The sequence below is a fragment of the Genypterus blacodes genome, unplaced genomic scaffold (genome assembly GCF_046128005.1).
Source record: "Genypterus blacodes isolate CSIRO-AG114 ecotype Tasmania unplaced genomic scaffold, CSIRO-AGI_Gbla_v1 ptg000022l_1, whole genome shotgun sequence".
Lineage (NCBI taxonomy): Eukaryota > Metazoa > Chordata > Actinopteri > Ophidiiformes > Ophidiidae > Genypterus > Genypterus blacodes.
This window is the reverse complement of record NW_027466835.1, coordinates 4,934,397-4,987,028: the sequence shown is the minus strand read 5'-3', so window position 1 is coordinate 4,987,028 and position 52,632 is coordinate 4,934,397. Positions and strand designations below refer to the sequence as shown.

Here is a 52,632-nt window from a genome sequence, read left to right as displayed (position 1 = left end):
TCAAAGACGACAGTGTTACCATGGACCAAATTGCTCATTTTGTAAAAAACCCATATCAATGGAAATGTAACCATGTACCAAATTGGTCATTGGCCAGGGAAGGAGCAAATTCAATTTCAGCTTGGCGGTAACTCACCTCCCTCCTTCAACCTATTAGGGAAAATAATGATAAGATTCCTGAAAAGAGTCAGGCTTAAATGGCAACAAAAGTGCTGCGCTGGACAGAAAAAGAGCTCCGTTACCATGTGCCGCCACAATTTGTGGGATTAGATGAGTGCACGGCTGATGACCCACGACTTTGTGGGTAATGCAAGGTCAGGCGTGGAATAGGGTGATCTGAGAGCCATGCATTAGAGAAGTCACTTTCTTTGCATCGGGTGGTGCTGCATCGAGAGTAAAGACAGACGGGAAAATGAGAAAATGAGGCGTGAGAGGGAGGGAAAGGTGATGAATGTGAGGGAAAGCGATACCAGAGTTTGGATGATGAGGATAAACTCCGATTCATTTAGAAATGAATCAAGAAACCCATCTCGTCCTCTCAAAGTGTCCGACAAAGTTAAACAATTACATTATGATTCAAGAACTATGAACACTGCACACATTTGAAGTGATGCACACAGTTTTATATTTTGATTAATCGTAAAAATAGATTGGATCTATCAGATACAGATGAGACGATATTCTGTCACAGCCAAAAGAAAGAAGAGTACAAAGGCCGTCGGGTTCCACTATGAAAACTGTAGTTGGCATAATTTCTTCATCTCTACAGAATTGCCGAATAAAAAAGAAAAAGGAATCTAAACTACACAACTATAAAGCCTCAATATTCACAGTTAAGTAGCAAATACAAAATGCTAACAATCAAATCTGTGAGAGACACTTCTCCAGTAAACGATGGCCTGTGCTCATTGCATGTACCTGCCGTTGCTGCCTGACACACAGAATCGGTCTAAAGCTGCTCTCGTCTCTGCGCCCTTGCACAGTGCCAACACACTCAGGATTAGAACCACTACTGGTGTCCATCTGCACACCGGATTTCAAAACGTGGCTTCGCTGTGACCCGTCTGTTGTCCGAGGCCTCTGGAGACGGAGGGAAGAGGAAACCGAGTGCCAGGAAAGGCTCACTCGCTTTCTCTCTCTCTCTCTCCCAACACAACACGTGCGGTTAGTGCTGCTTTGGTGTGAGGAAAGGAAATCGTCATCAAAGCGTCGCCATAGCTGCACATTCACACATTCACACACACACACACATACACACTGATCAATGCAGTTTTCATCTGTTATTGCTTAAGATTTAAACCCAACACACTGCTGCACTTTCCTTCCTTAAACATTATAAATCAGTGTGTGTAGTTTCAAATAAACTTGAATTGAACCCTCAAACGCATTTCTTTGTATTATTTCTGCCTCTATGTGCCAATAGATAACAGCAGTACACAAAGAGACATTTAGAAACATTTCCAATTCTGTCATTTCTAGGTCACTTTAGGAAAAGGATGACAGAATGTAATTATTTAGGCTTTTTTGTTTTACAGCTCCAAAGCATCAAAATGGGTCAAATGGGACCCAAACAGCGTGTAAGGTTGAGGCAGCTTACCAGGCGTCTGTTCTAGCCAAATCCATTCCTCTACACCCCGCGGATTAAAGCGCTAGTTTGGCAGAGGCACAAGTGTTGCGGCGAAGGCAGGAAAAGGTCAGACTGATGCAGATTTAGTGAGACATTTAGCAAACGTAAGAACAGCATATTTCTGATTCATTCATTCTATAAAGCTAAATGTTAAATGGTCAAACATGGGCTGAGTTAATGCTCCTCGGTTCATGTTGAGGTTCCCTGTGCTGCCTTTAGAGGGCGCTGGTACACTGGTGTTAAGACCAACTGCTGAGGACACACTTCTCAGCCGCAGCATGTGTGTGTGAAGTCTCAGGGCTGCGCTAACAATGTCCTCAATGAGACGTGTGTGTGTGTGTGTGTGTGTGTGTCACAGGGCAACAAAGCCTGGATTCCACGCTCAGGGTGTCAAACTCCATAAGTTGTGCATTCAAACGTACACTCGGGCAGAAGTCAAATTCACTGCCAGAGTTTAAATAATGATGGATTAACATTCTGTGTTTCCACGTCCTTCTCTACCATCCATCTACTGACTGACACCTGAGCGTAACATTTTCATATCGAGCGCTTGTAAGAGTTGAAAAGCCTCTAAACTCACTTTAATGGGAGCTTCCAAACCCCTTACCCCTCTTTACATGTAATGCTGCTTTTCTGATCTGTACTAAAGAGTGACAACATAATAAACTGGTTAAACGTCCTACTTGGCCTGAGTGGCGATGTCGAGTTGTTTACAGCGACTGGTCTCGACTTGGCACAGGTTCACGAGGTACACAGATGCTTAATGGCATGACAGGTCGCGCCGAGGCTCTTAGGCCCAAACCGAAAACGCTGCTGGCTGCTGGACGCCGCCGCCTGGCCGGTGCCAGACGGCCCGAGGAAGCCCGGAGAGACACAGAGTTTAAAGTGGCTTTTCATGCCAGCTGAGGCTGCAGCTTAAGATGCCGCTGGCTGCTGAAAAGAGGGTTTGTGGAGCTGAATGCCACCACACAGCTGCGGGATGCGCCCAGCTCAGCACCACAGGACGAGCCAGTCATAGAGATGTTAGATTAACATGACAGATCACCATACTTGGCCGTAAATTGGACTTGGGTAATATCGACATGTCGGGTTTGTTGTTTAACGAGAGTGTAACACAGATGGTCACATTTAAGTTGTCCAATAACAATCCTTTCATTTACTCGACCTGCACATGTCTGGTTATACTGAGTCTGTTATGGCAATCATCATCACATACATTTATTTTATGTCATCCGATTTAGCATTTTGTCCCAACTGCAGTCACTGGTTGGCCTCCACTGTCTGCTAAGGGGGAGGTGCAGGCAAACACCTCCTGCTTCTGTTAAAAAGCTAAAATAGGACTATTGTTATCATGTTTTCTTACTCACAAGTATCAAACTTTAGTATGAGCTTGAAGAATTCACATCAGCCAGGCTCTAAACACGGAGTTTGCAGGATCTGTATGGTTATTCGTTTCGCGATTTTGTGTTTTGTAAGGAGACTGTAAGAGAAAGGTGGTGAGGATCCAAGATTAAAAGCAGCCAGAGAGAGACAGCTAGGGTTGAGGGTGTAAGCCGAGACGCCATTGGTCAATACTCGGAGAAGACGGGGCTATATTCAGCCTCCCTCCTGGGATCTACGACAGCTAAGTTTGGCCTTTTACCTCCACTTTTTCTCTGCTTCAGTTGCAAGAACGTCTCTTAAAATAGCTCAGAACCAAAACCCAGTCAGGAGAAGAGTGACCGCGCCTCCCAGTGCCAGGAGTTTGAGCAGCGGTCAACGGCCGAGGCGGCGTTGGGTCGGCCGTCTGTCGGGACGTGATTTGGGGTCAGGTGTGCTCATGGGACATGTTGTCCGGTGGAGCGGTCAAGCCAGGCCACATAGGGAGAGCATATGCCCGCCTCACCTCCCGGCTCAGCCCACCTGCTGTACAGTTTGCTGTACGCAGAGGACCAAAGCCAACGCCAACGTGGAGTTAGATTCATACCACTGACTGATTGAACGTCAATGCAAAAACTATGATTTATATGCTTTAGAATGTCTATCTATCTAACATCTGAAAGCAAACATTGGACTGAAATTGGATTTTAAAGGTTGAACGACCTTCTAAGAAAAGATGACCTGAGAAGTTTTAAGGTTTTAAAAATGCTTGTTCTGTTGGGAGTGATGTGTAAGCAGCATAGAGGTGGAAGTGTCTGTGCTCCACTCTAGTTCATCCAGAGTTATACAAAGCGAAGATGAAAGTCTAAAGGTTTTGAGAACAGAATGTTTTTAAATTTGAATATATGCTTCCTTCATTTTGAATTTCCAACACTTGAACTTGAGTTTCAGCTTGTACAGCTGCATAGATAGAGAGCGCTACTTCATAATTGCATTTACCTAATTTATCTGTGTCAACTCAGACAAAAAACACTATAAAATGATTACCCGGTCAATTAGACAGCAGCGATTCCCGCCGGCTTTTTATAACAAGCAAAAACCCCAAACCCTCCGACCCCGGACGGATTCCAGACACGTAATTATCTCTTGCTTTACAGCCCCATCTGTTTGCTGTATCGATTACCTATTGATGAAGGAAAGCCAACTCTAGAAGCCGTTGATCACAAGCAGGGATTCGCAGACATTTATTATGGCAGGAGCGAACGATCGGGGTCCCGCCTCCGTCCACGCCATCGGCTGCGGGGGAACATACATCGCCCAGCTGACAGAATCGTAAAGTCCCGCTGATGTCCTCCTGCCTGAAGGGATTCATTTTTGGACAGATTCATTCCATTCACAGGAGGGAGGTGGGAAAAGGAAGATCAATGGGGTTTTCTTCACGGCTTTGAAATCATTTTAGGAACTGTGAATACGACTACAAACCACAGGTGAAGTCAGAGTGTACAGGATGGAGGCTTCAAAACGTCAAAGTAAAGAAAAGGGCCAGGGCACATGAAACAACACCAAGTCCATCACTCTCTGTGTGAAGCAGCAGGGGGTATTCAACTCCAAACTCAACTCTGGCAGGGATGGGGTGGGGTGGGGTGGGGAGATTGTTCTCTCTCCCATGGATGAATCTGGGGCTAAAATAGCTTCAGGCAGTGCGTTTGTAGTGAGTCAGACAAAAATATCGACAGACATGAGTCATATGCAGGCTGCCTGTACTGGTGTGTTTCTGTTTCATGTCCTCAATAGAACCGTGACCTTTTCCTAAAAGAATTTGGCTTTACAGCAAACTCAAAGCAACAGCATTGAGTTTCTGCATCGACGGAAAGGGAGGGACTATTAAAGTGAGGTGTGGGCCACCAAGGTCAAGGCTAAGGACAAGAGCAGGGGAGGGAATATGGAGGGTAACCTATGACCTCATCATATATTATATATATTATATATTTATACAATCAAAGGTTTATGGAATTTGACTCAAACGCTTCATTATCATATAGATGACCTGCTGGCTAGATGAGATTATGTTCGAAACTACCAACAAATGAATCTGTGTCACACTACACAATGGTCCTCTGAGTCAGACTGTATGATATCACCTTTGATGTGGTAATTGTATCGCTATGGCAACCAGGGACAAACCGGCATCAATATATAAATATGCACAGGAGTATCAGTGATAATATTTATAATATTTCAAGAAAAAGGTCAAAATGTTATGAGTTACATTACAAATTCTTACAAGAATAGTCAAGTCAAGTCTATTTACAGGTATATAGCCCAATATCACAACAAATGTCTCAAAGGGCTTTACAGACCCACAACATCAGGAAAATTCTCAATCCAGCACAAAGCTCTCAAGGAAGACGAGGAAAAACTCCCAAGAAACCCTAAATGGATAAAAGGTAAAAAGGAAGAAACCTCTGGAGAGGCAATTCCATGAGACATTCCCTCTCCATGAATGGCTTGGTGTGCAGTAGGACCTTCCAGTGGGATCATACAGAGGCACAGAGGATGGGATAGCACGCAAGACAGGGACGAGGCAGAGAGGGAGAGAGCGATGACGAGATGAGAGAATAAAGTTGTAATATAGAACATATTCTAATGTTCGAATGCTCAATACAACACTACAATTAACCAGAGAAATAGTTTTGATAAAGTAAAATAGCTGATCAGTTTAAACATACATTATCTACTACAATGTATGTAGTAGTTAATCTCTATATCTCAACTGTGAGACGTCCACCGTGATCCGCTGGACGTCCACTGGTGTACAGCCAAGAGGGGTATTGAGTCTTAGTGCAGCGTAATGACTCGTTTGCTTTATTAACAAGGCGAGAGGAGAAGAACGAGCTGCTTAAAGATAAAAGAGAGAACCCACTGCTGAGCAATCACGACATCACTCCTCTGGGTGCAGGCATGAATGACAAGATGAAGAAAGATAATCAGGGCAGGCAGAAAGTGGCAGAAATAAGTTATTTGTATACCAAAAATGTTTGTTGTTTTTTCTTTTGCATTTTCTTGTCATCAGGTCTTCATTCTTCTTCTACTTCGTTCTCGGGGTGTCCTCACCAGCCAAGAGTTTATTTGTAGAGTGAAATATCTCACAGCCATACACACACCACAAATGGTGAAGGACAGCCCAAAAGCCAAAAGGAAGAAAAGGAAAAACTCTAAAAACATGAACAAAAACAGGGGGAAAAGCAAACATTCCCTCTCCTGGAGCGGCCAGGTGTGTAATCAGAGCCGCAGGTGGGAAAGACAGAAATTACAAAGAGGTGAACAGATGTAAACCAGGAATTTCAGGTTTAAGTGAGAACACAACTGTCATGGCTGTTGTCCCGCAGCGAGGAAGACACAACGGAGTGTCAGGGGCACACATTAAAAAAGAAATGTTTGTAGAAGAAGTTGAAATGTTAGTATTTGAGAACATCCTGTTCTATAAACGCTCTTGTGGAGAGGGGAAGATAGTCCTGCTTTGTGCTGGTATACATGTGTGAAGGGGGCTGCTTACACACTACATATGATTACATTCAAACTTGCATACTGTAAGCAGAAGAAACACACACAGCTAGAGAGAGAGAGAGAGAGAGGAAACGGGAAAGAGAGGGATAGAGAGGGGGAGAGAGAGCGACCAGGACAAAGATAGGCAGCAAAAGGCGAGCACCGACTCCGTTTGTCCCAGAGAACATTTCAAGGGCATACCTGTTGATGTAACGGGGCTGAGCCGCGGTGAGACAGACAGACCGTCTGAACGGCGGCGGGAGAAAGAAGGAGAGGGAGAGGGAGAGGGAGAGACTTGAGAAATGAAAGAGTGCCCACCAAAAAGTCAAGAGAAACGCTGCATTACACACTACGGCGGGTGAAAGAGGAGCTTCAGTGTGTTGACAGAGTTGCAGAGCGGCCGGCGCTCCGGCAGTGCTGGTGGGGGGAGAGGCGAGAGGGAGGGGTGGAGGGGGAGGGCAAGAGAGAGCGAGAGAGAGAGAGAGAGAGAGAGAGAGAGAGAGCGAGAGAGAGAGAGAGAGAGAATCACACGATAAATCCTTACTACACAGCGATTAAGGCTCACAAGCCTTTCCTGTGACATGGAGAGTAGAAGAGAGTCGGGATTACAGCCGGCCAGTGATGCCTGAGTGAGAGCTGAGCCGAGGTGTGAAGGAGGGGCACCGGCAGACATTAGGACAACAAGTGCTGTCCTCTGAAAGATCAAGCAGAAGGGGACCACTGGAGGATCTAAGCAAGCTCCCTGCATCATACCAGACGTCTCCACTCGCTTTTCGCAACTCCAGCAGCCGAGCTTGTCCCTGTCCCGCCCGCCCGCTCACCCACGCACGCCTCGGCCATCTGTCGCCGACCCCTGACAGCCTTGTCCCGGGCATCAGGATCGCTTCTGTCGACCGTATTTTCTTTGATGGAGGGGCAGCAACAGTGCGGGAGGTGGGCGAGGGAGGTCGGACAGACGAAGACGAAGAGTGTCCCCCGGCAGACTTTGTGAGCGGCTGCCATTACATACAACTGACGGCGGTGGACAGGTGTCCCCCAACCTAAAGATGGAGTACGCGGGCGTCATTGTGGAGCAGGCGGAGAGCAAGGGGGGAAACGGACGACGGGCAGCAGCGAGGCGTGACGGCCGGGAAGAGTGACGAGTCCATGAGAACACTTGTTATTTGGTGTTGATCTCTAGAACATGGTGTAAGTTTCAAGAAGATTCAAGGGCACCGCTGAGGTCAACTTCTCCAGCTAGGAGAGGGATTATGTTTTTCCCCGAGGTGAGGAGCTTGTGAAGATCTTAACTCTCGTATTCTGACCCCTGCTACACACTCACACACAAACACACACGCAGACACGCAAGACTTAACCCTGGACAATATCAGGTTTGTCCCCGCCGGCTACCTGAACTCTCCACCGCGGTCGCAGTATTCAACTCAAACTCCCGCTTTGCTTTGTTGTGCCCTCCACCTCCTCTGACACCTGCTCGCTTTGATCTCCCTCCATCGGCGCTCCATCCCTACTCTACCCACCAACACCCCCCCCCCCCACCCCCCCCGCCCCCCCCGCCTCTCCACTCCTCCTCCCGCTCCTTCTTCTCCTTCTTCCCCTTCTTCCCTCCCCCTTCACCAGCGAGTGATAATGTGACCTTCTGCCAAAGTGCTGGAAACCATGCCACCGTCGCAGCGGGCTCCTCTGTCGCTGCAACTGAAATAGACTCAAACAAGTGCGGCGAGGAGGTGGAGGGAGTGAGAGAGAGAGCGAGAGAGGAAGAGAAGCGACAGGAGAGGGCCAAAAGGGGAGAGGGAAAAAAAGGAGGACGAGAAAAAGAAGAAAAAAAGCACCGGGACAGCAGAAGCCACAGACACGGGATGAGTGTTCACGAGTCAGGGCTGGATGTGGAGCGACACAGGTAACGGATTATCTTCATCTGCCACCTCACTAAGTGCTGTGCTGCCCTTTCATGTACCATCACTCCACTGATCTAAACAGCTGTGTGTGTGTGTGTGTGTGTGTGTGTGTGTGTGTGTGTGTGTGTGTGTGTGTGTGTGTGTGTGTGTGTGTGTGTGTGGGTGTGTGTGGGTGTGTGTGTGTGTGTGTGAGACACTAAAGTAGAATCACCATATTTATGCTCTCACGCTGTTTCATATCGTCACTTTGAAGACTGGAAATAGGACCCTGTGCCTCTTCATGTAGTGTTTTAGCGTCGCTCGTGTGTGTGTGTTGTAGTTGTTGAAGTACCCCCCCCCCCCCCACACTTCCCTCTCTGCTACCTGTAAACACTGAAAAATATCAAAGGCAGAGTGAGCAGTGAGGAACCATCCACCCCCCTCACACACACACACACACACCCTACCCGTCCAGATCAAAGCGGGACTTGACGGGAGCCTTGTCGAGGGATCAGGCAACACGCTGCGTTTGGCTTTTGCGCCGCCGCTTGCTCGCGGTGGCTGTAACTGTTGCTTTAACTCGCTGAGCCGCCGAGGATTAGGCAGAGCAGATCGATGCGTCATTGTAAACAGTCAGAACAGCTGAGAGGGGCTTTGATACCTGCCTGCTGGGGCTCCACAAACCCACACCGCTGCTGCTGCTGCTGCAGGGGTGAAATTGAAGTGCCACCAAGGAGCGACTTTTAGCGGGAAAGTAGAGGGAGGAACGGGAGGTTATCACGTTTATTGCCGCGTCCATTCTGCCGCTTTAGTTTCATGAATACAGAAGAATGTTGTGGCATGAGAATGAGACCTGATTGTAAAATTGGATGCTCGGTCCCACGTGCAGAGAGAGAGAGAGAAAGAGAGAGAGAGAGAGAGAGAGAGAAGGGGGGGGGGGAGAGAGAGAGAGAAAGATACAAAATATAAAAAGATGAAAATGGAAGATGAACTGAATTGCATCTGGATTTATGGTTTGGTAAAAGTGGAGGAGCTTTTAAATCAAGCTAGAAAGAGAGAGAGAGAGAGAAGCGAGATGAGGCAATAAATAAGGAGAAAGCAGATAACGAGAGCAGAAGAGCAGGACAAGGACAAAAGACAATGACAGGCGCGGTTAACATTAGCCAAGCCGACAGCCACATCACCTAAATCATCAGCTGCCATCAACAAATTTAATAACCTGTACGGGCGGCGTCTTATCAGCAACATGTTTCCTCTGTCACCTCTGTGCCACCGTGCCGGATAATTCCTCTCCGTCCATAACAAATTGTCTCATTCATAACTAAACGACGTCTCTGTATCTCTGAGGACCAATTAGATTATTCTGTCACAGAGCCTGGGAGCATGTCAAGCTGGAATGCGTTTTTTTGTGTTTTTTTTATTATACACGGTGCAGAACAGCAACTGTGTGTGTTAAAATGCCCCTTATATTAAACAATGACAGTCAAGGTCAAATGTCAGAGGAAAGATTGTGGACGCGGGATAACGATCTGTAGCTGAGGAAACGGCAATGCAGTGAGAGGAGGGATCCACCGGGATGTGCTGTAGACACACTGGTGATGCACTGGTGTGACTGGTTGAATCCTCCGCTTACTACAAAACGCCGTCACCACGGTCACATCTCGCAGTCACGTGATCTATGTAGCTGTGCGCGTTAGATGGATAACAACATACGGTATAAGAACATTTGTTTACACTTTGCATTAAAGCTACAGTGGGTAACTTTAAAAACTATGTTAAAACTCATGACATCCGAAAGAATTCCAGCATTCATTTTAGGGGGGGGCGCTCCCTCCCTAGAGACATTTCTGTGTCTTGTGATGGCGATCAACCAATCACATGCTTGTTTCCTGACCACCGCGGGGAAAAAAGGAGGAAATCGTTCCGACTTTGTCAATGATTCCACCCAAACTACAATATTAGAGCTTTAAAGCAGTTACCTGTTTTCTGTTTTATTTCTTGTTCTACGGAGCTCATTCCAGCAGCCAGTATCACATATAATACATGTTTTTTTCCGCAGTAATAAATCTGAGACCTTCGCAGTGACAATTGTTACATACGTCTTAATCTAACAGGCAGAAACTGAGCCTGACAATGTGCTTAAAGTGTTAAAGCAGTAACTATCGCCCCCTTCCATTTAGCCTGTGGGCAGTCAGGGTTTTTGGTCTCTATTTCTCTCTATTTTCTTTTGCTACCTGGAAGTCCCATTTAATCATCAGTTTTTTTTCTACGTTTTCCTGTCATTCATATTTTAGTCCCCCGAAAAAAAGGCATCAAAAACATGTACTGGCGTCTTGCCCTTAAACAGTTAAATAGCATAATGGCTTGCATAGAGACATCTCTCTGCCATAACTTTATTCATCATCAATAAAACGGGAAACACTCAGCGAGGATTTATAGGTTTTTACCTCCACGGTTTGATAGTTTGGTTGTAAAAATGAAGTCAGAAATCAGCATCCGGTGTCATCAAAAATCCCTTACTGATGGGACATTTGACACAATCATCCATCCTTTGGTTGGGAGTGTAATTCTGCGGACATAAAATATACCATCAGCCTTTCCTCCAGCGGCTCCACCTGGGAATAAACTGGAATATGGAATGAGACGATGTAAACAGCGTGGCACCAGTTAGGCAGGTGAAAAATGGCTCCTCATTATGTTACGCCAACCATATCCTAGTTTCAGTAATTGGATGTACTGTATAAGTATGCATGTACAGTATGTGTTTGTGTGTGTGTGTGTGTGTGTAGTGTGTGTGTGTGTGTGTGTGTGTGTGTGTGTGTGTGTGTGTGTGTGTGTGTGTGTGTGTGTGTGTGTGTGTGGAGTGGAATGGAGTGTGGAAGTGTGATGTGGGAGCAGATGCACTGATCCCAGGGTATGCTGGCTCTACCCTGTTAACCCTGGTCCATCACACTGCATGACGCATGGCTGTACACACACACACACATGGTACACACGCACACACTGTGCAGGCAGGGAGGAGCCTGGCTTACACACAGAATAGAAATGTTCAGCAATTAAGCAGACTTCTTTCTTCTTTTAAACAGATGTTCCGCTAATCCTACCACTGCCCCTCATCAGTGCCCCTCACACACACACACACACACACACACACACACACACACACACACACTTAGAGTGGACAGATACCTAGAGGGTTATGTAGTGTTTGCACTCACTTAGCTGTCCCTTTAGTTGTGCGCTTAAGTCAGTATGTCACAATCCTTCCTTTCTCTCTTCCCCCTCTCTCTGTCACTCTCTGTCTCTGTCTGTCTGTCTGTCTATCTCCATCTCTCTCTCTCTCTCTCTCCCTGTCTTGCTCCAATCTGTTTTCTAAATCTTACAATGTTTCAATGTGCAAAAAATACACTGTTCCTCCTTTCTACGCTCCTTTGCTGCAGCTCTGCTGTGCACAGTGAGTGAAAACTGACCACAGTGTTTGGTCAGGTGTGTCAGGCCTGAGCTGGCCAAACATTTGCTTGCTTGACTCATACGTGCTGAAAGCGTGTATGCGCGGGTGATGGTGTGTAGGCGGGTAAATTTAAACAAAGCTTTGTGTTGCCGGGTGTATTTCTACAGGCGTGAAAATCACGTTCTACAACTTCGGCCACACATACTCCTACTATATTACACTCTGCTGTACACTACATTACAGCAAACTGTGGAAAATACATCCACAGTTCCTCCATCAGGATAGATAGTCCTTTTCAAGGTTCCAAATTGCAAACTGGCAGTAGCGTTCCAGGTCAGTTCAAGTTGGCATCCATACACATCAACCCCTGTTTGTACAAGAAGTTAAAGTACGTTCCCTTTGCATAAATACAAAAAAGCTAAACATGAAGATGACGTTTATGTAGTGAGCAAGCATTAGTATGGAACTGGGACATGGTTCCACATTCTGTTACTCTGAAAATATGCACAGGAAGTGATTAACATTGAGATTGTTGTTTTGGATACATGGAAGGGAAAGGAAGTTACAATTCCAGCATCCGTGACACAAAAAGCAGAGCCGCAACATTCAAACCCCTCAGTGATAATTTGCCTCTTCTAGGTTCATGTTTCAAAAGATTAAATTCTGTAAGCGACATCCTACAGACAGGGTTTATGTTGGAAGTAACGACCCGTCATGCAACCTGCTCTTACTGCATGTGAGGCTGCGGCATGTTTGCAGCCTGTGGGCGGACAGAAATGACCTCTAGGTTCATATCTCAGGGTTACCAGCTGCTTCGTCAGCTGTCCTGCGCCTCCACAAACACTTAGAGCTGATCTACTTAATCAAATGTTAAAGAACCGGACCCCACACAATCATCCACACAGCAGGAGGATAGGTCGCAGGAAACAAAGGACGCATGGGGGGGCCATGGAGATTAAAAATAAGTGTGCACGATTTCCCTCGACGAAACTGATTCAAATGGACAAACGGACGTGCTGATTGACAGACATCCAGTGCCGTAAAACCTTTACAGCAGGGGAGGGACAGAGGCTGTTGGATACTGAAGCAATCTACCCAAGGTCAGGAGGGAGAAGTAGTAAATTTCACCCAGAATCGGGTGATGCTGCATCGCCGCATCAACCTTTTTTCCGACCAATTTATGAAGACCTGACAGGCCACTTTACATGTTCAAGCACGCGCCTCGGCATTGTATATGTCACTGAACGGGCGCCGCAGTCCTCCGGGTGCTCTCACACTATGCAGGCTATCTGATGAGATCTTAAACTGCGGGCGAAAGAACTCTGGCAGGCAGGCAGTGTTGCTCTCTCCCCCTCTCTCCCTCTCTCCCCCCCTAAGTTTATGGTTGCGCTCACAGGCGCAACAGAGACTCGGGTCCCATTTATATTCATGGTGCAGCACAGTTTGCACCTCATCTTAACGTCCTGTCCCTGTTGAGAAGGGAAACTGCCACGCCGTCGGCTCAGGGAGCAGACGTCTCCTCTCTATACTTGTCATTCCTTCGCCTCTCGTGGATTCTGACACTACCCTGTGCGGTTTGTGCATGCGTGTGCGTGTGGGTGGGCCGCATATGTAATTTGGTAGTACAGAAAATTGATCGGACTAATTGCCTTCTATTCACAGCTGCTTGTGCGACGGTTAATCTTTCACAATTAGCCCGTGAGCGGTGACGCGGCGGGGAGCGTCTCCGTGACGGATGAGAGCGATCACCTCAGAGATTGAGATTGTTAAGTGGCAGGCCGGGCGAGAGGGCTCCCAGCGTCCAAACGGAATGAGCGGTTTGACTTTGTACAATGAATTTTAAGAAACCAGGCTACCTAATTTAGATGGAAATTATGATTCTTTTCAGTGATTCAATTCTTTTGAGTCTGTTCAGTGATGTTTGTCCAAAATGAGGTCCATCAGTTGCCTATGTCACTGTCGTTGCAACGTCTCCTCATTTTTACACTTTTACTTTCCGTGAATGCAAATATAGTCCCAATGTCCTCGGACGAGTAATTCCACATTAACAGTGTCTGTTTTCCATTCGATGAGCAAGTATTTGTATTAGCAAACGAGACTGGCCTATCGTCGTTCTTTGAGGCTCGTTTTCAGTGAGGTTCGGCAGTTTTGATCGGTGAGTCTTCAGAATCAGTGAAGAGGAAGGTGCTCGTATTATTGTAATACCACCTCTGCTACGGAGAGGTGCAGTTGATTCAGACTTCGGACGGTAACCTCCCATAAGGAGGCGTTTGAACAAGTTCAGAAACTGAAACGCATTAAAGGAAGGTAAATGATTTCAAGAAACAAATGACCAAGGAAGTGAAGAAGATGACTTTGTTCACCTAAAAGCTTTGTTTAAAATTAATAATTTATGGCCAAGACAGGACAGCAGCGTAATCTGTATCACAGTCTAATAACAAGTGAACACAGGGTGTGAGAGGAGGCTCACAATGTGACTGTGATGTGTGTGAGTGAGTGTGTGAGGTTTATTCTGGCTTGCTTTGTCACATGTCTCCCTCCTCTCCTCTCATCACTCCCCACTGTCAATTACCAACAACTCAAAAAAAACAAAACGAAAAAGAAGCATGAATGCTCTAAAAAAAGCCATGACTTCAGCGCCGGGCTTTGTTCTGCATATAGCTCACATCCCTCAACCAGATGAAAAATTGCTTTCACTCTGTTGGAGACTGCTTATTGCAGAGAGAATCGATACTTCATCCGCGGAGAAACCTATAAAAGCCGCCATTGTTCACGGCACGCTCTGATTGTTTCCCGTGAGGCCGTTTTTACATCTTTAGAGGCGATTAAACGCACTGCACTTGTCATTTAGCTGTATTGCTGTTCTCAGTGTGGCCTCCTTCCACGCCGCAACATAGTGGCGTGCGAGGTGGGCGAACCCTGAGCCCCGTGATCGATCAGCACGACAGGAGACACATATGAGCAAAATCAATTATAATACAAAGACGCTTTCTGGTTTGTTTGTGGACTATAATAAAAATAAATGTCTACATTTACTGTTTGACTGGAACACAAACGTGAAACTACATTAAAACTTTGTTTCTGAAGTTAGACTCTGCAAAAACAAGGACTCAAAAAATCTTATTTAAGGATGAATCAGTTCTTAGCTCATTAAATCTGAAGAGTGTGCCTCACCTCATGCGCTCTAAACTGAATAATTATAGTTTACTGCAGTGAGTACTGTTGACATGGGACAGGCTGGGCTATTTTTAACAAAACAAAAATAATCAATCATTAAAACCCTTTCCTCTGTGAAGGCAGGTGTTATTATGGATTAAACAGCACAGCAAGAAGTACAAACATCTCAATTGCATCGATTCAAAGCTGAAACCATTACAAGATAATGAGACTCTTTTGAAGATAATCGCCCTTGGTTTGTTTTAGTAAATTACTCCGTCGATTTGTTGAGCCGCGGCAACGAGAAACAACATTGAAAATGGCTGAGATCGTTGAAATATTAATATTAAATATCCTGTTTGTGAAGGAACGCTGCTTAATGTACACATTTAGCCGTATTTGTCTGTGAGGCAAAAATGCAATCGATTGTAGGGAGGAATTCCACAACACTACAGCATGTTTGTCTTGTTTGTTGTAGGGGATTTCTGCACGTGGGTCAAAGGTCAGCTGCATGTGCGGGCAGCTTCCGAGTCAGCCGTGCGACATCTGGACTGATAGTGGGGAAGGATTGGAGGGAGGCGGAGGGTCGTGCCCGTGGGGGGAAGGGGGGAAGCCGTGGTCCGAGCTTAGCCAGCAGGGTCTTACACTCTTATCCCTGTTCCACATACGGACGAGCATGACGCCAAGCGAGGAGGGCAGTGGCGGTTAAAGGCTCCCCGCCCCCGGGTCCGCGCTTTTCCCATAACACCAGGGGTTTACAGACGGGGAGCGGGGGTCACCCAGCAGGGTCAAAGTCCGAATATAAACATTAAGAGCACCGTGTTAGGGGCCTTCCACCTCAGGTAAACGTGCGCCCATGCGTTACGGCAAAATGGATCACATTGGCAGCACCATTGTTATCTGCCACCTCGGAAAGATTATTACCCTGCAAACACTTCCACACACAATCTGTTGGATCTCGCTACATGGCATGCTGACAAAGCGAATACTGTCTGATGGAGTGTCGCGCTAGAAATAAAGGTGATAAAGTAAAGAGGGGAGATATACATCAAGCATTTGCTCAATGACAGACGAGTGCATGGAACTGTGTCCTTGGGAGAAACCATCTATGGTGGGAAATGATGATCTTACTTCATTATCACGTTGATCTCATCATTAGGATATTACGTTTATTAATGCACTCTTAACAGGTCTTTAGATTATTTCAATGTAAATCTACAGCAACAGCAGGGATCTTTGCGTCAGGGCTCTATGGGATTTCAGCGACATAACGGTAATAAAGTAGAACTGCATAGCTTTCCATCTGCTGTGGCATTTAAAAGCTGCTGACGGCTTCCGATACTACAGAAAATCCAAACGCTGCACTCGGCTACACTTGCTTCCTGAATATTTAAATCCTTTAATGCACAGAGGCATCAGCCGAAGCCCGGGTACCCTTAAAGTGACTTCCCCTCGGCTGTACGTGGAAATTTACTGTACCCTTCAGGAGCGCCGCACTCCTGACTCGGAGACGAGAGCGGTAAAGATCACGGCAGATTTATTAGGATCTCAGCAGGACATGTTTTCGTCCCGTGGCAGATCAATCACTTGTCATGTACAGTTAATACAGAGGGATTCATGTCTTAAATATGTCTGCCATGCCATTGGTGGGGGAGAAAGCAGGAGATCCATGACAGGAACTAATATCACTGAGTGTATCACTTTGATGTGCCTCTCTGTCAGCGCGCGGAGATAAATCCCGGGCGGCTCAGAGTTAAAAAGCGGTGGGGGCGTACACTTGGCGGACACACGGCTGTAGCCTAGTCTACGCCGCTCTGCATAACGCCGGACAGAGCTGTCCCGGTGTCATAATAAACATCTACATGACAGCGCAGGGCAGCCGTTTATCACACAGGCATGATAAGGAGAATTATGACATAAAGAATAAAGCCGTAAATCAACAAGAGTCTAGCTAGGTGGCTCACATAGCTCGTCCACTCAAGTCTCGCCACCTCTCGACGCCCAGAATGCATCACTGCAGGAAATCAGATTTGAATACCGACCTTGACAAAATGAAGCAATTTAAGACATTGTGTCCTGATGCACCAGAAAGCAGCTGTGAGCGTCTGATAGCCTCATAACACCTGAGCAGCTGATGGGACGGTGTGAAGGATCCAATCTCAAGGTGTGAAATCAAGTCTTGGATGTTGCCTTATGCAAATCTTGGGTGTAATTATTAATGAAGCAGCCAAGAATAATGAATAATCATCTGTGATACGCTGGCTATGGCGAGACAGATGTTTTCATTTGTGTGGCTCATTTGTGTACACATATATATACACACACTGGCCTGCTCAAGTCCAGCGCTCGCTACTGTTTCATAAATACTGTTTCCTTCCCACAGCTGTTTGTACCTTAAAGATGTTTAAATAAGCAGTAAGAGGCAATCAACAGTGAGATTACAACCGGGATTTTGAATTTAGATAGTTTGCCCCTTGTGTCCCTGTAATGATGTTTTGAATTTGTTGTTTGTGTTACATCTTAAGTATTGTGAGCCACTGTGACAGACATTAAAGCTTCTGGCATCTATCTTACATTTCACCTCTGCCTCTGAGGTTTCCATGAACGTAAAGTCTATAAGACCATAGAGGCATTTTTGGTGTTGTCCCCCCCCCCCCTCAATTTCTTCTTCCAGAGCCAAATATTCCCAACATATTCAAGAGCAGCAAAGTCCTAATTGTATTCTGTAACTGTTCATACTACGATGCATTCATTTTAATTATCTCCTTTTGTGCAGCCTGGTGTTTGGATGGAATTATCTCAAATAACAAAAACACACACAATCTCACCATATAGCTCCATGGACTATATAGATCCAATTATTCATTCATGTTTTTCTTGGACGACACAATATAATAAAGTCTATATGGGACTTCTAGTTGTCGCTTTACGTCTTACGGCACTTTAGAAAACTTGTTTCAAACATTGAATGGAGGAGTTTCTCTCTCTCGAGTCTGAGAATGTCTTCAAAACAGAATGATTCCACACACACAACACACATTAAATATTAAACCTGACACCACCTAGAGACAGAGAGAGTGCAGCTTTGCAGCAAAGCACAACAAAGTGACAACATACCGCACAACAACGCATTACTTCTAATAAAGCAACATCACGCCAACATCTGGACACCACATAGCAGTGAACGTCACACCGGACCACGCATCAATCAGTGGTAAACAAACTAAACAAACTGCCACAACAGTATTAGGCCTAAACTTCCAGCCTGTGTGATAGAAACTTTCCCATCATAAACTCAAATATTCCAAACCACACTGCAAACAACGTCGGCATCAAAAACCTATTTCGACGTCACACAGTTTAAATGGATTCCATGGCTGCTGGCTTGGTGACTGATCTTCTCTGTGAAGTGATAATTGAAGGCCGAGTGTGCCAGTTGGAAAATTTGAGTGCCTCTTTTGTAGATTTGAGTTTAGGATGCAATGGATGTATGGCAATGTTCTGGGCAACTGAGCCTGCCGTCTTGTAGTTTATGAATGCACAAATTAACAATAAATACAGTTACTATTACAGGAAAAATATACAACTAGGGCACTAAAACAAAAGCTGAGCACCCAACAGTGTCAATGTCTCTCCCCACCTAATACCCAACTGCCTGTGCGCCAGCGAGGCTTTGATGGGGGCTTGTGTGAAAAAGTTCAGTGAAATGCAAAAATAGTTCTACAAAGTTCATGATATCTTTGACACAGTTGGCAAATTGGGTCTTGAGTCAGCGTGATCGGGGACGCGTTCATCACCTGGCTGGAGGCTCCAGACCAGGCTGCAGATCTGAGCACATTGATCATATAGTGAAGGACGGGACAGGTGCACGTTGTTCAACAGCTGCAGCAGAGGCATCACTCTCAGAATATAAAAACAGTCATTAAACAGTGCGCTGATGAGGCCTCGCTCCTCAGCCAGACGTATTTACATCTGCAGGCTCATGGTAATGAGCCAGATTAGGAGTCAGTTTGAGGACTTGACACCTCAGCTGTAACTCGACAGTAGTTCCCACTTCCTCATTTGATTTCAAGCCAGTATCAGACACTGGAGAGGTGTAATACTTTCTATGATAAAATAAGACGAAACTTGAATGACAATGGCGGGGAAACTGGGTCAGCGTAGCGGCAATCAGAAATGGGATAGACAGCGAGGGAAATTGTATGAAAAATCTAATTTCAGGAAGGACGATGTGAGTGAAAAGTATGGAAATGGATGGGAGATATGTGAGAAATGCAAGCATTGACACAAACAAAAATGGAAATATATGCAGTTGCCAGCAAATGGGGGGGGGAAATGAGAATATGACAGAACCAGCATGTGAGATTATTGTATATACATACAGGTGTGTAATGGGATCGTGTTCTCACCGCTTGGTCTATAGAATGCTGTACATTCTGAGCCGCATGTGCCAGGATGTGCCGGTAAATGTATTCCTCTTATCAAAAAGATTCAATTTACCCGAGCAGATAACACACCGAACACACTGGACATGCAGAGTTTCATATTTGCATGATTACCTGTTCAGTTTGTGAAAGGTGCAGCTGCAGGGACCACAGAATAAATAAACCACTCGGGAGTAAATCAGAAAAGTTTGAGTATTTATCTACAACCTGACCTATTTTCCTCTTAAACGGCAGCATGATGAAACTGCTTCCACCCCGTCTCCCACTAGAGGGGGTAGGCACATCCTTAAATGTTTTGTTAGTATAACTCCAGTGAAGACAGAGAACATTAAGTTGTCAGCGTGAGACTCTTCTTTGTGGAAAGCGTTCATTGATCTAATCTCGCTTTACTTTGTCTGGCTCCAAGTTCACACAGTTTTCTCACTTGGTTCATGGGAAAGTTTCAAAGCAAAGCCTCAATCAATTCTTCCTCCTTTTAATGAGACAGAAGTTGAGAGTTTTTCTTTTAATTTGTTAATAGAATTGTCCTTCACGCTGTTCCACATATCCACACTGGAAGCTTCCCAGTTTCTGCAGCCACTGGCAAACTTCCCTGCAGCCTTATGGGCTTAGCGTCTCACCTTTTGTTTCATTTGTTGACTTTTGCCCATAATAATGAATACTGATTAGGAGAAATACCATCAATTACCAAGCCATTATCCTTCAAAAGGCAACCTAAAATCAAACAACGTATTCAAGTATAACTCAGATACCGAGTCTCTGAAGTATTCCTGATGGACAAACTAGGCCAGCATGCAGTGATTGTGTGTTCGCCGGCTGTTATCTTTGATCGTGGCTTTAGTTGAGATATTCACCGCTTCCAAGACAAAACGGCTTCGGCGGGACCTCAGAAGATGAAATCACGACATCAGATACAAGACTGCGATCAACTCCCTCTGATGTTGCGGACAGTAGTGTAGAAAGGACTGAAGTAAGAAATAGAGAAAGTGAGATGAGAGAAGTTAAAGCTCCACTACACAACAAGTTTTGGACGGCCGTATCGCTCGTGTCACTTTCAAAATAGCACACAACAAACAAAGATCGCATTCTTTTGCAGACATCAATACACGGCTATTCATTTAGTCGATGTTGCAGAGAGATAAACAAGAGTGTAACAAAGCATTTCTCTGTCAGCGAAGGTCACGTCGAATGGATCACGCCGGCATTTCTAAATATAACACGGTACAGAATAAAAAGGTTTGTGTGGTATTGTTACGCTCAGCTGGTCACTGCGTATCGAGTGACTCCAGCAGAAACCAGTTTGTGGCAGCATCATGGCGCACAAGTGCAACCTGTCTGCGGTTCAGGGCCCAGATTACAGTGCGTGCCACTCAACCGATGCGACCAGGCAACAGATAATTTGTGAGCGATGAATCTTCCATTTCAAAACGTCTGAGGTCAATGGTTGCCCGCGGTGACGCTTGAGCTCAGACATCAGAAAGGCAATGGTCCGCACAGTGAGAGGTGCTTTTGCTGGATTCGTCCCAGGCACAGGCTGCAGATTCAGGTGTCATCACACAGCAAATCTACGGTGCCAATCTGCAGTGATTGATCATATAAAGCTGAGACGCTGTCATCGTGTGTAAACAGCCAGTTTAGTAATTTGCTACGTGTTTGACCTTCGTATATCCGCCTCAGCTGTTTCACTGCCTTGATTAAACACGTCGAAGGTCAAAGCTTTTAAACATTTGCACCACGTACATTATCTCCCCCCCCCCCTTAAGACATTAACCCTAAACTCTTCTCCTGCTGTCGAAGCTGAAACATGGCTAATGTCATTGGAAGAAATGGGACAGACGCCCTCTCACAGTGAGGAATAATCAATTTAAGATGATTTATGAGGCAGCGCCCACCTAGAGAATCACATGTAGGACATACTGTGGCATGGACAGCTTCCTGCTCGATTCAATTCAACTTTATTGATCCCACTTGTGGATTAATAATGATTGCAGCATGTGACACAGTTACAATCCAATTACACAGTTGTTATATTATGCATGTTATATCTAGTGTCCAATCATAAAAGCATACAGCCTGTGGGTGTATTATGTTCATGTAAATCCTCCCCAAAAATTGATGAACAAATCATTTTAGTTGTCATGACAACATCAGCCTGTATTGAAACCTGGCCGGTTGGGAGCCCTTAAGCCAAAACCGGAAGCGGCCCGGTTCCAATCTCTCCACAGCGAGAAAGCAACCGACTCAATAAACCCATACAACTCATTTGTTTTATGCTAAGAAAAGTTTAAATATATGATAAATATCTGACCAAGCTTACCTGGTGCGTCTTCAGAAGAGAAACTGTTCTGTAGTTGTTTACCTCCGTCAGAGCGCATCCTTTCCTACGGAGATGAATTCCGTTAATCAGAGCGCAGGTGGTAAACAACACCTGCGCTCTGATTGCAGACTCACCTACAGGCACTTTCTCCTACTCCACACTCCGCCTACTGGACAATACGGGAACTACAAGTGGACGCATTATTCAACTGGTCCACTAAAGTCTTTGCGTAGCCTGGGTCAGGACTTTCTCTGTATAAGAACAGTAACCATGCCCCCTTCCTATTGCTACAGCAACACTGAGTGGGCAGTCTTAAATTTTGGGCACCTGGATTTCCCCATAATCATCTCTGCAGTATCATTATTATTTTGTTTACAGCTATCATATTCATTTCATGCTGATATATATAAATATATATAATCGTAAACACAGCACCAGGCGCACTTCGCCCCAAATACGGCCAAGATAATTATGATGTCATCAGTGGTGAGTGTGATTTTCTTGTTCATAACCACTTGTTTTCTTTACAGTTTATTGGTAGAGTCACTTTTTCTCTTATTTTTTTAGTAGGGGCAGTTTTGTCATAACAGCTTTGGCTTTGTGTTGATGATTATGATGTGAGCTGTTGGCACTAGCTGGGAGCCTCTCGGCTGCCCGAAAATAAGTGAATATACCCAGGCCTTTTACTCTTCATGGTATTACTGCTTTACAAGTGAAGCTTGCAGCGCATTTTGTACTCCTGCCACACAGGAAATGTCAAAAATAGAGACGCTCCACGCACAACACTGAGCCTCGTGCAGTTACCAAATCTCTTGATAAGTTTATACACGACAATCAAGCCGTAGGCCATGACGCCTGGCAGGGATTACCAAGGGATTACAATATATTCACCCCACTGGGATTCCATCACATGGTAGATCTGATCTTTCTGACAGGGGACTAGTGTGCAGCACTCCCCCTGGGCCATAAACACTTCTCTGACACAGTGCCTAAATCTGTCTGACGGCTCAACACCAACCACTGTCTGGCTACAACATCAGCGTGAATGTTAAACTAAAGCTGCAGGGTTTGATAGGACTGAGCTTCACCTTCCTGAGGGCATAAAACAAAGCAATTACAATAGTTTGGCAAAGAGTTACTGGTCGCAATCCAGTCTGTTAATGATGCAATGCTCTACAAAGGACTGGCTTTTGTTCAAAGTTTTTTTTTTGCAATACAGTCTCTGTGGTTTCCGAGACTAAAGACATCAGTTTTTAAACTAGAAAAGGCCTAAAAAGGCTCTGAAGAGCTGACAAATCACAACAATGACACATAGCAAATAAAACACAGGCAGTTGGACCTCCTGCAGATTAAACAAATGCTTTGGATCACAGTAAAATTAAGCAACAGCTTCAAAAATAATGTGCACGATAGAGAGAGAGAGAGAGAAAATAAAGATAAATCCTCTTGTTCTCCATTTGTTGCATTAAACACTGGACACCATCTGTTGGGTTGAACTGCAGGATGCAACAGCAGTAGGATAGCAGCTGCCACCCTGAGATGCAACAGCCTGTCCACTGCCGCATGTTGCCTGCTGACACACTAAAATACCTCTGGGCTCTGCTAATGGGCTCTTACGCTGTCTTTAAGCACAGCGGCACACTGAGCAGAGATGAAGCATAAAGGTCAGAAATCAAACTAAGCCCACTCTCAACAAAAGGCAGTTTGGTTGGCTGATCAGTCGGGATTATTGGTGTTTTATCACAACTTCTCACGTTACATCATCTGGCCATGGTCCATCTAATATGCCCTCTCCATTCGCTTTGCCCCCCCTCCTCCAGGCAGTAGGTGACTGAGATGGGCGTTCGTCTAGGCTGCTTGAGCGACTCCCCGTGGTGGCCGCCGCCGCCGCTGCTGCTGCTGCTGTTCTGCGCCGCCGTACCCTGCTGTTTGGGCCGACCGTTCGGGATGCCCTCGCCGTCGGTCAATGTGGCGGTGGTTTTCAGTGGCTCGGCCTACCAGACGGAGATCAAGGGGAGGTTAAGCAGGGAAAACTTCATGGACCTGCCTCTGGAGGTGAACCCCATCACCGTGCTGGTCAACAACACCAACCCGCGGGCTCTGCTCACCCGCATCTGTGACACTCTCTCCACCAACCGCGTGCATGGCGTGGTGTTCGAGGACAACATTGGCTCAGAGGCCGTGGCACAGATCCTGGACTTCATCTCCACCCAGACAGCTGTGCCCATCGTGGGCATCAGTGGAGGCTCTGCGGTCGTCCTGCCATACAAGGTCAGTGTCAAACAGAGGGAGAGGGACAGTTTGCCAGACTCATATACTAATACTACTACTACAACTAATATGAATACTAATACTATACCAAACACCTGACCACCGCAAGACAACTGTAATCAAAAATCATCAAAGAAAAGAGGAAAAATAAAGGATAAAAGTGAATAATTCTTTTTATTAAAAATTAGAACTTACACAGCAAACGGTTAGGGTTCAACTTTGAAATCTGTTGCTCAAGGTCACATTGAGTTATTGATCTTGTGTACATCCCAAGACGTTTAGAGTGTTCTGTCCTGCTATCTGTCCTTTTTCTTTAGAACAGATAAAATGCAGTTTGGGACAATCACAATCCAAAAAAAGGAATGATTTAGATCCCAATTCTAACCAAGGTTAATTTTTGCCTTCTTGTGATCGGTCAAATAATCACTCAGAAGTTCATAATTAACATGTGCGCTAATTATAAAAGCCATAATGAAGTGTATCATTAGGGTAGATAGACAGGCACAGTCTGTCATCTGATAATGACTTAACGATCGATAAATATGAGCAATAGCAATGTGCTCGGGGATGCATGAGAGCGACACCTCACACAAGAGACGTTAATGATCTTTGGGAAAAAAAGTCAAGGTCAATATGAAACACACACTCCCCTTAGCTGTTCAAACTACATGTTTGTGACATTATCGGCATTACATCAGCATGACATACACACTGAATTACACATGGAGATGCTTGTGACGCATGATCAATATGCTTGAGTCCTTTCAAAGGCAGAGAAAGAGCAAAACAATACCACATGCTGGAATACAGAATATACAGCAAAACTTTCACTCTTAGATACCAATGATTTGTATTTGACAAGAAACAATAAGAAATTATTTGCAAAGGTACAATCCACATGCACACACACACACACACAGACACTCGAATCTCCACCGATCAAGTGACTTTCTAGACGGCCCTCTTGTCATCTGCATTCATTTCAGAAAACATGCTGGGTGATCTATCCGTCAGCGTGGCTCCTCCAAGGTAATAAAGAAGACGTCGCTCAGCAGCTAATGGCTCTCACTGCTCATTTACACTGCAACTTCAGCAACTCGCACATCACAAATCACAGAATAAAGACACGTAATAAGAAATAAGCACAGTGACAAATGCTGACAGCTGTCAACTTGAATGACTGCGTGTCATCAGTAATTAGTGGTATAGTGTGTAATGTAGAGAATGCATATTAATGTGGACGGTCGTGACTTGTAATCCTCTGCTGCCCACTGAGGGAACAGGGCTCGGATCTGATTGACACATACATCTCCCCACCTCACTTGGTGATTTGATGGATGTGACCTTTTGTTATGGTTTTGTTCCTTCACAGGCCACGCTGCATATTTAACATCTTAAACAGACAGAATGAAACTTTTGAAACACAACTTTTGTGGAATTTATTGCAATCTTCATTACACCCTGATAGGAATTCAATCTGATTGAGTTCCGACTCTCCAGGCAGCCACTCGTCTCCATTCACAGGAGTTTGCTATGAAAGTCGACTTCATGAAACTTGAAACTTGTCTGACACAGATAATATTTTTATTTATGTATCTATTTTTAACAGTTTGCTATTGTTGCATTGTTATCCGGTTGAAAGCGAGGGCTGCTTTGATACTTATGTCAGAGCGCTCACGGTGCTGGAGGAAATCTTCTCACAATCAAAATGGGAGTTTGCTGTTGAACAGTCTTGGGTTCACAAGATACAGTGAGTTTATATAAAAAAGAAAAAACTGTTAAAGAAATATCCTGGAAGCCCAAAAAATTTGAAAACAGGCATTTTCAGGGGGAAAGATGTGACTCAAAAAAGTTGCTGTTCGGTGCTGTTTTCCACAAGCACTTGAACGCCACAACAGGGAACAGCATCCAAAACAATCCAACCATGACACCAGAGCAGAACTTATTCTTCAATTTATTCAATTTCTCAGATTGTTTCAATTAAAACCAATGATTTATTCTATAAGTTTCATTTGAAATATTTAATTTAATGCTTAATCTTAAAAAATGATATTTTGTGTGTGTGCGTGTGTGTGTGTGTTGTGTTTGAGTACAGGCCAAATTCTTATTTTAAATATGAATCTGTGTTGTTTCAAGATACAGCCACTCTCTATACATGAATCTATTTGCATTCTACTTCTAATTACAATTACAAATTCCCAATGTCACAAACAATTTCCCCAGTTCCGGATCAATAAAGAATCTAGCTATCTTAAATTAAAATATGCGTTAGATAATTAGCCTAATAACTAGCCATTTATTAATCACAAAGTTCAGATGTGAATGATAAATGCTGTACATTTTGTGGAGGGTAATGTGAGCCGATGTTGATTCTGGTCCCAAACTTCTTACTGTAAGTCGTCCTCTCAGTATTCAGGGATGTTGCCCATCCATTGATGAGACACTGTCAAATGTAGTCAACAAGGCGATTGGCGTTTTTCATACATGTCACTGAAAACACTGAATGTTTGATCTCTTGCACAGTGACAGCAGAAAATGAGACGATAAAGTGATTCAAGCCCTCAAGACGTCTCAGTTTTGTTGATTGGCAACATTGGAGTGCACCTACGTTTCCATTTGTTTTCAATGCAAATGAGAAGATGAAGGAAATAACAGCACACACACTCTCTCAACCCGTGGAGAAATAGGAGTTCTGTTTATTGCTTGTGTTGCTTATTTAGGCGTCTTAACAGCAAGTTCCTCCCCTTAAGGCTTCAAGCTTAAGCAGCCATATGTCAGCCTCAGGCAGACACGAAATCAAAGCTATTCCACTATTGCCAGTCGGTGCAGATCAATCAGTTCTCTTGGGTCTACCTGATGTCTAAACAGGGGATCAATCAGTGACTGCGGCTTACACGTGATTGCCAAAAGGTTTGTGACGCCTGCAAAAGCTGCACCTATAACAGGATATAAATGTGGAGTAATAATTCTCTAAGTTTCAATTCATCACTTTCTGGGGATGAAAAAGTGTCTGGAGAATTCAGACGAGGTAATTACAGCAATTCCAAGAGTCTGAGTTAGAATTTCTAGAGTTTTATAGCAGAGTTATAGCTCTACTGTGCCATTTATTTAGATAGAGTGGTGCAGTTTTGATTAAAATCCTTCTGTAGTGCAAATAGAAATGTAGAGGTTTCGTTATTATAGGGCTGGAAATGGTTTTATTGCTTTCTGAGCGATTAAAGACGCCCAGTGGACGCAGTCAAAGTGCTGCTGTTGCTGTGTACTGCAGTTCCTGAACAGAAGCAGCATAAAGTCGACTATTACACTCTTAGTAAAATTCACAACCTAAAACCCAAAGCGTCCTTTGAAGTGTTCCTTTTGAGGTCTGATGGATCACATCCTGAGAGCGATGCCGCTGTGAGTGAACAGAATGTGAGTCAGACCAGAGCGAAACCCTGATTGTCTTCACAAGTACAAGAGCCCGAGGCTTTTCCAAAAACTAGAGCAGCTTCTTTTTATTCCCCCTCTGTCTGCCTTCACTCTGTCCTAAATCACATGTTTGCACATCAGCCACCATTTGCATTCCAAATCTAGTGTCTTGACAGAGAAAATACAGAAACACGTCATTAATACCTCATCAAGCATTGGACCATTATGGGACCGTTTAGCAGAGTTTCTCGTAGACGCTTTAACCTGAAAACCCAGTTTTCAGTTTACAAGGCGTGAAACCAGGTTACTGCCGAAAATGGGGGGAATACAGGTTTAATAACTGTCAAAACAAAACCAAGATGTAACCTCGCTTTAGTTGAAATGTAGCCACTAGAATTTCAAAAATACTGCAATTAGGTCACTCTAACAAAAAGGATTATGCAAATTCAATTTAAAAATAATTCAATTTATTTTGTGTTTTTAAATCGATTTGTGTGTGTATGTGTACTTGCCTTAGCTGCAGTACAGACTCGTGCTATTGAGTACTTATTTATACCACTTGAACAGAGGGGGCATTTTGCTTCAAGTTGACAATTTCCACAAACAAACCAGTTCCTGTTCAGTTCATTGAGGTATATTGTTCGACCATCGCACAGCCTCCTAATATGGGTGTTCTTTGGCTTTGCTAGAAAAGGTCAAATGACCGGAGAGTCGCGCGTCTGTTTCCGGTTGCCGCGCAGGATCTGTGTGACGTAGGGACACGGCGAGGAACCCACGAGGGCGGTGCCAGGCCCCCATCACGCTGTGCGGCCGAGGCAGACATATGCCGCGGCACAGAGCCACGTCCACGACTACAGAGAGAGAGAGCGAGGGAGAGAGAGAGATGGCAGCAGTTCAGTGGTGCCACATATGTGTGAGCCGCTCTCTTCCATATATTCTGTGCTAATTTCGCTCGCAGCCACAACATGTTTCCCTCAGTGTGTCATTTCTTCGTGGCCTCGGCCCCTCTGAGCCAATAAGATGTCAAAGTCACGATGTCTAACAAACTCAGCCTCTAAACTATCTGTCACCTGTCCAGTTACATTGTTTTGTATTAGTTAAAGGCAGTTGCCAGCCCCAGCTCTCATACATAGTAGCTGCTGTGGTTAGATCCTTCTCCACTAATCTCAAAGCTGCAAAATGTTTGTAAAATAAGTATAAAAAGCAAATATTTGAGCACATAAATTGAAGATCAGATAGATTGAAACACCGCATCTCCACGCCACACATTCATATTCTATACATTTTTTACCTTAATGCATAAGGAAGAAAGTTAAATAAACAAAGATGTAACTTTCGCTTTTCTTCTACATGTAAGATCATGTGACAATCGACTAGGAGGAGATACCAAAAAAAAACAGTTTCAGAATAAATTGAAAATTGGAGCAAATTCTAGGTTGGAGTGATAGAGGGCGGCCTATATGAATGGATGCAAATAGACCCGAGGAATCCAGGGAAAAAAGATTCTATGACTTAAGTTTCAGAAGTTAGAGGCCAAAAGTTAAGTAGTTATTACAGCGCCACCATCAGACCGAACAAAAACATTACAGGTTCTTCCCTGGATCATGTCCGAGCCAGGACAGATTCAGCAAAGAGACAGACAAACAAATGCAACTGAAAGGTAAACACAACAATGTCCGTGACTTAGTTTGGATGTAAATAGCCTGAAAATCAAACGTAGTATTCTTTATAGTTAAAACATCGCACAGCAGCACAAGTAGTCAACATGATTCTATAGTATACAAACCATTTACCACAGCAAAACCTCTGTCACAAAGAACCAAACACGGTAACAAGCGATCATTGCCATCGCAACTGGACGGACTACGATCAATAAATAGATCGAGTAATCCCCCTGACGATCTCTGATGTGAGATGTCTGTCAGCTGGAGAGGATCATTACTCCTCTTTGTACTTTGTGTGATGGACGATGTCGCTCCATCCTTTGGTCATGACTCCAGGCTTTACTGGTGCCTGCAGTGACGCCCCGGGCTGCTTTGGACAGCGTCGTCAGTCTCTGCGTGAAGCTAATTGAACCGTTGTTGTTGCGTTTTGCTTTCACAAACCCTTAGGTTCGTGTTTGGTGTGCAGGCATTGGCGCGAGCACGTGCAAACACGCTGAGTCGTTCTCACCTTTGCACTCGGGAACAAATAGCTCACGCGCATACGCTGTAATACAGCAATAAACGCTGACAGATTTGCAGTGGGAAGGCGAGAGCAAAGAGAACATACGGTAGATTTATAATATCATCTGGAGCTCCTTCTTCTAACCTATGTAAGAACCCTGCATGCGTGCAGCACGGTGGCTCCCAGTCATCCATCTTAGCCCTCAGCAGCTACTGGCCCTTCAGAAGCAAACATACACCAATTCTTCACCAAAGCACTGATAAACCAGTGACATTTATGTGAATATTACTAAGTAATAGGTGAAAAGAAGCATTACATCATTGTGTTTGGCACCAGAGCAGCACATCAGTCACTCTGCCTTAAGCAGCAATCGTTATCGACACTGTCACATATTGAGGAAGTTAAGTTTTAATGATTACAAATTCAAAAGCTCATTCTGTCCTTCTTCTTTGCACAATTCAAGGAAGAATAATAGCATTTGGTTGTAGCTAAAGGTAAAATTTTGTAGCTGTAAGCAATCACAGCCTGCTTCTTCTTCAATGAATAAATGAATGTTAAACATCACATCGAGAGCCACTTATCATGGTCACAATAGATTTTTCTTTTCCAGTTTTCCTTTTTTGTATAGCACAGGAAAAATACAGGCTGTGAGGAGTGAAACAAAGCAGAAAACAGAAAAATATATATGCAGGACAGGAGGCAGGATACAGTCAGGGTCGGGGACTCGGGGGAATTAGCAGTGACGTCTGAAATCATAAGACGCTCATACATCACAAAACCACTCAACTCCTCTCAAGGACAACAAGGAGACGGACCGGATGAAATCGCAGCGACATTTGGATTCTCAGGATATCTGACCGCCCCCTGGCTGAGCTAGTGTAAGAGCACAGGGTTTGTTTCCCCAGAGGGGGTTGGGGGTCAGGCGGGGCAGGGCGGGGCGGGCGGGTGTCTATGTCAGTGTGATCGAGGTTTGAGGTTTTGAAGGACAAAGTCAAATTCCTTCAATTCTTCTTAAACATAAGTCGAGAATAATCTTGTTTGAATGAATTCAATGATCAATCCTACACATACAAAACAACCGCAGAAATGTAAAGCTTTGTACTCACACTGATCTCATGGTGCTGTAAATGATTGATGACGTTATTTGTTTGGCGGCGCAATCTAACACAATAAAGTGGAGGCTGCGTAATTGAGATGTGATAATAAATCAATATCCTCTGTAGAATCTAATGGCCACACATGTTCGATCAATCAATCACAGACAAATTAATGATGATACCTTGGTGTAATTACTGCAAAGACGTGAGAGCATGCATGAGACACCTGGTAGCCCCACCTGTCACTGTAGCAACATGTACAGTATGTGGGGTTGCGTCTGCGTCTGTTCCGGCCGGCCACACTTTTCAGCCCGTAGGGTGCACTGGTATTACAAATATTGGTTGTTTTGATTTTTTTATTCTAGAATATTTTAACTGTTAGATTTTTAAAACAAATTTACAAAAAAAAGTAGATTCCATGATAATCCAGAGCGTGGCTGATGATCAAATACAAGATTATCAAATGCATATTCTCTCAGTCGCCATGAGTTGCATGAGTCGCCAAGCCTCTTCCTTTTCTCAAGGTCAAATAGCATGGGAACAAAGCACAGCACAGGTGTCGTCCCTCTGAATCCGCAGACGTGTGGACCACAGCCAGCGTTGGTGCTTGACATGCTGGTTTAAGTGATGAATGAATCCGCAGCTGCTGGTAGAGCAAAATAAAGCAGAAGCACTTAGCTCCTGTCAAAGCTGGGCAACAGACACGACTAGTTGGGCAACTCATTTCTGTGCGTGTGTGTGTGGTCTGTCTTTGTGTGTCTTTGTGTGTGTGTGTGTGTGTGTGTGTGTGTGTATGTCGGTGTGTTTCTTCAGAGATCTCATTGGACATTACATAAATTGATTTAGGATGTGTGAATCTTGCTTGTTATCTGGCACAAACTGCTTGCACTGGGTTAACTAACCATAAAGGGCTTCATCCATTTTCCTGATGATGATGTTTGTTTCTGTGTGTGTGTATGCGTGCGTTTGTGTGTGTGCCTCCAGGGCGAGGGCTCCAACTTCCTCCAGCTGGGCTCCTCCATCGAGCAGCAGATCAATGGCATGTTCAAGGTAATGGAGGAGTACAACTGGGACAGCTTTGTAGTCATCACCAGTCTCTACCCGGGCTACGAAGCGTATGTGGATTACATCAAGTCCTTCGCTGACACCAGCTACTTCATCTGGGAGCTGCAGGACGTGCTGACCTTTGACATGTCAGCCGATGGCTTGAACGACATCAGAGCGCGGCGGCTCCTGCAGCAGATCGACGCCCAGGTCCTGCTGGTGTACTGCTCCCACGAGGAGGCCCAGTACCTGTTCACCATGGCAGGCGAGGCCGGACTGGTGGGGCCCGGCTACATCTGGATTATCCCCAGCCTGGCTGTGGGGAATCCCGACATCCCTCCGCCTGACAGCTTCCCTGTAGGGATCATTAGCATTATCACAGACCGGTGGAGGATGAGCCTGAGGAAGAGGGTACGTGACGGGGTGGCCATCGTGGTGAAAGGCGTCCAGAGCTTTCAGAAACAGAGAGGCTTCGTTCCTGAGGGCCACAATGACTGCCTCAACCCTGTGAAGAGGATATCTACCAATGACACTCTGTTCAGGTACAGCTGCTCAACTCTGTTTCTCTACCTCTGTTTCTATCATTTCGTATCTGAAATCCACTGTGATTCATTCAGTCTACCTTTCTTTCACTCTGCTAATTCCTTTAACCTCTGTTGTTTGGACTCCAAGGTCCACAAATGAGACGTGCAGGTCTAGGAAGCTGTAGGTCAAAGCTGGTCAGAAGCTCGCTAAAGCTCAACACCTCAGCCGCACCTCTGAGCAAACTTTGTGCCAACTATTTGCTAACCCTGTCAGCTCCCAGAGTTCAGTCAGCAAAGTTCAGTTTGGTAAACATTACACGCATCAGCCATGCACGCTCATGTCCATGTTCTATGTTCAGCTAGGCACAACTTGACACTCGCCTTCTAAAACAGGTGTTTGTTTGCGTCAGTTCATCTGTGTGTTCATCTACCAAAATTAATTCATTTTTCTGTGTACTGTCTAAGCTCATATACAAGGCCAGATGGCTTCTACCTGCCACTCGCTCTCTATGTTCTCCAGCTGGGTCTGCTGTTTGCTAAGATACCGATCTAAACCTGTACCTCCCAGACGGTAGAGATCAGTAGAAGTCTTTGTCACCTTTGTCAACGTCAAGCCCCATAGGACAGCAGCCTATGTGCTCATGTTATTGTGGCTACTATCATACAGGAAAGAACTCTAGACTAGTGTCAACATTGCAATGCAGCATTAACAGCTGGTCATTCCTAATATTAAAGTCATGTTAATGCCATGGAAAAAATATCAAAAACATCGATTCAGCAAGTTTCCAATATGTCCACAAGAGCACAGAGAAACAAGAGAAACTGTAAATTACCTAAAATGCAATACATCTTTGGTTTGGCAATCAATCACTGTGTTTACGTGCACGTTAAAATGTCGAGCGTACTGCGATTAAGGCAACACATTGATCACACATACTCCATTGCACGGCTAAAATCGGCATAAATCAACATATCCAACTCAGAGGGAAACCTTGTTTATGCAACGGTGAATTGATTTATTCAGTAAATGTTGTAGATGGACTAAGCCATGACTATTCAACGCAGGTAAATTGTTCAGCTTAATCCCAGCATGGGCACATAAGCAGTATGAAGTGCTTGTAAATGTAGTGAGTTTGCATTGTTGTGGGTGGTGTGTTGGCCCCATGTGTCAGCCCACACAACACGATCCAAGATGTAGTGGAGGTGGTTGGAAGAATCTGAAAGACCGGAATTTGAACTCCACAATAATGTGTCTTTGATTTTCCCTACTCCTCTCTCTTCTTCAAGCCTTTTAATGGGTCTGTAGAGTATTTTGTGGCGACTGCTAAACTGTTCTGGCAGCCTTGTTGACGATAATCTCCTCCCCTATGACTGTGAGTTAGTTCTGTCGTGGGAGAAGTTTACAGAAAATTGTTTTCATGAGCCAGAGGGAGAAGTTAGAGTTGGGAAAACACTTTAGGTTCATACAGGCCAAGGCTGTTCAGGGTGATTGCTGAGGATGTGTGTTGTGTGTAAATGTGTGTAAGGCTGAGTGGTTCAGAAGCATCATCACTTGAATTATGGAACATCGCTCTCTCTCTCTGATCTCAGAAGTCATTTCGCTATGTGACACTGCCTCGTCTTAAAGGAGACAACTCCTGCTTTTGCGCACCCGAGCCCTGCGTGGAAGGAGTGGAAGTCATGAGCATTATCTCACACTATGAAGCCGCTGTACCAAAGCTCCCTCTTTGTGACGTCTGCACCCAGCAGGCATGCTTTGAATAGCAACAACAGCAATGTGTGACGGTTTTAAATTATCATCGTGGTTGGTCATCACCCACCGAACACCGACTCCCGTCCCTTCTCCGATATGTCGGAGCTTTTGATCACGCTTTTGATCACGCATCAGATCACCTGTTAATGAGATTATCAGAGATTATCAGATTAAATACTTTTTCTCACGCGGACAAAGATAAAGGCTTTTCCGCTCCCAGCAGGTTTTCGTCACCTCGGCGTGAGAGTGACAGTGTGCTGAGAGAGAGACGCCGCAGGTCCAATAACCTAAGAGAGTGAGGCTGATTAAATTGATGCCAGGTTGGTTTGATGTTCAGCCTGATCTAATCTGCTGCGTTTCATCGGCCCAAGAGCAGCGTGTACTCAGTCATATAAAGAGGAGAGTGACCGTTTGTGACACTTATCGATTGACAGAAGCTTTTTTTGTTACTTTATCGTGATAAGGAATAACAAATGCTAAAAAGATATTAAATATCAGTGTTTTGTTTCTCCTCCTACAATTTTGTGTCAATTGTCACAAAAATATACATGTTAATATAAAAGTCATTCTTTTAACATTCCTAGATTTGTCTGGGAAGGAGTGGGAGGCGTGGCTCCTTCTTGAAAAGAGCTCATGAATTAATCAGTGTATTGTAACTGAAGTTTGGTTGATATGTGCACATCAATAGAATTAATGGTGGAAAATGATGCTATGAAACATCAACTGTATGAGCTTGGAATCCACAGAAACGTGAACGCCACGAGGAAAAGGATCATGGAAAATGTTTGGACGTTCTTTTTTCGGCCATACACAACCATTCAGACTGCTTGTCCTATGTCCTCAAGACAAAGAGCAAGCTTCCAAGTTCAATTAGGAATTATAAAGTCAAATGTACAGACAGTGTTTTTGATTTGTGTCTTTCTTCAGTAAATAATGAGTTTTCTTCTTGCTTCCTCATTCATGCAGACACATGTTGAACGTCACCTGGGAGCAGAATGACTTCTCCTTCAACAGCAATGGTTACCTGGTAAACCCAGCCATGATCATTATCACGTTGGACAGAGAGAGACAGTGGGACAAGGTAAGATTTGACCTAACAATTCAAAGTTGATACAACATTCACTCTTGTATCAAACTAGTGGAGCACTGGAGTGTAATTCATCAATAACGTAAACCTGAGGAAGTTGTGCATAAATTGGTCACGGCTCCTGTAAGTAAATTGCCCTGAAATATGTAATTCCACATCTTGATTGTGTTTTGAGGTATTATGTATTCAACTTGCTTGAGTAGTCACATCATCCAATTAAAACAAGCACACAGGTAATATAGCAGGAGGCGGAACTGATTTCATCACATTAGCAGATGAATAATTGCACTCAGCTTTTCCTTCAGCTATGTACGAACTAATACTTTGCTCACTCGTGCACAAATCACAAAGACGTGTAATAATGACTCATACAGTTACTTTGTGGGTTCTCACAGACTTCATGGTTCTGTTTGGTGCTGTTTCTTTGCATTACTTGTATCTCGTGGAGACTCGTCATGACTCCCAGCATCTGTGGCTGTGTATTGCAGTCTGACACTGTCTGATCTTTTCATCAGAGGGAAAGAAACCGTGTTTTCTCATGTTGCGTGTTATTATCACCTTTCAGTGTTGTAAGCTCTCCTCTGGCATCCATCTGGACTTTGGTGTATGAATATTTCATCAAACACACAGACTCAGCCTTCTTTCCCTGACTCCTCCAGGTGGGAACCTACGAGATGGGGATCCTGCAGATGAGATACCCGGTGTGGCCTCGGTACGGCTCCTATCTGGAGCAGGTATCAGATTACAGGCATCTGACTGTGGCCACCCTGGAGGAGCGGCCATTTGTTATCGTGGAGTCAGTGGACCCTGTGACTGGTACATGTGTCAGCAACACTGTACCCTGCCGACGACAGTCTAACAAGACAGAATCGTAAGTTACAGACAGTGAATGATACTAAATACTCACATTACGAAATAAAAACATACGTACACCTGGCACTAGAGGTCCTCAGTCCATTCAGTGATCCAAGACAGGTCGAGTAAGTCATTGGTTTGTTGAGTAGTTAAATTTGCCTTTTGATGTCAGCAACGTGAATTGAAGAGCTGGAAAATGAGGCGTCCTCTCTCCATCTGTGTCTGCTCAGGTGGATCAGGTCTCATTATCCTCAGGTCCCTTTTGGATCCTTGGGTCTATTTTAGTTTTGAGAAAAGAAGCGTCCTAATTTATTTCTAAGAACAAAGAGGAAGCGACGATACTAAAAGTGAATCTCAACAGCCTGATAGCAAAGGAAACTGAGAAGCTGATTGCGTATTCAAGAAAGAGGAATCTCTTTAACAACAACCTGGACTGGATATTTACATAAAAATTATACGTTGGGTCACTGATTTATTGGCTGGATCTTACTGAACAATGAACCTCATTTCTATTCAAATGCTGACTCAGTTTCATTACACTCACAAACACACACACACGCACACTCACATATCAGGTGCGCGCCAATAATGTGACCACCAGCTGTTTAATCCTCTGTTGACATCAAACAGGATAAAGTTAATTGAAAGGTTCCACCACCAAACTGCACCACATTATACAAACCAAGCTTACATCACAATGCAGTTCCACACACACACACCCTCATGTATGTTAACGTGTTGGACTTAATTGATTTTATATCTAACTTGAGGGTGCCATTAGGCTGGAGATTAAGAGGCTCTTCCTCTGCTATTAGCCCACGCATGGCTTCATATCACTCAAAGAGGTGAGATACGCATTAGTCTGCTTGGCCAGAGTGCAATATCCCCGGGATCACCCTGTGACCCAATCACGGAAATATATGTGCTGCATGGTGGGGTATCAATTAAGACGGGACAATTAGGTCACGTCATCCATCCTGACCACCTAGAGACTGATAACCGTGTTCATTAGTGGAGAGAGAAGCGCTGGCCGTGATCCATTATACTGACAATGGTGTTAAGGAGATGAGGGGGACGGAAGATGAAGATGGTACCCCTGCAGTGCTTTAGCCCCGTGCTGAGCTTTATTACGCCCGCTGACCAAAGCATTCAATGGGTGGGAAAAGTGCATTACTCCCCTGATTGAACGTTGCTAAAAGGTGATGAGATGTTAAACAGAGGAGTCAGCATGTTAACTGATGAAAGGAGAAGCTGCTGGAAGCTGCGCAGAGCCTTCAGCAGTCAACTCCCCCCACACACACACACCGCACACACACCACACACCCCTGGCAGACTATTCTGCATAGGAAGACATGGGGAAAAAAGCAAGCGGGGAGTTGTGTTCTCTCATCCACTTTACAGGCACGGCGAGGTCAGCCTTCTTCCCGCATCTGAATCTTCTCCCTGACCAGAACCTTCAAGATACCCATAACTCAGACCTACATCAGTGATGTCTAAAGGCGGGGTGGGGGGTCATCCATCAGACAGGTTCTCCATTTCAGTCCCCGAGCACTCGGCCATACATTCAGCCTGGCTTACACGCCATCTGCTTGACAAACAGCTGCTAAAGCCGGGGCTCAATTCCGACTGAAACAGACAAAAGGAGTTAACACAAGCTCCTAACTTGGTGCCAGGCATGTTCTCCAGTGGGCCCGACCCTCTGATCATGCTAAGCTCGAGCTGCTTCTTCACTTGATTTGCATCGCAGACAGACTCTCTCTCCCTCGGGCACATTGGCAAAGATTGATTCAGAGGTAATGCCCTGCTGAAAGGTGGAGTAGACCTGGGATGGTAATGTCATCATACATTAGCCGTGTTCAATGGGAGTTAGATCATAAGTTGATTTAATTAAAGTGGAGATGGAGTGCAGCGGTAGATGAGCTCCCCTGGGGGCATCGAGGAACAGAAACGATATACAGCCGCATTCAAATTAAAGCTGCACTGAGCAACTTGTCCCACTAGTAGCTGTTTGTACCCCACCGCTAAGGGCAAGACTCCATGTATAAACAAAAGACTTTGCTGTCTTTACGCTACATCGCACTAAAACGAAACCAATGTCAAAGGACAATTATTTTACCCCGGCTCATTGATCTTTCAAACTCTCAACTCGTACGTGGCATATAAAACACAAAATGGTAGAGGAGGCTGGATGCACTGATAAGAGGAGTTACCCTTGTCGTTGTATTAGATTTTATGTCTCGTGAAGATAATATTGTTGTAAAATATAAGCTGTGTCCAGAGCTAAATGACCTCTCAACAGGAGCAAACTCCACAAGCCAGCTAATGAGAATAAACACGGATCAAATGAACCTCGTCACGGATAATCACAACCGGAGAAAATAAATGATTTTGGGGGATCAGATTTCCAGCAGGCGCGCAGCATTAACACAGCGAGAAACGATGATATCACAGCGTATTAGAGCGGCCGGCTTTCCACACCGCAATGCCTGGAAACGCATCATTCCCTCCACTCAGGGCAGGTCAGGTGCACACAGGCCCTGATCTAAGATGGCCGCTCTCTGTGCGGCTCATAACGCCACTGAGCTCATGGCGATCCGCACCACGACAGCTGCGATTGTAAAGCATTTTCTCTTCTGTGCTCGTGTGTTACATAAAGCTAAATTTAGCTCTAAACAAGTGATCAAAATAGAGAGTAGAGAGAAAAACAGCCAGACGCGCTCGTCTGACACTGTTGCTGTGACAGCCTGAGCGTGAATCGCACCTGACTGTGTGACGTCAGTGTGTTCACAAAGCTCCTGCCCCCCCCCCCACTCAACACACTCATTAGTCATATGTCATGTCATTTCTCGGAGACCAATAAGTAGTTAGGTACAGGTATATGGTTACATTAATGTGAATAGGGAACAATCTTTTTTAGGAACTTCATGTAGGGGACAGGATGGAGACATCTGCTGGTACAAAGACGAAGACAAACTACCTAGTAGACATAAAAATAAGAGGCTGGGTGATGGAGTGTAGTCCTGATGAATTGGAGGTCTTTTTCACTCCATACCATCAGGGGAAGCAGCAGTGAAATAGGCTGTCGATCGATAGCAAAGCAGATGGAAAAGGAGAGTCTTTGTCAGTCTTTGTCTGACAAATTCCAAGTTGTTGCTCCCACAGCAGAGATTTTTGAATCGACTATGTCCAGGTGAAGGTATCAGAAGGAGAAAACATCTCTTTCTATCTCTCATCTCTCTCTCTCTCTCTCACATACACACACACACACACACTCCCAGTCGATGAAGCAGCTCCAAAATATTATTCTAAGATTCTTCACTCTCTGAATAAATTACCTCATAGACATGCGCCTGCACACACAACTACTCCCAGAGACCCATTAAAATGCAATTGGCAGAAGACTTTAAACCTCAGCCATGAACCCCAGCAGCTGGTGAGTCGGGGGATGTTGGGACCTTTTGGTGTTTACTTGAGGTCTGCTGTGGCAGCTGACAAAGACGCTCGTTTGTTTCCCGTTTGCGGCGGCACCGGCTCCGCCCGGGCGCTGCCTTGACTGCTCGTCTCATTGCCTCCGGGCCTCCTCTCAGTCCCGCCGCGAGGACGCACAGTCCATTAGACTGAAGGTCTGGGGGAGGTTAGGGGTGACATGTCATTAGTGATCCCTGCATCGCACCTATGGCTCACCAGTTCAGTTCCACCTCACGTGTTGAAAGCTGAAACCTCTCTGTACAAACATCACAGCAGACTGAACTGGATCACACTCAGTCCGGCTTGACATTTTTCAAATCGTATCATATGCTGAAAATATCAGACACCCTCAGGGGGGATTAATCAGTATTAAACCGCTCACTTGCGTCACATGTTCCATTCACAGGCTACCAGCCTCCAAAACGAGATATCTGGCAAAAGCTCTCACCGAAGTGGACAAGGTTGCGAGTTGGTTGCAGCATGAGCTAGAGATGAGTAGACATTTTGACGTTGTGATTTGTGAATGTGTGATCGCTTCTGTTTCTTTCAGTTTGGCTCCCAATTGGTCTTCAGCGTCCAAAGGAACCAAAGGACTTCATAACATACAGTCACCGCAGTACAATGTGGCAAATATGTATCAGAAATAGGGCCAACATGTGTTTCTCTCTTTTGGATACATGAAACTGAAAATCTGAGTTAACTTTCTACAATTTCACAGCAGCAGCGTACTAGATTCATTTTCCTTCTTGACTGTGTTTGTGTGATTCAGAGAGCAGGGTGCTCTGCAGGGTGCTTTGCAGGGTGCACCACGGTGCCTTTTCTCCATTATTCCTGACTCTACTCACTGCCGTCATCGTGTTAGCATGAAACTGAAGGACATTTTCATCCCCCACGTCCCCGGTAATCCTGCCGATAAGTAAGGGGAATTGATTTCCACCCTTACGTCAGTCTCTTTTTTAGTTGGTATGCATTGCTGGAAACCTTCGTTCAGCTTCCGCCACTCTCTCTCTCTCTCTCTCTCTAGGTCGGCTCTGTAGGTCTGTATGAAACGCCAACATGAAATTCGTTCGTCAGGGTCACTCTGACATGTGGTCGGTTTCATGCAGGGCTGTGTCCTTATTAAGAAGCTTAAGTGTGCTGTAGTTCAATTGGGGGTCAAACTATTTTGGAAGAAAGGGAGGGAGGAAGAGAGTCAATTGCATTGTTAAGCATTTTAGCAGCAACAAATCAATAACAAATTTGCCATTGGAGTAAGAAAAGACATTAGAAAAGATGAAACCAGTGATGAGGAAGTTGTCAGCTTGTCTGCCACTAAGCTGTGTTTGAGATTTTATCAAACCAAACGAGATTTTGGAAATGAAAATGGATTTTTGAACACTAGAAATCCAGAGGAACTTTGCAAGTCTGAGTGTTTGACCTGTAGCGTAAAACGGACACAGTTCAGCAAAGACAGTAGTTCTGCCATTTATGGAGCCACATGCGTTGCGCATCCTCCAAAACAGTTTTATTTTGGTTTAGGTCTCTGCTGAAATTGGTTTGCAGGAGCTGATGGGTCAAACTTAGAGGATCGGTTAAACTCACAACATGCAGCAAATACGAGGCCAGACCTTTTGTTGAGCTCTGTTCTTAATCGTGTCTGCATCACTGCCAGGCCCTTGTGGTGCTCTGTGAGGGGTGTGCTCTGACCACACCCCTCACATGTAGCAGCTCCAGCTTGTTGCCCAGATCCTGTCATGTACACTTACAGATCCAACAATTACTTTTTAATGTTTCATTTGAATGAATCTGACACTTTTCCTGCGTTTTAACATCTGGGCTGGTCTTTTAACATCTGGGTCCTAATTTTCATAGCAACCTGAACTCATAATTTTCTACTGTAGCCACGGGAACCATATACTTTTTGATGTGCAATGCAAATCACAGCTATTATTCCCAATTAGGGCTCATTTTCCAATATTATACGCAATTAGACTGAATGACATTTCACTGAAAACATCTCACACAGCTTCACTGAGCTTCACCCATGACGTCTGTCCCTGGTTCCAGTAAACACCCATGTTCATATTGTGCATTAAAAGTGACAGTTCCATGTCTAATAACCTACACAAGCACCAGATGTCTCATTTGCAGCTTCAGGCTGTGAGCGACATTGATGACACGGCAACAATCGTCTCTCTAGTTACATCGTGAAAACCAGCTGATCTGCTGTGACTGATGTGCAATTAGCCACGCTGATACTCCGCCATAGAGTTTCACTCCTGTCTGCCATTGTTTGTTTGTGATTAATTCATGTCGGATTTGTTTTGGTCCACCCAGCTGTGCGTCCATCTGTTGGGGCTGTGACATAACGGCCCCAGAGTCCATCCAGCTCTCTCTCTCTCACTAACCCCCTCACCCTGTCAGCCTCTGTGGAGGAGATGGTCGGGTTCCTTCCCTCTACCAACAGTTTCATCATGATCTTTGCTTCTAAGCCCTTCCTGCCACACACTCCCAGCCAATCAGAAAAGCTGTTGGTATTAGAAAACCTGTAGGTGTGTCTTTAAAATATGATTTGATGTTATTGTCCGAGTATTGTAGTTTGTGGACCTGAGAGGGAGATTACCCTGCTAATTGATAAGTCATAATGAGAGTTTAATAGCTCCATTTATAACAATCAGAATTGAACAGTCTGGATCAATAAGAAGCTGCAGTGATGGAAAAACCAATACTCAAAGTTAAATTGTTGCTACAGAGACGCCGCACTGACCTCCAAATGAAACTCTCACCTAAAATTTTAATACTGTTTTTAATTTTAATCGCTTTCCATCTGTCGTTCCCTTTCTTTCTCTGTGTGCAGCATCGTGGGTCACACTGAGCCGTACACCAAACTGTGCTGTAAGGGCTTTTGCATCGACATCCTGAAGAAGTTGTCCCGCACTATTAAGTTCTCCTACGACCTCTACCTGGTCACCAATGGCAAACACGGCAAGCTGGTCCGGGGAATTTGGAACGGAATGATCGGAGAGGTAAGAACGTCCGACCTCAGCAGCGTCGTAGGAGGTCGTTTCGGTGTTATTGTTTCTTGTTATCAGTCGAGAGCTAAAAGGGCTTAGTCTACATGTTTAGGGAATAAAGTGTTTACTGCCAGTAATACTTTACATCTGTGTAATGAGAATCAGAACGCGTTGGACCAGAGGACATTTTAAGTACTATGGTAGTTTCAAATATTCATATTAATATTATATGACCATTTTTATGGTATCTTTTATGGTAACACTCTACCTTGTTCCAACATACACTAATGTCAATGTGACTGTAGGCAATTTGTCCAGTAAGTCATGAACTCTACCTTCAGGACAGGATTTTCCTAATGTATTTTAATAGAAATTAATAAAATTGTACCAAGAATTATAATGAAAAACATAAGGTCACACAAAAATGTATTACAGTTATTTGGGCTCCATTAGCTCGTAAATGATTTATGAGTTGTTTTCCAAAGGTTTTGCTTCCTTTTAAGCTTGATCCAATGTGTCAAGAACAAAAGAGAATCCCCCCCCCCCCCTCCTTCTCCTCATCATTTGCCTCACAATCATGAAGATGGATGATTCAGATTTTCATTGGGTCAAATAAGCCCCAATAAGCTTCCAAAACAGTCATGATTCATTATTTCAGCACGGAACGTTCAGATCTTGTTGTGAACATGAGCTTCCTCGCCTTGTCCTGACAATTTTGTGTTGCTAATCAAGAGGTTGTGAGTCAAAAATTGTGGCATTCCAGCACATTTGCAAACAATAAGTAAGTTTCCTTCTGCGTCATTAGTAGTGCTGAAAGGCATTGGTGGTATAATGGCTCCATAAGCGTGAAGACTTCAAATTTGAGTTCCTCGTATTGATTTCCTAATTAAAAAAAATAAAAAGGAAAATCAATCTTAGGCAGTGATTAATGATTAAATAAAGAGCTATCAAGGTCACTGCTGGGTGAGGGCGGAGGGGGGTGGGGGGTGGGGGTGCTGTGGGCACCTACAGGAGGGGTCGGTGTCCTTGTGACTAATCTCCACCATCAAATGAATCAATTCCTCTGGCTGGCTTTCTCTTCTCCCAGAGTTGGAGGATACAACATTAGTTTGGGCGTTATGTTTTCTTTTTTTTTCAGAGCAGGGAGGCCATTGTGCTCAATGAGGCATCCACCTCCATAGGAGAGCTAATGGCTTGCATGAGGCAGAAAGTCTGGACTGTAAATCTACCTGGACTCCATCAGTGTGATAAACAGTGGCGCGGTACAGCAAAAAAAAAATATCCCCGGGAGAGGCAAGGGACAAGGGCGTGCTCGCAGGCGCATCACTTTGTCTTCAGCTAGACCGTCGCCAACCTTTGACCTTTGCTGATTAGCAACGCACCCAATTCTGGTTCACTTCTGTAATATTTTCTCGGCAGGCACTTTTATGTAACAGCTATTTCAGGTATTCGTAACGGATTAGGAATGGATTATGGCAGATGCAGGATGCCACTGGCATGTGTGTCCGCCTCATGGAATTCGGTGCTGAACTGTCAGCAGGAAGAATGAAGCAGTGCGTCACCCTCAGGGACCGAGGCCTTGTGTGTTGACTTTCCTGATAGAGGAGATTTATCTCAAAGGTCAGCGGCGTCCATGCAGTGATATGTTAGACACGCTACACGGTGTCCGATTTATGACACCACCAGCCAGGCAACACACACGCTTCTCTCTGTTCACTCTTCATCTCACTGCCCCCCCACCCAAAAAAAATATGTCTCTATCGACTCTCCTCTGTCGACAGGTGTTCTATAAGCGAGCAGACATGGCCATCGGTTCACTGACCATAAACGAAGAGCGCTCAGAGATTATCGACTTCTCAGTGCCCTTTGTGGAGACAGGGATCAGTGTGATGGTAGCCAGAAGTAATGGGACGGTCTCGCCCTCTGCATTTCTAGGTGAGTAACCATCTGTACTGCTCTTTTGGGACAAAAATGCCGAGGTAAAAAACACTCAGACGCCGCCAGCTGGTAGAGGTTCAGTCCAGGTTTGTGGAATTACCAAATAGGAATGAAAAGTGGAAAAATCTCATTACAGAACATAAAAACGGAGAAAAAAAGAACCCCATTGAAGCATAGGTGTTGCTGTTGTCTATGTCGCTTTGTCATCTCCTCCTGCAGAACCGTACAGTCCGGCTGTCTGGGTGATGATGTTCGTGATGTGTCTGACGGTCGTGGCCATCACGGTCTTTGTCTTTGAATACTGCAGTCCGGTCGGGTACAACCGTAGCCTGGTCACTGCCAAAGGTGAGTCCAGCCATCCATGAGATCAGCATAACGTTGTTCTCCACATTTAGGTTCGTCTGCAGAGTCTAATCTTTATGTTCCTCCACAGATCCCGGCGGTCCCACCTTCACTATAGGGAAGTCCGTGTGGCTGCTGTGGGGAATCGTCTTCAACAACTCTGTCCCTATTGAGAATCCAAAGGGCACCACCAGCAAGATCATGGTCCTGGTCTGGGCCTTCTTCGCTGTCATCTTCCTTGCTTCTTACACAGCCAACCTAGCCGCCTTCATGATCCAGGAACAATACATCGACACCGTGTCTGGATTGAGCGACAAGAAGGTAAGCAGCCTCTGACACTGACATTCGGCTCTGGTGATCCTGTGTGTTGTTTGATGCACAGCTTGAGAAACATAAAAAGCGATGAAAAGGGCAAATATCCTGAGTTCAGAGCATAAGTGGTGAAATCGAATTACACCCCAAAGTGTTTACGTCAAAATGTAAGTGAATGATCTGAGCAGTTTGAGTCTGATCTGTAGTATTAGCTTGTATTTGCTGGCAGGAAACTGAAGCATTACAAAGGAGTTTAAGGGAAAGACCAAGCTGTCCGCCCTCATTATGATATGCATCAACTCCATTATACACAGACAGATACAAAGCTATTTTGACAGCGAGTCCATAGATTACTGAGCTGCATTGCAAGAGCGGCTGCACGCAGCGATGGGACAAACGAGCTGATGTTTGTCCAGCTGTGCCGAAGCCCCGGGTTAAGTAAATGTAAATGAGCTACGAGATGAAGCCGTAGAAAGTGACCTTGTACAGGAGGAGGGAGCGCTGAAGGGGAGCAGAGCCTAAGGACAGATGATAACCTCATCCCCGTGTAATGGACACTTCACTTATGAGATGAGACTTCATACATGAGGATCATGGGGAAGTCCTTGTGATGTGGTAACACATCATGTTAACTCTGACATCTCCCAACCTCTTTCAATCAGGCGACATCTCTGCCCTTCGCGGTACCGATAGGGTGCATAGAGAAAATGCTGCGTTGATGTTCTGTGAAGGACCTTCATCTGCACACCAATGTCACCCATGTGCGACATGTTTCTGATATGTAGATAGAGAGAAATGTTACAAAGCAGAACCCAGTTATTAGATTTGCGTCTTGTGACCTTGTTTTGTGGTACGAGGCACTCACAGATGGAGCGCACTCTCCTCTACAGGCTGTCCTCCATTTGATTGAGGACCACAGCAAAGATTCCACTCATTTGCATGTAATGGCCTGAGATGATCCCTTGCCTCTTCATATATATAAAGTAAAGCTGTATTTTCCCCCTTTAAAAATATCCAGTTATTTGCATAAGGTTAATGAAAAAGCACAATCATGTCAATTGTAGTCCAACCCCTGCCCTCTCTGCTAATGAAATGCATACGGCACTGCCAAAATTAAAAGGATAAAATGAGGAATTCATATCTTAGTGCAGACAAAAGGGGGGGGGGGGGGGGATGAAACAGCCTGGGATCCCCTGGGAAACGCTGTTCTGGACACGGAGTTCATTTCTGATTATTGTGTGGAATCATAGAGTCGGCTGTGTGGATTAAAAAAGCCAAAGGGCAGCAAACCGCACTCCAGAGTCCAGGCAGAAATCACCCCAACGCCAAGGTGGCCCATGTCACTGTATTAGTTTCTGTGAGTGTTATTATTGAGGCTGTGGCGCTCCTGTGGTACTTCTCCACGAAGCAAAAGTGATTTATAATTAAATCCCAAAATAGCCACCAGGGCAACAGAGGGCGGAAACTGAATTCGATTAGCTGCTGGTAGCGTATATTAAGAGTACTTGAGTGGAACAGTTTTATTCCATTTTGTTTGTAGTCTGTTGTGACCTATTTCCAGGAATAAATCGATATCGCAAATCATCATCATCTTTCCCTCCATTCTGTCTTTCCTCGGCAGTTTCAAAAGCCGCAGGAGCAGTACCCTCCGTTCCGCTTTGGTACCGTCCCAAATGGCAGCACAGAGCGCAACATAAGGAGCAACTACCCCGAGATGCACTCCCACATGGTCAAGTACAACCAGAAGGGAGTGGAGGATGCCCTCAACAGCCTCAAAACAGGGTCGGTACAACCATACAGAGTGGAACTGGGACAAGCTGAGCCAAATAATGATATGATCGGAGTAAAAAAAATCTGCTTCTTTGCCCCACTAGGAAACTGGACGCCTTTATTTACGACGCCGCTGTGCTGAATTACATGGCTGGCAAAGACGAAGGCTGCAAGCTGGTGACTATTGGCAGTGGGAAAGTGTTTGCTACCACTGGTTATGGCATCGCCCTGCAGAAGGATTCACGCTGGAAACGACCCATCGACCTGGCCCTCCTCCAGTTCCTCGCCGATGGTAAATTCCTCATATTAATGTGAACAATAAAATATGCCTTTGACAGATTTATTCCTGAAATAATTCCAGTAATTCCAATAAACTTTTACACGTCCTTTCCTCCTGACCCTGGAAGTTATAAATAGGTAGGAACAATGAACGTGGAATTGATCCATATTTTATCTGCTAAGTGCTTTGAAGGATAAATGCAAACAAATATAGAGGGTGCAAAATATAGTCAAATGTAACAGAATACAAAATGTACCAATAAATGTAGATGAAATAAAGCTTTGTGAGACAATGATAGAGAAATATGTGCATAATATGAATAACGAGGCACAAAGGACGACACAAAAACTGAGAAGCACGACACGCCTGTGAGTGATATACTGCAGAAAAGTAGGATCTGTAGTGTTTTTGCATACGTCCAGTCATGTTGGCGGATAGCGAGAGATAAAAAGTACGTTGACTCGCCACATTTTACTGAAAGAGGTTTTACACTGAAACAATTAAAGTATCGATGCTGTTCTTTACTCATTTACAAGCAAAGCCCTGGATTCAATTTTCTACTCAGGTTAAAGTAAACAAGTAAAAGCCGTAAAATGCACTTAAGTATCCAAATTAAAAGTGCTCATTGTGAGACATGGTCCCTGCGGTCCATTCATCCTCTTAACAAGGTGCGAGGTTGAGGTCCTGAATGTCTGAATAAAACAAAATAAAGAGCAGCACATTTTCCTCTGAAATGGGTCGTAATGAAGGAACAGAAAATGGACAAAGTGCACTTGAGAAAGGACACAGAACTTAAACTTGATCATACTCGGCTACTCTCCTGCTTTTGCCAACAGAAGCTGTAGTGGAATCCTTCACTGCATTCCGTCTCTTTTCTAAATCCCAATCATCGTAAAATCTCAACATTACTCACTTCACTCTTTGGTGATTTCAGCAAGTTTCATTATTCCATTCAAATACATCTGGTGAGCTGTTCTGTTCTCCTCCATCACAGGCGACACGCAGAAGCTGCAGACCGTCTGGCTCACTGGAATCTGCCGTAACGAAAAGAAGGAGGTGATGAGCAGCAAGTTGGATATTGACAACATGGCGGGAGTCTTCTACATGTTGTTGGTCGCCATGGGCCTCAGCCTGCTGGTCTTTGCCTGGGAGCACCTGCTCTACTGGAAACTACGGCATTCTGTCCGCAGGGCGGAGCGCCTTGACTTCCTCCTCGCCATCAGTAGAGTGAGTAACCCTACACGTGAACGCACGGAAACAAGGCAGGGAGAGTTCTATGATGCCATTGTGCAGCTGCGAAGCCTCTCGTCTCCTTTTCATCCATCCCTCAAAGTATACAATACAGCTCCAGAGATAGTGGCAGAGCAGTAAGTCAGACCAGTGTAAAACAGGATAATTCAAGGGCAGAAAAAGATTTAAAAAAATGATAATAAAATCAAATGAGTTTTTAGCAATAAAATGATCTTGTGAATACTTTCTGAAATACTGTGAAGTCGCAATCCCTGAGAAATTGAATTTAAATTGCCCCATTAAAAAGTCTTCATCTGCTTGTTGATGGAAGCGAGAGGTGAGATAAGGCATTCCAAACTGATACACACTTTGAAAGTAAAACAAAGCCGCGGAATAGAAATAAGGAAACTAATATACTAAGCGCACGATCAGCAACTCAATCCTTTATAGGCCTGAGCCGTTTTACAGATCAGGTGGCTTGTGCATGCAACATACCAAATGAAGCAACACCAATCTAAAAATAACAGACAAGAGGAGACGATCTCATCCTGAAATCAAATCATCACCGGAAACCTTTGGGATTTCAGCAACGGCGGATAAAATACCTGGAAGAGGTACTGGAGTTAAAATAGAGGTAACTCATTGGTTCACAAATGAGTTTGTTACAAGCTAAATTCCCCCATGAAAGAAAAAAAGGAGGCAGTAAAAGTCATCTAGCTGCTGGTGTTTATTTACTTAAGTAACATAAGAATTATAGATTATAAAGGCACTGTTCATCTGGTTTGGTGTAATAATAACACTGGCTTGATGGTGGGGCTGATATTCCTTAATATTTTATATTTGAAATTTAGTGAATAAAATTATTGTTTGAGAAAATATAAATGCTCCACGAAAGTAAAACTTCTGCAAAAACATACAAAGAAATATTTTTACTTTGTTACTTAACACCGCTGGCATGTCCGCAGATCACACACTGAGGTTGTGTTTTCCTGTCTCGGTCTCTCTGCAGGGCATCTACAGCTGCTTCAATGGAGTCGAGCAATCGGACCACAACGGGAGCATGCCGAGTCCAGACGTCACCTCTAACTACACGCAAGCCAATATGCTGAAGATGCTGAAGACAGCCAAGGACATGGTGTCTTCTGCCCGAGTGGAGAACTCTCTGGACAATGCCACCAAGACCATAGAGAACTGGAGTAGGCAGGGGGGCCAAAATGTGCGGGTCGGCCTCCCACCCAGAGTGACGACCACAGACTTGAGCCACGGCCGCCTGCCATACATCTCCAGCATCACAGACAACCACACGCTGTACCCTCAGAGGGCCCTCACTCCCACCTTCCCAATCCACTACGCAGATGCCTCCAATCAGCCCCTGCTGGAGAAGCCCAGGGTTGTGACCCGGCCCACCCCGCTCCGCTATACGCTGCCCGCGCGCAGCGGTCAGCATGTCTTGGAGAGGACGCTGCCCATCTCAAGCCTCAGCAGCCCTCATATTGCCATTAGGGACCCTGTTCCCTCTGGTGCATCCATCCCCCACCACAGCAGCAGGCTGTATGTGGAGAACCAGCCCCGGTACCCAACATCTCCCTTTGTTCCTTACAGGGAGTATCAGGTGCCCGATATCTATGTGGAGCACAAAGGACCACTAAGAAGGAAGTTCAGCTACCCCCCTGACTGCGTGAGCCGCAAGAGAAGGTCCCATAGCTACGTGTTTGATGCTGCAGACCCCAGAGTGAGAAATGACTATGATGAACCCAGACCCTGCCTTGCTGAGCTGAGGGCCAATCACCTCCTGAACAACCACGCTCCTGATGCTGCAGCCATGGCCGGTGCTACAGGCCACTACCCAGGCGGTAGTCCCAGCTGCAACTCCTGCATGAAGTCCTACCTGGAGCCTGAAATGGATGACGTACCGCTCCTGGGGAAGGACAAACTCAACCGCCGCGCCTCATTTCTCAAAGCCACATGGGGTAATGACAGGATTCGACAGGTCGATGAAACAAAGCCCTCCACATCCACATCACCCTCCAACCGCACAAACATGCCTGACCTATTTCCACGCGTGGTGGTGGCCAATCCAAAGCCCCACAAGTTCTATGGCAGTTTGGGGCATAACCTGTCCTGCTACCCATTGGCTGCTGAGCCTGCTTATTTGGACCCAGCTCATATGGGCTCCTACCCCTATAAGCAAAAGCTCAAATACTCTGACTCCACTCGGCTCCCGTCCTACCGGGAGGCCATTCTACAGAACGCTGCTGCCCTGCGCCGCTCCTCCTCCACAGTGGTCCACAGACATTACTCCACCTACCTGAACTCTTACACAGATTTACCAGTGTATGTAGGGCCACTGGCCCAGGGACCGGCCCAGTTCTACGACAGCTCCAAGGACGTGTGCCATTTGTTTCCCTGTAGCAGCCACTGCCCAGATAACACAGCACTGCTGCCTCGAGTGGCTGATAGGCCGGTGGCTTACCATAACAATATGTTTGGCGCCTATGATGGTGCAGGGAAGCGGGAAGCCCCAGGGTCTGGGAGCAGAGAGCGGAGGCAGGTGTTAGTGGCGCGCAAAGTCAACAGTCCCTATGTGCCAAAGCCCTGGGGCAGGGTGTCCAGCCTGGAGTCTGAGGTTTGAATCCCTGAACCTTCAACAGGCTCTGAGTCTGAGCCCCTGAGGACGGGCACACCTGGGGGTTTCTCCCCTCAGCCTTTGGTTAAAGCAAAAATGTAACTCTACACCAATAGTGTATTTGAGAGAGTTTACTCTCAATTAACAGTGCAATAATATACTGGGCAGTGTGTAGTAAATGAGAAGACACTCAGAAGCAGCTGGGACTTTGATAGCCAATCTTAATACATTATTAAAAGAAAAGGCAATGTTGAAAAGTATTTAATACATAGAAATTTAACCTGTTGATTGTTATTTAAAGGAGTTTTGAGTAATGTTGCTATGTGAAAGAAAATTCTGGGAGACAATATACTGTAGCCTCTCAATCTAATTACATTTTTTCTTCTTTTCAAAACCATTTCAGTTTAGAGATACATTGAGGATATTTTTGTGATCAAACCGCAGAAAATGTCTTCCATTGATTTTTATAAATCTGGGACCTTCAGTTTGCCATCAATCTGAGGCTCTCAGCTCCAGTGGTGACTAATGTAATTTGACTGGGATTTTAAAAGGGAAACGTATTAAAGTATAATGTGTATTTCAATTGTTACATTACCCTTTAATAAAGAAGAAGGCCATGTTAAGGGCCTTTTGGAATCATCTTCTCTCTCATTTCAATGTGCACTAAAACACAACACTTTCACGATGAAGATGTAAGCAGCCAATGTCACACTGACCCTCGTGGATCCCCCGGGCCTCTCTGACGCGCGATAGGCTTAAAATTTAACTATACCCATTTCACAGCGTAACATACAGTAAATATACGATCACTGAGGCAAACCAGGATCTGTTATGCATCCAAATATCACCACTCATGTCCAAAATACAACCACACATACACATGCTGAACACACACTGGTGATAACCCTGTAATGGCACCAGGCTACACACTGCTGAGGTAATGACACTGCTGGCTCCATATAAAGCTACAGGTCTCCATGTCTGGCAGTCATTGGCATCTTGTCTCTACACACAGGAAGTTACAATATCACCTCACACTGATCGACCCCTACAATGTGCCAGAAAGTGACTCGCGGCTGACAGAATGAACATGATCATTGGACCCCTGAAATGAATTTCTGTAGCTGAATATATAAACTCTTTCACTAAGCTCAAAGAATACATCCATTTTTATTCATTTCACACAGTTATTAATGCCTGATCCCCACGACACATAATGCAGCAAATTCATTCCCTCTCACGCCTCCTTGAAATATTGAAATTTGCAGGAGGGCAGGCAAAGACAAGTCACGTTAGAAAAAAATACATTTTCAAATTTCTCTCCATTTAAAGATTCAATTTAGTGTCGGGGAACATTTTACCTGCAATTAACCCTTTACACCTATAGACAAAGACCATCCAAGGACGGGCCTTTAAGCTTAAAACACAATCAGTGTGTGCATGATGCGTTCAATCAAACCACATGGATGGATTATGGTTGGCGGACACACACACACACATGCACGCACACGCACGCACGCACGCACACGCACACGCACACACACAGTAGCTGAACTGCGGAGCCCTTTCTCATTAGCTCAGTGGTGATGTGTGGACCCGGGCTGACCAGCTGAGAAGGTTTCAGTGGACTCCTGCCGTTTGTTTGATGAATCCTTGAACTCCCCTTCTACTGCAGGCACTATGGCGCTGTGGG

At 44.9% G+C, this 52,632-nt stretch overlaps 1 protein-coding gene across 1 annotated transcript; it reads left to right on the top strand.

Annotated features, from left to right (window-relative positions):
- Window positions 1-23,611: 23,611 nt before the first annotated feature.
- Window positions 23,612-50,945, top strand: grin2ca (glutamate receptor, ionotropic, N-methyl D-aspartate 2Ca). The gene is made up of 12 exons (XM_076143080.1): window positions 23,612-24,046; window positions 31,702-32,303; window positions 35,005-35,119; window positions 35,785-35,996; window positions 42,285-42,453; window positions 44,223-44,376; window positions 44,599-44,724; window positions 44,813-45,042; window positions 46,655-46,815; window positions 46,908-47,095; window positions 48,078-48,310; window positions 49,323-50,945. Exons 1-12 carry the CDS (start codon window positions 23,612-23,614, stop codon window positions 50,943-50,945), a joined length of 4,248 nt encoding a protein of 1,415 aa, XP_075999195.1.
- Window positions 50,946-52,632: the final 1,687 nt, after the last annotated feature.

Coding starts and splice junctions, on each gene's coding strand:
- grin2ca (XM_076143080.1), top strand. CDS start 23,612: ATGGGCGTTCGTCTAGGCTGCTTGAGCGACTCCCCGTGGTGGCCGCCG. Junction 44,725..44,812: donor TAGCCTGGTCACTGCCAAAG/GTGAGTCCAGCC, acceptor GTTCCTCCACAG/ATCCCGGCGGTCCCACCTTC. Junction 45,043..46,654: donor CTGGATTGAGCGACAAGAAG/GTAAGCAGCCTC, acceptor TTTCCTCGGCAG/TTTCAAAAGCCGCAGGAGCA.